Source organism: Amblyraja radiata, chromosome 2 (assembly GCF_010909765.2).
Source record: "Amblyraja radiata isolate CabotCenter1 chromosome 2, sAmbRad1.1.pri, whole genome shotgun sequence".
NCBI classification, from domain to species: domain Eukaryota; kingdom Metazoa; phylum Chordata; class Chondrichthyes; order Rajiformes; family Rajidae; genus Amblyraja; species Amblyraja radiata.
The window spans coordinates 69687844-69759932 of NC_045957.1; the positions used below are offsets into that span (position 1 = coordinate 69687844).

At 42.3% G+C, this 72089-nt stretch overlaps 1 protein-coding gene across 1 annotated transcript; it reads left to right on the forward strand.

Moving 5' to 3' along the window:
• The first annotated feature begins 15591 nt into the window (after positions 1-15591).
• slc6a3 (solute carrier family 6 member 3) lies at positions 15592-57692 on the forward strand. Its single transcript, XM_033048323.1, has 14 exons — positions 15592-15926; positions 17772-17903; positions 20649-20880; positions 23731-23869; positions 28820-28954; positions 38401-38504; positions 40124-40248; positions 40908-41020; positions 44122-44250; positions 44535-44634; positions 46705-46805; positions 49459-49626; positions 55353-55424; positions 55719-57692. Exons 1-14 carry the CDS (start codon positions 15641-15643, stop codon positions 55740-55742), a joined length of 1860 nt encoding a protein of 619 aa, XP_032904214.1. The 5' UTR covers positions 15592-15640; the 3' UTR covers positions 55743-57692.
• Positions 57693-72089: the final 14397 nt, after the last annotated feature.

Here is a 72089-nt window from a genome sequence, read left to right on the forward strand (position 1 = left end):
GCTCCCTCTTCACACTGTGTTTTTGATTTTCTGTTTTTGGATTGAATCCTGTTTTTAATTTGTGTCTCTGTGATGTCTTTATTGTTATATTCCGATTATATGTTATTCCGATATACTATGTAAGGTGTCCTTGAGATGTTTGAAAGGCGCCCATTAAATAAAATTTATTATTATTATTATAACATAGCTTTAGCATTTCCAAACCAAATGCAACACAGCTTTAGCATTTCCCAACTATATTTTCAAACCACATTAAGGGCACTGACGTCAGTAAAACCACTCACAGTTTAGTAGACATGTGTTCAGTGTTATTCACAGCTCAGACTGAGAGACGTGACCATCTCGCTCCCCCATCTTGTAGAGACTGACTGAGGCTCTCAACACTTCCGGGTTTTATACTCCTTCTGGAAAGGGCGTGGCCTTCAGAGCAGAGAATCTCAACATTTTATAAACACTAATAACTCTTTTATTTTTAATCGATGGGAAAAATCCTCTTGTCCTGCGCAGCGGAGGGGGACTCTGAGTAAGATGGCCAAAAATCACAGCCGTAAGTGGCAGCGCTTTTTCTAAAATCAATATACAGAACAACAGGAAGTGGTCAAGATCAGATTTTTAGTAATATAAGATAAGATAGAAGATAGATGTGGCAAAAAATTCAAGCATTTCGAAAAAAGCTATCTTTTTTCAAAACTCTTCTTCAAAATGAAATTTCGGATGAACTTTTTCCACTGTTAGCGAAGGTTATTGATGAGCAGGAGGATTCATGTGAATCATTTGAAGAATACACAGCTGTTATAGACTTATTAATTAAAGAATACAATTAAAGGTTCACTGACTTTGAGAATCATGACATCACACTCAAATTAGCATTTCAACCTCACCTAGTTGATGTCTCCCAGGCCCCAAAAGAACTACAGATGGAATTGATTGATCTCTCAGAAGATGACAAGTCCTTATTTGACGTGAAGAAAGATCCGATTGAAACATGGGAAAATGCAGTAGAATACCCACGACTTCAGCAACATGCACGAAAAATGCTTTCTTGCTTTTCAACCACTTATTGCTGCGAATCTACATTCTCCTACCTAACCCAAATCAAGACACCCTTGTCACAAATGACAGATACCCATCTAGAAGATCAGCTGAAACTGCGTACCTCCATGTTGCAACCAAATATTCAAATGCTTTCCCACAAAAAGCAGTCACAACAAAGTCATTAAAAGGTTAGTTAACTTTAGAATTAACAAAATTCTATCATTTTCTTGAAGTTAGTACATAGTACTGTAGTTAGATTTTTACAAAATAATGTACACTTTGAAGTATATCTAATTGACGTTTCTTGGATGCGGCCTTATTAGATTACAGCTAACTTAATGCGGCATTCCAACATGAAAAGATTCCCCACCCCTATGATAAGTGTTAATATGGGAAATTGTTATTGGTATATATTTATACTAAGAATTTGAAATTGTGAATATTGGGAAGATGGATTGGAACAATTGAAAATAATTTAATTGCTATTGCATTGCTAGCTGGAACATGACCAGATGTTATGGCTTTTTCAGACAAACTTTCCGGTTGAAAAAGGTCAATCAGATAAGAGAGGCCCGAAAGGGGAACTAACTGACAACAGGATAGCCATGAACTGGCATAGAAAAACAACATCGGACATAACCTAATGCCCCTGATATTCTGCATATGTGACTATTTTTGTATAAAAGACTCCAGAATTTTAATAATTTAGGTGGTATTTTGGGGAACTAGAAGTATCACTGGATTCTTCTGGACTGTAACATCTCCGGCCACTCCCGTTTGACGTAAAACGTAATAGCTTGTATGGTTTACTTTAATTTGTTGTATTTTGTCTGTTTTTTAAGATGCAAACATTATCATTTAGCAAGCCAGCTGGGATTTCACTGGGACCATCAACCAATGACTGAGTAAGTGGCCGCAGGTTCACCGGGATCAGATGGGGAGAGAAAAGGGCACTAGTTAGATCCTTTGAGACTGACCCCACCGAAGAAGCTCCCGGGAAGACTGAGGACCTTCGTACTAGGTTGATCTGGTTCCCTGCTGAAATTCTTAGAAACAGACAGGATAGTATAGTGACTACAGGAACGGGATGGAATAAGAATAAGGACAATGACTGGACTGATTGATAAAGTGCACTGAACAAGATAATACAATGAGTAAGGTAACTGCAGTTGAACTACTAAGTAAAAAGTTCCCTGTATCTAAAGAGGACATTACAAACATAGAAACATAGAAAATAGGTGCAGGAATAGGCCATTCGGCCCTTCGAGCCTGCACCGCCATTCAATATGATCATGGGTGATCATCCAACTCAGTATCCCATCCCTGCCTTCTCTCCATACCCCCTGATCCCTTTAGCTACAAGGGCCACATATAACTCCCTCTTAAATATAGCCAATGAACTGGCATCAACTACCTTCTGTGGCAGAGAATTCCACAGATTCACCACTCTCTGTGTAAAAAATGATTTCCTCATCTCGGTCCTAAAAGACTTCCCTCTTATCCTTAAACTGTGACCCCTAGTTCTGGACTTCCCCAACATCGGGAATAATCTTCCTGATCTAGCCTGTCCAACCCCTTAAGAATTTTGTAAGTTTCTATAAGATCCCCCCTCAATCTTCTAAATTCTAGCGTGTACAAGCCGAGTCTATCCAGTCTTTCTTCATATGAAAGTCCTGCCATCCCAGGAATCAGTCTGGTGAACCTTCTCTGTACTCCCTCTATGGCAAGAATGTCTTTCCTCAGATTAGGAGACCAAACTGTACGCAATACTCCAGGTGTGGTCTCACCAAGACCCTGTACAGCTGCAATAGAACCTCCCTGCTCCTATACTCAAATACTTTTGCTATGAATGCTAACGTACCATTTGCTTTCTTCACTGCCAGCTGCACCTGCATGCCTACTTTCAATGACTGGTGTACCATGACACCCAGGTCTCGTTGCATCTCCCCTTTTCCTAGTCGGCCACCATTCAGATAATAGTCTACTTTCCTGTTTTTGCCACCAAAGTGGATAACCTCACATTTATCCACATTAAACTGCATCTGCCATGCATTTGCCCACTCACCCAACCTATCCAAGTCACCTTGCAGCCTCCTAGCATCCTCCTCACAGCTAACACTGCCCCCCAGCTTTGTGTCATCCGCAAACTTGGAGATGTTGCATTCAATTCCCTCATCCAGATCATTAATATATATTGTAAATAGCTGGGGTCCCAGCACTGAGCCTTGCGGTACCCCACTAGTCACTGCCTGCCATTCTGAAAAGGACCCATTTACTCCTACTCTTTGCTTCCTGTCTGCCAGCCAGTTCTCTATCCACATCAATACTGAACCACCAATACCGTGTGCTTTAAGTATGCATACTAATCTCTTATGTGGGACCTTGTCGAAAGCTTTCTGAAAGTCTAGATATAACACATCCACTGGTTCTCCCTTATCCACTCTACTAGTTACATCCTCGAAAAATTCTATAAGATTCGTGAGACATGATTTATCTTTCATAAATCCATGCTGACTTTGTCCAATGAATTCACCACTTTCCAAATGTGCTGCTATCCCATCTTTAATAACTGACTCCAGAATTTTCCCCACCACTGATGTTAGACTAACTGGTCTGTAATTCCCCATTTTCTCTCTCCCTCCCTTTTTAAAAAGTGGGGTTACATTAGCTACCCTCCAGTCCTCAGGAACTACTCCAGAATCTAAAGAGTTTTGAAAAATTATCACGAATGCATCCACTATTTCTGCGGCTACGTCCTTAAGTACTCTGGGATGCAACTTATCTGGCCCTGGGGATTTATCGCCCTTTAATCCATTCGATTTACCTAACACCACTTCCCGGCTAACCTGGATTTCACTCAGTTCCTCCATCTCATTTAACCCCCGGTCCCTTGCTATTTCCGGCAGATTATTTATGTCTTCCTTAGTGAAGACAGAACCAAAGTAGTTATTCAATTGGTCTGCCATGTCCTTGTTTCCCATGATCAATTCGCCTGTTTCTGACTGCAAGGGACCTACATTTGTTTTAACTAATCTTTTCCTCTTCACATATCTATAAAAACTTTTGCAGTCAGTTTTTATGTTCCCTGCCTGTTTTCATTCATAATCTATTTTCCCCTTTCCTAATTAAGCTTTTTGTCCTCCTCTGCTGGACTCTGAATTTCTCCCAGTCCTCTGGTAGGCTGCTTTTTCTTGCTAATTTGTACGCTTCATCTTTTGTTTTGATACTATCCCTGATTTCCCTTGTTATCCACGGATGCACTACCTTCCCTGATTTATTCTTTTGCCAAACTGGGATGAACAATTGTTGTAGTTCATCCATGTTGTCTTTAAATGCCTTCCATTGCATATCCACCGACAACCCTTTAAGAATCAATTGCCAGTCTATCTTGGCCAATTCACGTCTCATACCCTCAAAGTCACATTTCTTTAAGTTCAGGACGCTTGTTTCTGAATTAACAATGTCACTCTCCATCCAAATGAAGAACTCAATCATATTATGGTCACTCTTGCCCAAGGGGCCAAGCACAACAAGACTGCTAACTAACCTTTCCTCATTACTCAATACCCAGTGTAGAATAGCCTGCTCTCTCGTTGGTTCCTCTACATGTTGGTTTAGAAAACTATCCCGCATACATTCCAAGAAATCCTCTTCCTCAGCACCCCTGCCAATTTGATTCACCCAATCTATATGTAGATTGAAGTCACCCATTATAACTGTTTTACCTTTGTTGCACGCATTTCAAATTTCCTGTTTGATGCCATCCCCAACTCCACTACTATTGTTAGGTGGCCTGTACACAACTCCTACTAGCGTTTTCTGCCCCTTAGTGTTTCGCAGCTCTACCCATATCAATTCCACATCCTCCAAGCTATTGTCCTTCCTTTCTATTGTGTTAATCTCCTCTCTAACCAGCAACGCTACCCCGCCTCCTTTTCCTTTCTGTCTATCCCTCCTGAATATTGAATATCCCTGGATGTTCAGCTCCCAGCCTTGGTCACCCTGGAGCCATGTCTCCGTGATCCCAACTATATCATATTCATTAATAACTATCTGCACATTCAACTCATCCACCTTACTACGAATGCTCCTTGCATTGAGATACAAAGCCTTCAGGCTTGTTTTTACAACACTCCTACCCCTTATACAATTATGTTGAAAAGTGGCCCTTTTTGATTTTTGCCCTGGATTTGTCTGCCTGCCACTTTTACTTTTCACCTATTGCTTCTACCCTCATTTTACACCCCTCTGTCTCTCTGCTCTTGCACCCATCCCCCCACCACATTAGTTTAAATCCTCCCCGACAGCACTAGCAAACACTCCCCCAAGGACATTGGTTCCATTCCAGCCCAGGTGCAGACCGTCCTGTTTGTACTGGTCCCACCTCCCCCAGAACTGGTTCCAATGCCCTAGAAATATGAATCCCTCCCCCTTGCACCATTTTTCAAGCCACGTATTCATCTGCAATATCCTCCTATTTCTACTCTGACTAGCCCGTGGCACTGGTAGTAATCCAGAGATTATTACCTTTGAGGTCCTACTTTTAAGTTTATCTCCTAGCTCCCTAAATTCACCTTGTAGGACCTCATCCCTCTGCACTCTGAGAAATGGGGAAAAAGAATGGGAAACTGGTGACGGAAAACTGAAAGTGGCCCTAGGAAGGCACTTTCGATATAAATATGTGTGACGAGATGGAAGTGTTAATTAAGAATTATAGGTCCAAAGATAAGTTGGAAATGCAGAAAAGATGAGAGAAAAGGAGTTAGATGTACTGTTTAAAGCAAAAGAAGAGAGGTTGAGGAAAGTATACCAGGTTAAATATGACAAAGGAAGAGGGTGAGAGAACCGAAATGCAGCATGAAAGCCAGGAACTCCAAGGAAAAAGTCAATGCTATATCCAAGCTTGAGAGACCCTGGGCAACCTCCTTCCTATCCAGGCCCGGATGGTACAAAGCAGTGTCCCTTGGTAAAGTGAATAGTGGAGATAGAAGGAGAGGTTGCAATTTGGAATGATGAGAAGGAAATAAAGGAATATAAACAGAGAAGTGGTCAAAGAGAAAGGGAAAGGATGAAGCAAGAAATAAGGTAATTAGAAGTGGATATTAGGAGGCTGCAGGATCTGAGGAACCAGAGGGATTTTGAGACATCCTATTCAGCAGAATGGGGAGCGAGGAAAGTGATAGACAGGACTGGAAACTGATGGACAAGTGGTCACTGAAAGGAGGGCAAAGCAGTGAGGTGGAAACAGAATCGGGAAGCAATAGGGGGGATGCAAGAGAAATAAGGGATGAGGATTTAGTGGAAGATTTTAAAAGAAAGGTGAAGGAATCGCAAAGGCTAGAATATCTGAGAAGCAAGAAATAGAGATTAAAATGAGAAAGAAGGCACTCCAAGAACGATTGGAATGGGAAGACATACAGGAAGAAGAAGAGTAACAGGAATGGAGGGATAAAATGATGATGTTGCTTTTAAAAAGAACGGGACAGACACCGTATATCCCTTAGGGGGACCCAGGACCTGGAAGGGCTAAAAAATACCTTGCGCAATATTCATGATGGGGCAGGAAAATGGATTAGGGCCTTTGAGGAGGAGAACGCGGGATGGTTGTTGGCTATGGGAGATTTGAAGACACATTGTGGTGAAAGTGATAGGAACCACTAAACTGACAGAACTCCTGGAGATGGCTGCTATAAAATTGCAGTGGATAACGCAATGGTCAATGGCAAGCCGTTTGAACCAGTCAGGCAGAGGGTATGGCAGGCCCTCAGACACTGTTATCCGCTTAAGGTGGACACCAAGGCATTAAAGGGGAGATCAACTGGGGGAGGCAGAGAATCCAGCAGCCTATCTGGAGAACCAGCTGAAAAAGTGGAGACTAGTACATGATCTGCGAGCGGTAAACGAGGTAGTGAGAGATTGGCCAGCGGAAGTCCCAAATCCACATACACTGCTGACTAATGTTCCAACAGAGGCAGCTTACTTTTCAGTAGTAGATCTTTATTCGGTGTTTTTCAGTGTGCCCTTTGCAGAGCAATGTCAGTATTTGTTTGCTTTTACATGTAGAGGTACTCAGTACACCTATACTAGGATGCCACAGGGATTCAAACACTTGCCCCATGATTTGGAAGGCATACCCTTAGAAAGTACATTAATACAATATGGATGATTTGTTGGTTTGCTCCACAAGTGAGGAGCAATGTGAGCGAGGCATTTTAACTCTCTTGGAAAGGCTGGCGTGCGGAGGTCATAAAGTATCCAGGAAGACGCTGCAGTTTTGTAAGCAGCCGGTAGAATATTTAGGACAATTAATATCCAAAGGAGTAAAGGCTATAGCATCGGATCAAATTGAGGCAATAATTAAAGCTCCCAAACGTCAGACGGTAGGACAGATGATGATGTTCTTGGGAATGGTAGGATACAGTTCAGAATGGATTGGAGAGTATGTTGAAATTGTGACGCCATTAAGGAAAATAATGAAGGAAGTAGGACACACAAGCCTGAGAAATGTTTTGCAATGGAATGATGAGGCAGAAACAGCTTTTAACACTATTACGAAGCAGCCAGAACAGCGTCTGGATGCCGATCAGCTGTTGTTGCACCTCAGGTAAGCTTGGATCTGCAACCCACAGATGAGGACATAATTGACATGCAAGGTAAGGCAACCTTAGCAGAGCAAACAATGTGGAGACAAAGGGGAGCTAAGCAGAACATGGTGGCCATGTGGACTACTGAGGGATTGTTGGTAGCACCCACACCATTGTTGACCACTCTTATTTCAGAAGTGCATGCGTTAGACCGTTGTACAAGGGGAGAAGTAATAAGAAAGGTAAAAAAGGATGGGTTTTGATCACCCTATTTATAGGCTTCGGTAGACCACATTTTGTCACAGTGTGAGGTATGTGCTCAAAGCAATGTTAGAAAGGGAATAACCTCCACTACCACTTCCAAAAGACGTGGTCTGCATTTATCGACTTACTACAAGTATAAGGTGCAACAATACTTTAAAAAAGAAATGGTATCAGGTTCTGGTAAGGGGGGATGAAAAATACGAAGTTGGTATATCCCTTTTTGCGCGGTTTTCATAAGCTTGTGTTTCTTTTTCTTTCTTTCTTTTCTATGGCCTTTCTTAACTTTTTTCCCTAACTCTTTGTTTAATGGGTTTTTCTTTTTGATCACTCTTTCACACTAACACGACTCTATCTCACTTTCTTTACTTTCTTTATTTCTATCTTTCCTTAAAGCTTAAAAAAATGAAGGGGTGCAATAAATGTAATAAAGTATATGTGGCTTGTACTACTGTAACTTACTGTACTTCTAATAAATAAAAATATTTAAAAAAATAAAAAATAATAAAAAAAGAAAGGGAATAACAACGCCAATAGGTCACATATCTGTGCCCGAAAGGCCATTTAGGCACCTGGTGATCGACTATGCGGATATGATAAAGATGGAAAGAGGGAAAAGGTACATGCTAGTAGTGATTGATAGATTTAGCAGGTGGGTGGAGGCAGTACCTTCCAAAGATTTAGGTGTAGGGACTGTAGTAAAGTTTCTGACGAATGAAGTAATCCCAAGGTTTGGTAAACCTACAGAAATTAGCTCCAACTACGGATCGGCTTTTATTCAGAGAGTAGTCAACCTGGTGCTACAGGCCCTGAGAGTGAAACAAAGGTTTGGGTGTGTGTACCACCCTCAGTCACAGGACATGGTGGAAATAATTAATGGGACGTTGAAGGCTAAGCTAAATAAGATTTGTGCAACTACAAAGTTGAACTGGATCGATGCCCTGCCATTGGCACTGATGAGCTGTCGCATGCAAACTAATCGAATAACTCATTTGACACCACATGAGATGCTCACTGGCAGACCCATGCCGGCGCCAAAATGCAGAGGTCCCCACAAGGGACTAAGTTTGGACCAGTTAGAGGTAGAACGTGAGCAGTATATGCAACAGTTAATTATGATACACAAGTCTATTCATGCACAGGAAAAGAAAATGAACCTGGAGGAAGGACCCATTAAACCTGGTGACAAGGTTTGTGTACGAGCCATCCGAAGGAAGTGGAATGAGCAAAGAAGGGAAGGACCATTCATGGTGGCTAGGGCCTGGCCCATTGCTATTCGGGTAGAAGGTCGATCCACATGGTACCATCTCAATTATTGCACGAGGGCTGTCCCACAGTTACGGCTCGATAATAACCCTGAGGTAAGTGAACTGGAGGACAAAGACATAAGGGGAGAGCTGAGTTTTAGCCAGATAGTAAGTGAGGTGTTTGGAGACACTAGTGACTCTGAGGCTGTTGTAAATGAGGTCAGAAAAAGGGGTGTGTGGTGTCCTGTTTGGGGAACACTGCTGCACCTTCATACCTAACAATACTAGCCCGGAGGAGTCCTTCACTAAAGCAATGTGTAAGTTGAAGAATCAGAGAAAAGAACTTAAGCAGAATGTGGGTTTTGGACATAAATTATTTGATTGGCTGGAACATATGTTAGGAGCAGCATGGTTGGCTAAGTTGGGGGTGACTATTGGAGCTGCGCTGCTGGTGGTTACTGTTGTGCTATAGTGTGTTTTACCCTTTATTAAGTCTCTCCTGGTAAGAGCCACTGCAAACAGCTCCCCCTCCAGGAAAAAGGTGAATCTGGTCCCCCAGAGAAGCAGACCCCGCTGATTGAATACTACAATGACGTGCAAAACACACCAGAGGAATATTGAACAATAGTCTATAAGGATAGCTGGGTCTTTTCCCCCGCCCAGTATAATGGGGGTGGGTTTTTGGCCCAGTTACCCAGGATTCCAGAGAAAGAACGCCGTGAGGCTGAACATTACAAATAAGAGGACCCTGATTTTGGGGGCTGATTGTAGTTTGATTCAGCGCCGATATGTGCAGCTTGTGGTTTTCTTTTTCTGTGAGACCATTTAGGTCTCAAAGGGGGGAATTATACAGAAGTATATTATCTTTATATTTTATATTCTTGGTGTTTATCATGCTTGAGATACTTAAATATTATCCTTTATCTATTATCCTTTGTATTAGCTTTGCTCTGCACATTTGGATTTGGCTTTGCTCTGCATGTTTGGATTAGCTTGTTTCTGTTAAGATAAGACATTTGTGCAATATATGACATTTGTGCTCACCTTTGTGTGTTTTGTTTATATACATTGAGGGGGAAGGTGTTTGGGTTCTCCCCTCGAAGCTAGCTCACTACAGCGTAAATTAGTTGTAACCGTTATATAACCTTTGTAACTTTGTAACATCCCTAGCTGAGATAACTAAGAGAGATAATGGAGTCAAAGTGCTTTACATTTGTTATAAGAATAGTATAAACAAACAAACTACATACATATATACATATAGCCCTCACTCAGTGGACGTCAGGAAAGGCTTGGGAGTATAGATAAGATTTTAGTCTTGACTTAAAGGAGTCGATGGAGGGGGCATCGATGGGAAGGGGGATGCTGTTCCACAGTCTAGGAGCTGCAACCGCAAAGGCGCGGTCGCCCCTAAGCTTATACCTAGACCGCGGGATATTCAGCAGCACCAAGTCGGCCGATCTGATGGACCTGGAGGTGGAGTGGTGGGTGAGAAGACTTTTAATGTAGGAGGGGGCAAGCCCATTGAGGGCTTTGTAGACATAGAGGAGGGTCTTGAAGTGTATACGGAACCGCAAGGGAGCCAGTGGAGAGAGGCCAGGATCGGGGTGATGTGGTCCCTTTTTCGGGTGCCCGTCAGGAGTCTCGCTGCGGTGTTTTGGACCAGTTGCAGGCGGGACAGGGAAGATTGGCTGATGCCAGTGTAAAGAGAGTTGCAGTAATCTAGGCGGGAGGAGATAAATGTGTGGATGATCTTTTCAAGGTCATCAAAGTGGAGGAATTGTTTATCCAAGATTATCTTGCAGCCATAAGCTAAATCAGTGGTGACAATTATATGACCTTTGTAACTCTGTATCAAGCCCTAGCTAAGAGAAATAAGGGGCCCAAGAAAGGGGAGGCATGTGATTTAAAAATAGGAATTATGGAATGGAAAATAACTGGGAAGGAGGAAAAAAGTAAAAGCAAGTGATTGGTTATTGCTGAGGAAATGTTTGCAAGTGACTGGTTATCGATAAGGGAATGTCTGCAAGTGATTGGGTATGGAAATACACTGGAGGTGGGACATACAGAGTTAAACATGCCATAAAAAGAGACAGCTCTTTGTTTGGAGTGAACTCTCAAGTGATTTGCTCTTTGAGTGTTCCAGCCTTAATTTGCAAATAAAGGTTTGAACTTCTTGAAGAATTCTCTGCGTCGCCTGAGTTAATTTTGAGTATAAACAGCCACAACAGGTTCAGAAGCAGATTTACAGTGAGCACCATTTCACACGTGCATTTTTGACAATCAGAATACTATGGAAGTGTCTTAACATTGGATTATATTGTTGCCATAAAAATGTAATTTGTCTTCAAACATGCAATCTGGGAATGATAATAGTACTGCTCCTTTGCAGCATTTCTCTTTAACAATCTCAAGTGCCTCAAATAATAATGTGATGTAAAAGTATAAAAGGAGATGTATTTTTAGATAACATGTAGTGGAAATCCAGGTGCTTCTAAGATGGCAACCAGTTGCGTGCTAGCTACAGAAGCAGATCTACAATCATACTGAGCAGATGCCACCGAGAAACAATAAAGATCACATTCACTGAAAAACTGTAACACTGAACTTGCTTGGTGGAATAAGCCTGCGTTATGGGGATAATTTCTCCATTACAGTTCTCACAACGTTGATGCCATTGTTTGGTCCCTGGGAGACTCCAGTTCTACTTACAAAGGGTTAATAAGAAGCTCTATGCATTGAACACCATGCCCTGCTCCCTCAGGAATTGCAAGGACTGGCAAATGTTTAACCCAGTAAGAATCCCTGCACTACCTACACCGCAGCCAACGTCTGCCATCCTGACTTCATCCAACCATTATCACATCGGTTGAAGTTCACCTCACCATTATTTATGTAAATGTTTATTTCCTCATATTATAGATGTATTCCACACACGTTGTAAACAATAACTCTACATAGGCGATTGTCCGTTACGTAGAACATCATATGAACGAGCCCTTCGGTATCTGTGCCAAACATGATGCCAAAGATAAACTAACCTTTACCTATACGTGATCCATATCCCTCCATTCGCTGCCTGTTCACGTGCCTATCTGAAAGCCTCTGAAACGCCACGATCTTGTCTCCCTCCACCACCCCCCTAGCATTGCATTCCAGGTACTCACCGCTCTGTGGAAAAACTTGCCCCGCACATCTCCTTTTAGCATCCCTCCTCTCACCTAAAAGCTATACCCCCCTTGTTCTTCGCATTTCCAACCTGCAGGACAAATAAAGGTTCTTCGAGATTAGGAAAGATAAGTAAATATTTATTCCTAGTGCTGGCACAAATAAATTAAAATGCTCCCGCGATTAATATGGAATGTTTTATTTTTGAAGCGTGATCCATTTGTTTCCTGTAGAAACTAGGAACTGCATGTGCTGACATGGAAAGACAGAGAGTGCCGGAGTAACTCGGCGGGTCAGGCAACATCTCTGGAGAACATGGAAAGGCAACGTTTCGGGTCGGGACACTCAGTGCAAAGAGCTTCCATTAGCTTCAGTCTGAAGAAGCGTCCCGACCCGAAAAGTCACCCACCCATGTTGTCCAGAGACGTTGCCTGACCCGCTGGGTTACTCCAGCACTTTGTGTCTTCATTTGTTTCCTGCCGAGCAGAGTCTTCTCCCCGTCATTGCTTTGATTTCCTTTTATTCAGACATTAACACGTTGCCAATTATTTGCCAGGGCAGAACATGTTATCAATGTATTATTGTGTCCCGCTGGATACAAAGAAAGGCGCGGTTTAATTCCTGCATAATTAATCATATTCGTTTTAAAAGAGTTGGCTTGTATGGTGGAAGGTTTGAAAATGTATAAGAAGCAAAATGCAAACATGTGGTGTGGATTCGTCCGAGATTTTGTACAGATAAATAAAGGGATTGGACAGATTTTAAAGCAAATAGCGTTCTTGGGTGGCAATATGAAACGTAAAAAGGTGTCGGTTGCAATGTTACAAAATAAATAATCCAATACAAACTTCAAATATACTTGATATTATGGTTTAAAATTAAAGTTCAAAATGACGTGTTGATTCCTTCCCAGCACAATAACACCGTTATGTATTGTGGTTAATGTAGTGTTGTAGTTAAAGCACGGTGTCGAGCTTGAAAATGTACACATTCATTAGCTGATATCAAGCGTAAACGAAACTTGGCTGCTAATTGCAAGGAAGGCATTTCGACTAGTCATTTCGACTAGTCATTTAAACGTATTTCAGTCAGACGTCTGAAGAAGGGTCCCGACCCGAAACGTCACCCATTCGTTGTATCCAGAGATGCTGCCTGTCCCGCTGAGTTACTCCTGCATTTTGTGTCCATCGTCGGTTTAAATCAGCATCTACAATTCCATCGTACAATAATCAAGCGGAAAATGCGGATTCCGTCTGAAAAATAAACGTTCAAAGTGCGAAATGATAAGGACAGGTGATTCAAGATGCATTAGTTCGGTTTTTAATCCACTATTCGATACAGGAAACTTTCCCTGATACCCACATTCACTGCAAATAATGGTAAGGATTTCGTTAATTAGATTACGCATTGATACAAATGAAAGAAGTCTATAAATATATTGTTCTATAGCTTGTGTAAACTAGAACATATTAGGTGAATAATGATGGGATTTTTAAATACACGATGGACTGTTTTCATTGCTGACGTTTGAAACGTCAACGTGTTTGTATTTACAGGGATGCTGCTTAGCGACTTGATCATTTCCAACATATTCTGCTTACAATCGTGAATTCCGTTTCCGAGACATGCTTTGTTTCATTTTAAATACATATCTAATCGTGTGTTTCTCAATACTTAAAAAATATGTTAACATTACGCTAATATTCGACATATCCCACGGCAACCAAGCTAAATTGAAGAGCGCAACCTTGATTTAAGTCTCTTCTGATGGGTCAAGAGGTGCACCATCGCCATTAAAGATGGAAATGATTCCGTATTAAACGCTGTCATCGTAAGAAGATTGAGTAGTGCTGAGTTTCTGATTCCAGCGTCCACATTGCTTGCACCTGCTTTCTCAAGTCTCCGTGCAATTATTGTATTTTATTGATGGTCCGTCCCATCTCGGCGCATTGATCATCAGTCTGTCGCTCCGGCGGCGTAACCTGCGTCTCATAAATGCAACCCCGTATCCCTGATACCAAAACCAAAACCTTCCAATTGGTGCTTGCAGTCATCGAGCGGCGAGCTTGTGACAACTCCGGGCAGAATCTCGCCATCTCCATCGAACAGGCAATAGTTGCCGGCATTTCGTTTTGCCGCATTGTTTTATAGCAGTCATTACAATAAGTTATTTATTATTACATAGGTAAAGCTGGTGATATCTTAATTCTATTGTATTGTCTGAAGAAGGGTCTCGACCCGAAACGTCACCCAGTCCTTCTCTCCAGAGATGCTGCCTGTCACGCTGAGTTACTCCAGCTTTTTGTGTCTATCTATTGTATTGTTCATTGGTTTATCTCGTAAAATGTCAATCGTTGATAAAATGCACTGGAGTCGGGAAGAAAACTAATTTGACTATTTTGCCTCCCCAAAAGCAGAGGTGGATAAACTTGAACAAAATATTCTGTACTTTAAAGGCGATCCTTTTCGTTATACTGTTCACTTGAGATAACCGAATGACATTGAGATTTACTGTGACCGCACTTTGGGAAAGGATCGCACTCTACTCACCTTGTTTGTGCCGTTTCCGATTGCGATTGGATTTCCAGATATTGTTTTGTTTTTTAAATAATCTGCGGATTTGTTTGGTAGCCGAAGGTCGCGTTTCCTAGAAAGAGCTTGTCAAACATGCCATTGTTAGAAAATATTAATGTTGCAACCGTGCTGGGGGTGGGGGTATGGGTGCGCAGTTTATTCGAATTGTGTTTATTTGTGAATAGTGCAGAAGGCTATTTAAAATATTGTGTATTTAAGTAGTTTATCACGAAATAATATAAATCAAGTAATAATTAAGCAGAAAAAAAACAAATCTGTTCGCTGAATTTTGTATTATCTAAAACATTAAAATGTATATAACAGTTATATTAAACATAGACACAAAAGGCTGGAGTAACTCAGCGGGACAGGCAGCATCTCTGGAGAGAAGGAATGGGTGACATTTCGGGTTTCGTGACTAGGGAAAGGAAACAATTAACTTATACTGCCCATAAAGGTACAGGGACCACTGCAGAATTGTGTAGAAATCATAAACCTGTATTTATTCTACGTGTATCCTTTTAAACTAATCTCATCCGCGCACATCATCGAATGTCGCGCGACAACTACATTGATAAAACGCTGAAGGTTTCAAATGTAGGGCTCCTCCACCTCTCTGTTGTTTCTTGATGTGGGGATGTTTGCGTGAGTTCCATGTTCCTGTTTCCGCAGTTGGAGCGGTTCCCTTCACTGACATGCTTCCTTACAATTGCAGTTAAAACTCAACCGGCAAGTCGAAAGGAGTTCGAGCGTCAGCAGATCCCGATTCCCATGATCAAAGGGAGACTCCTCGGCCTGATGTCTTCTGTAGTGGCCCCAGCCCAAGAGTTCAACAAGATGGAGACCAAGAAGGTGGAGCTGATTTTGGTAAAGGAACTGAATGGCGTGCAGTTTACCAACTCGGCGCTTGTCCCGTCGACTGGGGAAAGGGAGGACGAGAACCAAACTCGTGAGACCTGGGCTAAGAAGATCGATTTTCTCCTTTCAGTTGTCGGCTTTGCGGTGGACTTAGCCAATGTCTGGAGATTCCCATATCTCTGTTATCGCAACGGCGGAGGTAGGACGTTTAGACATTCACCTTAATATCCGCTCATTTTTAGCACCTTTCCTAATTGGCATCATTTTGAAATCTGTACTAAGCGCATGTCGGAGAGGAATACGCTTAGTACAGTCTCATAATCTGAGGAAAGACATTCTTGCCATAGAGAGAGTACAGAGAAGGTTCACCAGACTGATTCCTGGGATGTCAGGACTTTCATATGAAGAAAGATTGGATAGACTCGGCTTATACTCGCTAGAATTTAGAAGATTGAGGGGGGATCTTATAGAAACTTACACCATTCTTAAGGGGTTGGACAGGCTAGATGCAGGAAGATTGTTCCCGATGTTGGGTAAGTCCAGAACAAGAGGTCACAGTTTAAGGATAAAGGGGAAATCTTTTAGGACCGAGATAAGAAAAACATTTTTCACACAGAGAGTGGTGAATCTCTGGAATTCTCTGCCACAGAAGGTAGCTGAGGCCAGTTCATTGGCTATATTTAAGAGGGAGTTAGATGTGGCCCTTGTGGCTAAAGGGATCAGGGAGTATGGAGAGAAGGCAAGTACAGGATACTGAGTTGGATGATCAGCTATGATCATATTGAATGGCGGTGCAAGCTCGAAGGGCCGAATGGCCTACTCCTGCACCTATTTTCTATGTTTCTATGAATGCACAGGATAGGACATTGCATGGATTAAAGTGGCAATGACCGTTTGATAGTTTAACCGAATGTCTCACGGGTTGGACACTAAATTAGAGTGAACTCGATGTTCCTCGGAGATGTTGTCTGACCCGCTGAGCACGAAACTGGTCCTTCGGCACACTGAGACCGCGCCGTTAGCGATCACCCTGTACACTAGGACTATCCTACACACTAGGGACAATTTACACATTTACCGAAGGCAAATTAACCTACAAACATGTACGTCTTTGGGGGTGTGAGAGGAAACCGCAGCACCCGGGGAAACCCCACCAGGTCACGGGGAGAATGTGCAAACTCCTACAGACAACACCCGTAGTCAGAATTGAACCCGGGTCTCTGGCGCTGCAAGGCAGCAACTCTACTGCTGCCCCTTGTTTGATTTTCTTAGAGTGTACAGGACGTGGTTTTTCCTCTTGCCAGGCATATCCCGTTTCCGATGATATCCGAGTTTGTATCAAGTTGTAAACATTAAGTGCTGAAGGATTTCAACAGATTATGTAGCATTCCGGGGCAGACACTTTAGACGCGACCCGAAACGTTGCCAGTCCAGATGCTGCCTGACCCGCTGAGTTCCTCCAGCACTTTGTGTTTAGCTCAAGTTTCCAGCATCTGCATTCTCCCGTGTCCCTCTTTGTATCGAGCCATTTATCTGAATTTATACTTAGGAAGCTACTCGTATTATTAGTCGTGAAGTACTCATCTTAAAATAGTTTGGTGTAGCGGTAGAAATTACAGCGCCAGGGACTCGAGTTCGATCCTGAATTCAGGCGCTTCTCTGTATGGAGTTTGTACATTCTCCCTGTGGCCTGCGTGGGTTTTCTCAGGGTTCTCCAGTTGCCTCCCACACACCAAAGACGGACAGGTTTGTAGGTTAATTGGCTTTGGTTAAAATTGTAAATTGTCCCATGTGTTAGTGTGCGGGGATCGCTGGGACTCGGTGGGTCGAATGGTCTGTTTCCGTGCTGTATCTCTAAAACTAAAAAACGAAAATAGTTAATTTTAAAAAAAGCGATTTTAAACAAGAACCTGTGCACAGCGAAAACGTGTTGCCTTAGAGATCGCTGCCAGTCTGCCTGGACAATGGGCAAGTCCGTAACAGCTGTCCACCCACATCTCCAATCTTGTCCCTGACATGCTAAATGTGTTCTGTTTTCATCTAGGGGCTTTTCTCGTTCCTTATTTATTCTTCATGCTCATCGCTGGAATGCCACTGTTTTATATGGAATTAGCGCTGGGCCAATTCAATCGACAAGGCGCTGCGGGGGTTTGGAAGATCTGCCCCATATTTAAAGGTAAACAGTTCCTTTGCATTCACTTGCAAACTCGGATTTCAACTCCCAATCATTTATTTTTCGCCTCCGTGAAAAGGGTTGGTGTAAATGTCCAATATACGTCTCTTTGTGAAAGAATCTGATGTATAGTGTTTAACAGTGTTTCTGGATATTCTTTAAGGCGCTAAGAGCTGGTAACTGCAAAGCTAACTCTACGCGCTGAAGAAGGGTCTCGACCCGAAACGTCACCAATTCCTTCTCTCCAGATGTGCTGCCTGCCCCGCTGAGCTACTCCAGCTTTTTGTGTCTAGCTCCGTGCTGTTTGCCGGGTGCTGCGTATGACCAGGATCTAACAGCTACTGTTTGCATTGGGAGGTTGCTACTGACCGCGAGCAGAGCCCAAATGGAAGAAAATCACTTTAAAATTGGTGTTACAGCGATATGTAGTATGGATATCCTGCACAGAATCTTTGACAACCTCATCTTAAGTGTCAAATGCTGCAGGAAAAAATGCTTGAATAATGCTTTTTCAATTGGTGACACTGTAAAAGTCCTCAGTCACAACAACATACAACATACAGTCACAACAACACACCCTTTCAATTATGTTCAAGTTCAAGTTCGCAATTATTGTCACATGCACCAATTAGGTAACAGTGATATTTGAGTTACCATACAGCCATACAAGAACAAAATACAATACAATACAATTCAATTTATTGTCATTTGGACCCCTTGAGGTAGCAATGTTACAAAATTTTGAGATTTTAAAAATCAAGTCTGTAATTTATCCCATCAGATAAAGCATAAAAATAAGTTTAATTTGACATCTAATTCACTTTCATATCTCAAGTATTTAAAAAGTTATGGCCATTTTCATACTCGGAAATGAGCATCTTGTTCCCTATTGATTTTCTATGGACATAACAAAAAAGTTGTGATCGTGAACAGTCAAAAGCCCATAACTTTCTTAAAAATTAAGAGAACTGAATGAAATTTTCAGTTATCATAGATTGAAGCATTCTGAAACAAATATAAAATAATCTTACTTGGATGACCTGAAATTAAAGCATATAATTAGTTAGTTACCTAATTGTAGCTAATTTCAGACTTCAATTACTAGATCTCAACATCTATCCATTTCTTAATAAATGATTAACATTTTTAAATAGCCTAAATGTCCAAATAATATTCACAAATAATTCACAATAAAACATGATTTTAAAATCTCATTTACATTAATTTATAGGCCAAATGGAAGGAATTCAGTGTTCAATTGCTGTAAATAAATGCCCATTTAAATCAGCTTTCTAGCGGGATCCTGTGGAACGCGCTGGTTTAGAACGTTCACATTGCGGTAGATTTGTGCCTCAAATGCCGAGAAAAATACTGCGCGATATAATGGGCCCAAATTGAGCTACTCGCAATATTAAACTTTGTATAAAAGGATCTTTAGAAGCCCTTTTGAATGTAAAAATATACAACCTAACTTCTGCTATTTTCTTTATGAGACTCTGCGGTTGCTGACGGTCGCGGGTTTAAAGATTGATTTTTAAACTACTATAACTATTATTCAAGGCCTTTAAACCTAATAATAGCTTTTGCGACGGGGTCTATCAGCGATTTTTCGTTAATAATTAACTAGGCTGAACATTTTCGATTGGAACAGCTTAGAGAAAATCGCGTTTTAAACCCGCCCCCTCTAAACGGCGCCAAAATCGCGCACAACCTCAGCGGCAGATCTTCAACGACGCTTCAGGTAGGCTTTGCAACATACCTACTTGAGGTCCAAACGAAATGTCGTTTCTGCAGCCATACATTACAAACAAATAGACCCAAGACACAACATAATTTACATAAACATCCATCACATTGCTGTGATGGAAGGCCAAAAAAACTTCTCTCTCCACGAGAATGCAATTCACAATAATTTTAACATAAACATCCATCACAGTGGAATCAACATTCCTCACTGTGATGGAAGGCAATAAAGTTCAGTCATCTTCCTCCTTTGTTCACCCGTGGTGGTCGGGGCCTTGAACCCTCTGCACTGCCTCTGCCGACAGCCCGATGTTAAAGCCCTTTGGTCGGGATGATAGAGACTCCGGCGTTGAGATGGAACGGAAACACTCAGCCTCGACGCTGGAGTCGGCCTTTTCTTACCGGAGAACGCGGCTTCACAGTGTTAAAGTCCACAAGCCCCGCGGTCGGAGCACTTCCACAGTGATCCTCGGCAAAGGATCGCTAGCTCCGCGACGTTAAGTCCGCGCCGCACTTGCGGCTTAAAGCTCCAGGCCGCTCTCCAGGAAAGGCCGCACCAATCCAGTTGTTAGGCCATGGGGAGGGGACGGAGACATGATACGGAGAAAGATCACATCTCCGTCGAGGTAAGTGACTGAAAATGGTTCCCCCCCCCTTACCCCCACATAAAAACATACCGAGAAACATTAAAACATACATTTTAGACACACTAAAAATAAAAATTATAAATTATCTTCAATTTAGTATTTTTCTTTGCATATCTCTCGTTTCCCTTATCCCTAACCAGTCTGAAGAAGGGTCTTGACCCGAAACGTCGCCCATTCCTTCCCTCCATAGATACTGCCTGTCCCACTGAGTTACTCCAGCCTTTGTGTCTATCTTCAGAATTCATTATAATGTGCGAGGGAATTAAGATACAGTTTTAAGATCTGATTTATTGTTTACAAATAGCACTGGAGGACTACAGCTGACTTTGATTCCCTGTTATTTGCACCATTGCTTTAGGAGTTGGCTTCACAGTGATCTTGATTGCATTGTATGTCGGTTTCTATTACAATGTCATCATCGCCTGGGCTCTCTATTACCTTTTCTCATCCTTTACAATGGAACTCCCCTGGATCCACTGCAACAACAAGTGGAACAGCCCTAATTGTTCCGAAATCACCAACTTTACCCAGCAAAACTCATCCACAAAATATTATGAGTACAAAAACAATCCCGCAGCTGAATATTATGAGTAAGTAGAAATGTTTTATCATAATTACTCATTGTATCATGGGATGGCTTTCAAAGTATTGGGCATTGGGCTACAACTAATTAAATTGTAACATTAGTTCTGATATGGTGGGATTAAGTATGATTCAAATGGTCACCACTCAAAGATGTTGTTACAGGGTATGTTCCACAGCAAATGTAATTGTTAGGCTGGCAGTAATTGAAAGTTGACACATCAGGTTTTCTGACATATACATGAAAAAAATAATGATGGAAGTCTCTCTCTCTCTCCCCTCTCCCCTCTCCCCTCTCCCCTCTCCCCTCTCCCCTCTCCCCTCTCCCCTCTCTCCTCTCTCCTCTCTCCTCTCTCCTCTCTCCTCTCTCCTCTCTCCTCTCTTCTCCCCCCCCCCTCTTCTCCCTCCCCCTCCCCCTCCTCCTCCTCCTCCTCCCCCCCCCCGCCCTCTCTCTCCCAGCATCACAACATATGTTTTCTATTTATTTTCCTAATCTCTTCTATATCCCCTTATCTTTGAAGAATATGTCTGAAGAAGGGTTTCGACCTGAAACGTTGCCTATTTCCTTCGCTCCATAGTTGCTGCCTCACCCGCTGAGTTTCTCCAACATTTTTGTCTACCCCTTATCTTTGGTTTCTTTTACACTCCCTTCTGAAGGATCCCATTGACTATTATGTCTTTCCAGTCCATTGTTTCTCCCCAGAAGCGTTGGCATTACTATTTTGGAACAGAATACATTGCTGCAAATTGTGGCTTATGAAGAAAGAGATAAGGAGTTAACCTTTCAGGATGAGAATCTTTCATTGCTCATTCATGCACTTTCTCTCCTCCCCAGATGCTTCCTGACTTGCTGAGTATTTCTAACATTTTCTGTTTTATTCATGACTGTGTGGCTGGAGAAATGATATACGAATTAGGGCTGTCTCTACAAGCTAGATAGGTCACAATCTAACACGTATGGGACAAATGCCCTCACTGTAGGGGTGTTGCTCATGCTTTTGGGGAATCGGGAAATGGTAAAATCAGTTGGCAAGTTTGGAAATAGAACATAGGTGTTTGGGAGTCAAGGTATTTAGAAAGGCAATACGAAATGAAACGGTAGAAGGCATTGAGGGGTGTAAGCAGAGCCAGAGTGTATCTGAAAAGAATGGAGCATGCAAGTGAAAGGGGGCACCAGCAGATAGTGAGATGAAGGAAAAATATTAAAATAATATTTAAAGCACTATCAGTATTCACACAGTAGACACAGCAGTGAGATACATGATTTGGCAGCAGAAATAGAGTATTATATCCATTTCAGAGATATGTTTGTAAGGTCACCAAAGCTGGACCCTGAATATTCAGGGATATGTGACATTTTAGAATGAGGGAAAGAAAGGGAAAGGAGGTGGAATAGCTCTACTTATAAACTGTAATGTCCAGGTTCAGGAATTACTTCTTCCCAACAACCATCAACGATCTCCAACTAAACTATGAACTACGAACTGCCTTGATTGCACTGAGGACTTTGGGCTTTATTTTTGTTTTGGCATCGTATTGTTTTGTTTTTTCTAATTTATTGAACAACGTTATTTACTGAGTGTTTACATACCTGTTTTGCTGCTGCAAGTATGAATTTCATTGTTCCATTTAGTGACATGACAATAAAACACTCTTGACTCTTGAAAGGTTGAGCTCAATGTAGAGGTGGGACATGACAGTCTCAGATGCAGAATCAGCTTCAGTCTCAATATGAAATAGTAAGAATTCACCTGTAGTAGGAGTAGTATATAAGGTCCCTCAACAGCAGCTATAAATTGAGAGGGAAGAGGGGGCTTGCAAGAAATGGACTGCAATAATAACTAACTATACAGATTGGACAAATCAAATTAACAAGGGTAGTCTTCAGGCTGAATTTGGAGGGGGAATCTGGGATAGTTTCCCAGAGCAATGCATTGAGGAACCAACCAGGGGAAGGCCATTATCTGTTTTGTGTTGTGCACTTAAACAGGGTTAATTATTAATCTCATAGTAAGAAAGAGTAATCACAGCATGAGAGGATTACAAATTTAATTTAAGGGTACGGCACCTTGGTCTGCAGCCAATGTCCTAAATCTAAATAAAGACAAGTAAAAGTATCAGGGAAGGGGGGGGGGGGCGGTGGCACAGTGATAGAGTTGCTGTGCTTACAATGCCAGAGACCCATGTTCGATCCTGACTATTGGTGCTGTCTGTTGAAAAACTTTCCAGACTTCAGTTGAACCAGAAACTATTTAACTATTGCTGGTAAGTAGGAATGTTGCCCCTTATTGCAAGGGATATGGTGTATAAAAGTAGTGAAGCCCTGATGCAACTTTAAAGGGCACAGGTGACACTACACCTGGAGCACTGTGTACAATTTTGGATTATGAAATTATTGCCGCAGCTTAACAGGTTCGTAATTGCAAAACACACAGATAATACATAATACATTTTTTTAAATTGAATAAATTAGTAACTCTAATACTGTTGTAAAAAATAACGAAGTCCTTAGTGCAACCAAGAACACAGTTTTCAGGCTCTTGTACCTTCTGCTAGATGGTAGGAGTGATGAGAGCGTGGCCAGGGTAGTGTGGGTCTTTGATGATATTGGCTGCCTTTTTGAGACATCACCTCCTATTGTTACCTTTGATGATGTGGAGGTTAGTACCTGCAGTGGACCTGGCAGTATCTACTACTTTGCTGGTTTGTAATAGTGGAACTTGCCGCTCTGCAGAGGGAAGTATTGCAAATTGTAATGCAAATTAATCATTGGGTTTATGAGAACTAAATTAAAGTGCAAAATGTTACCAATCCATTCTAGCCCTGGTTAAGAAATTCATGATAATGTTTCTAAACAGACGGAGTATGCTTCACCTTCATGAAAGTGCGGGGATCCATGATATTGGCAAACCCAGGTGGCAGCTCACTTGTTGCTTATTTGTGGTCATTGTCATCCTCTACTTCAGCCTCTGGAAGGGAGTTCGAACATCAGGCAAGGTAAGCTCATTATTCTGGTATATTCAAACATTACATAGCTGTCAGATTTAACTAACTCCATATAAGGCAGGTTATCTTATCGTACTATTGTCGCGGTGTCACTTTAAACATATTCAATTTGCTTTAAATGGTTTGGGGTAATATCCTGAGTTGGTGAAAACCATTGCCTTCATAATCACAAAATGTTTACAGCATAGAAGGAAGGAAGGAAGTCTGTTTAAGGATATTGTTAAGGCAAAGATAGATAGATTATTGATTAGTACGGGTGTCAGGGGTTATGGGGAGAAAGCAGGAGAATTAGGTTATGAGGGGAAGATAGATCAGCCATGATTGAATGGTGATGGGATGAATGGCCTACTTGATGGGATGAATGGCCTACTTCTTCTGCTATCATTTATTAACATGATGTGTTTGGATTATCAGATTCATTAAACACCATGCAAGGACAGTTAGCTCATCCCACTCTTCTGTACTTTTCCCATAGCTCTGCAAATTCTTTGCATATCAAGTGCATATTCAGCTCCGTTTTATATATAATTGAAGCCATCTCCACTACTCCCCCCTGCAGTTCATTCCAGACTCAATGTGTCAATGCACCTTTCCCTGTTTTACTTTTAAATCTTTTGTCAATTACCTTAATTTAATTTCCCTTGTTTCTTAACAGCCTTTCTTCTCTGTGGACACTTTGCTTGATTCTAAATACATGTATCTATTCCTCCCCTAACCACACATTTTCCAGGAAGAGCAAACAACCATCTCTAATCTCTATAACTAAAGAAGTCTGTCATTTTTGGAATCATTTTGGTAAATTTCTACTGCAAAGGCTTCATATCTTTTCCAAGGGGTCACACCCAGAACTGGAAAAGATACTCCAACTGTAGTTTAATCAGTGTTTACAAATGATCATCATAATTCTCTTGCTCTTTACTCTTTTACCATTATATACTTTTACAACCATTATCTGAACCTGCCCTGCCATTTTCATTTAAATATTCACATTTATCCAAATGTCTGCTCTTGGACCTTGTTTAGAATTGTGCCCTCTAGATCATTGCTTCTTCTCATTCTTCTTATCAAAATGCTATTCATATTGCTCAGAATTAAATCTCATCAACCATCTATCCACTCATTTAATCAGCTTGCCTATATCTACTTGTAGCAATGTCACAACATTTTGAGATTTTAAAAATCGTCTGCAATTTATCCCATCAGATAAAGCATAAAAAGAAGTTTAATTTGACACCTAATTCACTTCTATGTCTTCAGTATTAAAACAGTTATGGCCATTTTCATACTCTGAAATTAGCATCTTGTTCCCTATTGCTTTTCCATTGACTAAATTCAAAAGCTGTGATCGAGGACAGTCAAAAGCCCATAACTTTCTTAAAAAGTAAGAGAACTGATTGAAAATTTCAATTATTATAGATTGAAGCATTCTGAAACAAATATGAAACAATCTTACTTGGATGACCAGAAATTAAAGCATATAATTCGCTAGTTACCTAATTGTAGCTAATTACAAAATTCAATTACTAGATCTAAACGTCTATCCATTTCTTAAGAAAAGGTTAACATTTTTAAATAGCCTAAGTGTCCAAATAACATTCACACAAGAATTCACAACATAACATGATTTTTAAATCTCATTGTCATGAATTTATAGGCCAAATGGAAGGAATTTAATGTGTAATTTCCGTAAATTAATGGGCATTTTAATCACCTTGCGAGTGGGTTTTTGTGGAACGCGATCGATTGAAATGAAATCAATCTACAATATAAAGTGAATGAGTAGTGTATTATTTAAAATAATTCTCATTAGCTTTTACTTAATTTCAGCATCACAAGGAAAATGTATTATATTAATTTAATAGCTTAAATTAAATTTTCTGATCAATTTTTGTCTCTGATCTAATTTATTTTATACACCCTAAAGACAGACCTTGCTTCAACTATATGCCTTAGTCGGCCTTAGGCAATTTGACCAGACAGAATAAAGTGTTGCACTTTTCTTTTCATCTGGATACATTTCCAGTAACCAAGCATCCGACTCTCTCCCTGCAAAAACAACTGTGCAGTAGGGTTTTCAATTAAATCATGGAAAAAGCTGGGAGATTTCTGCCTAAAGTTTTCAAGAGGTTCACAGAGCCAAGTCAATGTAAAAAGATAGGAATGTGGACACAAGGAACTGCAGATGCTGGGATCAGGAGCAAACCACAAAGTGCTGGATGAAACACGCTGGAAAGGGTACAGAGAAGATTTACGAGGATGTTGCCAGGACTAGAGGATCTGAGCTACAGGCAGAGGTTGAGTAGGCTGGGTCTCTATTCCTTGGAGTGCAGGAGAATGAGGGGTGATATTATAGAGGTGTACTGTATATGATCATGAGAGGAATAGATCGGGTAGATGCATAGATTCTCTTGCCCAGAGTAGGTGAATTGAGGACCAGAGGACAGGTTTAAGGTGAAGGGGAAAAGATTTAATAGGAATTTGAGGGGTTTAATAGGAATCAAAGGGTGGTGGATGTATGGAACAAGCTGCCAGAGGAGGTAGTTGAGGCTTGGTCTATCCCACCATTTAAGAAACAGTTAGACATGTACAATGGTCGGACAGGTTTGGACGGATTGGACCAAATGCTGGCAGGTGGGAGTAGTGTAGCTGGGACATGTTGGCTGGAGTGGGCAAGTTGGCCCAAAGGGCCTGTTTCCACATGGCATCACTCTATAACTCTATGACTCTATAACCCAGTGGGACAGGCAACATCTGTGGAGGGATTGGATATGTGATGAACTTAATCTATTTATTCCCTCCACAGATGTTGCCTGATCCACTGAGTTCCTCCAGCAGGATAAGGGTGGGACTTAGAAACATAGGAAATAGGTGCAGGAGTAGTCCATTTGGCCCTTCAGGCCAGCACGCCATTCAAAATGATCATGGGCTGATCATCCAGAATCAGTACCCCGTTCCTGCTTTCTCCCCATATCCCTTGATTCCGTTAGCCCTAAGAGCTAAATCCAACTCTCTCCTGACTCTGTTGTATACATTTCATGATCATAAAATGACATACCTTGGCCAATTTTGGAGATTTATATTCAATATCCAATGAACTTTACAAACACACCCAAACAAATATTTTTGGGTGTACAAATAGTTCTGGCATGTCCTGTCAAATGCAGAATGCCCATATTTATTGGTAGATTTGGAAAGGCCAATCTACGACAGGATTTCCTTGTAGGGACAGAGTTCAGTCTTGCTCTCATGCCCCAGCATTTACACTTAGGAGGCACCTGATGAATCTTGAACCAGGTCAGATCTGGTACAGCACTTCATTGTGGATCAAGTGAAAGGCAAAGTACTCCTACTTCATTCTTTCACTGCATTTAAACGTCTTAAGTGTTTAAAATTATTATTTTTATATAATAGAATGATTGTCAATAGCATTTATATTTCAGTTAATAATTCAGTTTTGATGGTTTTAAATATTTCCAAATGCCAGAAACATTTAAAAAAGAAATATTTCCAAAAGTTTTTGCAGCCAATACTCTGGCTCTAGCGCTTTCCCAGGTACAAGAGGCTGTCGGATATATCTCAGGCAGGGCCTTCCTCACATCGGTACTCTTGGCTCTGCAGCTGCTGGACTGGTGGAATCACTTTTTCACACAGAGAATTGTGAGTGTGGAATTCTCTGCCTCAGAGGCCAGTTCTCTGGATACTCTCTGCCTCAGAGGGCAGTGGAGGCGGGTTCTCTGGATGCTTTCAACAGAGAGCCAGATAGGGCTCTTAAAAATAGTGGAGTCAGGGGATATGGGGAGAAGGCAGGAACGGGGTACTGATTGGGGATGATCAGACATGATCACATTGAATGGCGGTGCTGGCTCGTAGGGCCGAATGGCCTACTCCAGCACCTATTGTCTATTCTAATGACCCAAAAGCCTTTGATGGTAACAAGCTTGTTCAAGACCATTGGGGTGTTCCAGGGGCAGTGCCCCAAAAGTGTGCGTGCTGAGGCAGGGTTGGAACTGAATGTCCTCATGCTCTGCCTCCTGGGTGTGCAGGATTGTATCTCATAGAGTCTTACAGCGTGAAAACAGGCCCTTCATCCCAACCTGCCCACACGGCCAACGTGCCCCATCTACACTAGACCCACCTACCTGCATTTGGCCCATATCCCTCTAAGCCTGTCCTATCCATGTACCAATCTAACCATATCTAAAATGTTGCAATAATACCTGCTTCGACTACCTCCTCCGACAGCTCGTTCCATACATCCACCACCTTTTGTGTGAAAAAGTACCACCTCAGGTTCCTATTACATCTTTTCCCCCCCTCAACGTAAATCTATGACCTCTGGTTCTCGATTTCCCCAACTCTGGGCAAGAGACTCTGTGCGTCTACCTGATCTATTCCTCTCATGATTTTGTACACACAGAGTGAGAGTAAGTGTAGGTGATCTGTCCGGTCAGCAGTCCAGGTCAAGCTGAAACAGCCCATTTTATTCGTGTCCAAATTAATTCTGATATGATTCAGCTGACATTAAATATGATGTTAAATGTTAGCTTACACTGAGCTAACATGGTCTGTATTGGCTGAATGGCCCCTGTCTCTGTTTTGAGGAAATATGAACATTAGTGTAATCAGGGGCAAGGAAGTATCCATGAACAGGTACATCGATGGGAAAGGGATGTGGGACGAACGCAGGCAAATGGGTCTCACTTAGATGGGACATCTTGGTCGGCATGGACAAGTTGGGCCGAAGGGCCTGTTTCGAAGCTCTAAGTGAAATTAACATTTGTATCTGCAAAATATGCTGATACTTTATTTTTAGGTATCACCATCTTAAATAGAATATTTAATGTATAACATCATTTATCTTCGTATTAAATGCTTTGCAGTTAATTAAATCCACAAATGATAAGTGTAAGAGTAAATTTGCTTTTCTTTATTACACAACAGGTTGTCTGGATTACGGCCACAATGCCTTACATTGTTCTCACAATTCTGCTGCTTCGTGGAATCACTCTCCCTGGAGCGATAGATGGAATCAAAGCATATCTAAGTGTTGACTTCTTACGGCTTCGTAAGGCCTCGGTATGTTTTTAAGATTAACATATCATGCCAGCTTTTTACATCTGGTTATAAAGCAGTCGCATATTTCTTCCCATAAAAGAAAGTATGGGCAGGAGTCAATTATTTTGTGCAATTTTGCTATTACAATACTGTAGCTTTTCATCCACAAATGTGAATTTATGGAATTCCCTGCCACAGAGGGCAGTGGATGGATTTAAGAGAGAGCTAGATAGAGCTCTAGGGGCTAGTGGAGTCAAGGGATACGGGGAGGAGGCAGGCACGGGTTATTGATAGGGGACAATCAGCCATGATCACAATGAATGGCGGTGCTGGCTCGAAGGGCCGAATGGCCTCCTCCTGCACCTATTTTCTATGTTTCTATGTAACTGATAATCATCATTCAGGCTCAGCTTTACAGGTTTGGTTTAGTTTCGTTTAGAGATACAGCACGGAAACTGGCCCTTTGGCCCACCGAGTCTGCGCCAACCAACGATTTCCATGTACTACCACTATCCTCCATACTAGGGCCAATTTACAATTTTTACCGAAGCCAATTAACTTACAAACCTGTACGTCTATGGAGTGTGGGAAGAAACCGAGTATCCGGAGAAAACCCACACAGTCACGGAGGGAACGTAAAACTCCGTACAGACAGCACCCATAGTCAGGATCAAACCCAGGCCTCTGATGCTGTAAGGCAGCAACTCTCCCGCCTCTGCTGCTAGGTCTCCTCAGCACGTTGAAGGTTATGGTTAGATAGCTGAACGATTTCACCTACTGACATTGCAGCCTATCACTTCTTCCTCAAGCATAAGTTTTGGCGCTCATTGTGAGGTTGTAATTTGGCCTTGGGCATCGCAAGAACTTTGTTTTCCTCAATCTACATGTAAGGGGCAACAAGCAAGGCAGCACCCTCAGCAGAGTTCTGGTTGGTGAAGGAGTTGCCTGAGATTTCTTCCCGCAGGACTTTATGCTGCAGGGTCCACACAAAAATGAGAAGGAACAGGATCAGATGAAAGATGTAAACTTGTACCACATTGCTTTTGATGCTGAACCTTTGGTGGACTCTTGTCCACAAGAGCACACTTGAAGGCCTCCTTGTGGAGTTCTTTCCTCAAATCAGCAATCTTTTTTGATAATTCACTGTTTTGAGGAAGGGTCAGAGTCCAAGGTCAGAGCCCTATATCTAAAATTCCTCATTTGTTGATGATATCAACCTATATATTAAGTGCCAGATTATATGGCATTTCCTACTCTCTTTTACATGCATTTTATTGTGGAAGTCATAGGATATTATTGTTGATGCAGCAAGCAACAACGGAGTCACTAGTCTTTGAAATTGTTAACCCCCCTCCTCTCATGGGCCTGCCCACTCACACTCCCTCCCGCACTCCCTCCTTCTACTTTAGTTTAGTTTAGTTTGGTTTGGTTTATTGTCACGTGTACTGAGGTACAGTGAAAAGCTTTTGTTACATGCTAACCAGTCAGCAGAAAGACATAATTACATTTGAGCCATCCACAGAGACGCCTTGACTCGGTGTTGGCTTCTTTACATTACTTGAAACACCTTGGAATTGTTCTGTTATAACTGACAGACTAGTTGATTTCAGAGGGCTCTTGAGAGTCACCCATGCTCTTGTAACTCTATAGTCACTCATAGGTCAGACTGGGTACAGATAGCAAATTCCAAACCCCTTCCCCCAAAAGCACAGAAGGTACCAAACAAGTTTCACAACAATCCAGCAGTTTTGTAATCTTTCATCTAATGCTAGTGTTTCTTTATTTCTATGTTGTTAACTGCAATTAAATCCCACAACTGCCTTGGTGTGAATTAGATTATTAGTCAAAGTCTGCTGACTTAGCTAGTGTACCACGACAATAAACATACTCTGGTACCCTGTTAACCAGCCTAAACATCCTTTGTTTGCATACATAGCGCATTGTGGCTACCGTACATTTGATTTATAAGATATACTATATTTACTCACCTTGGCTACTCTGACACCATTTCTCAAATCTGCAACCACTATCAAATTAAAAGTACATGCAGTGAGCACAAGAGCACAATATAGTCGAGGACGGAGTTAAAGGGAAAGAGAGTAAAGGGATGGTTAATGACCCCAGAATTAACGGGAAAGGAAACTCACAAAGGGATAGGAGAGTATGGCCAAGTGTAATAGGGATCGATGTGAAAGGTGAGATGCGTAAGGAATTAAAAGTATTGTATATGAATGCGCGAAGTATAAGAAGCAAAGTAGATGAGCTTGAGGCTCAGTTAGAGGTTGGTCGATATGACATTGTGGGGATTACCGAGACGTGGCTGCAGGAGGATCGGGCCTGGGAACTTAATATTCAGTGTTATACATCCTATAGAAAGGATAGGCAGGTGGGCAGAGGAGGTGGGGTAGCTCTACTGGTGAGGGATGGAATTCATTCCCTTGCGAGGGAAGACATAGGGACTGACGAGGTAGAGTCACTGTGGATTGAGTTGAGCAATTGCAAAGGCAAGAAAACACTAATTGTTGTTATCTACAGAACCCCAAATAGTAGCCCGGATGTAGGGTGTAAGTTGCAGCAGGAGTTAAAACTGGCATGTAACAAAGGTGATGGTGATGGGGGATTTCAATATGCAGGTAGACTGGGAAAATCAGGTTGGTTCAGGACCCCAAGAAAGAGAGTTTGTCGAGTGCCTCCGAGATGGATTCTTAGAGCAGCTTGTAATGGAGTCGACCAGAGAAAAGGCAATTCTGGATTTAGTGTTGTCCAATGAACCAGATATGATAAGAGAACTCAAGGTAAAGGAACCGCTTGGAGGTAGTGATCATAATATGATTAGTTTTAATCTGCAATTTGAGAAGGAGAAGGTTAAACGGAAGTGTCAGTGATGCAGTTGAACAAAGGGGACTATGAAGGCATGAGAGGGGAGCTGGCCAAGGTAGACTGGAAAAGGATCCTAACAGGAATGACGGTGGAACAGCAATGGCAGGAATTTTTGGGCATAATCCAGAAGACGCAGGATCATTTCATTCCAAAAAGGAAGAAAGATTCTAAAGATTCTAGTGGATTTAAGAGAGAGTTAGATAGAGCTCTAGGGGCTAGTGGAGTCAAAGGATATGAGGAGAAGGCAGGCACGGGTTATTGATAGGGGACGATCAGCCATGATCACAATGAATGGCGGTGCTGGCTCGAAGGGTCGAATGGCCTCCTCCTGCACCTATTTTCTTTGTTTCTATGTTTCTATGGGAGTAGGAGGCAACCGTGGCTGACAAGAGAAGTTAGGGATAGAATAATACTAAAAGAAAAGATCTATAACACAGCAAAGAGCAGCTGGAAGCCAGAGGATTGGGAAACTTTCATAGGACAACAGAAGGAAACAAAACAGGCAGTACGGGCTAAAAAGATGAAGTACGAAGGGAAGCTGGCCAGGAATATAAAGAAGGAACATAGCTTCTTTAAATATGTTAAGAGAAAAAGAGTAGCTAAGTCAAATGTGGGTCCCTTGAAGGCAGACACGGGTGAAATTATTATGGGCAACAAGGAAATGGCAGAAGAGTTGAATAGGTACTTCAGATCTTGATATTTAGGTGCAAGGATTGCAAGGATAATGAAATGCTTTCTGCATTTTATGGAATTGGGCAACCCCCATCACTTGTAATTCAGACCTAACTTGTCACCTCACTCCATACTCAAAATGTAATTCTAAATATGACATTGATTATATAGTAATAATAATAAAGGAGATGTTATGTTGTTAAGAAAAGCAGGGAAACAGCAGCACCGTGGTTTGCTTTCAAGGGACGATTGGACTTGTGTTATGTTTCATTTCAAATATTTTCCCAGCTTGAGATTAGCTCAATAAAACCAGTTATGAAAGTTCAGCTGCTCAGGGCAATGGGAAGGCATCGAATTTACTGGCTACTTGACTGGCATGTTGAATGGACAGAATGATAAATAGACTTGAGCTGTTTAAACATAGATAACACATAACAGTCCATGACACAAAGAGAATGTACTGGATGGATGAAATACAACTGGAACAGAACATGGCCTTTAGTCAACAAATCTGTTAGTCTCCACACCCCCCTCAATATAATATAATTAGTATAATTTGAAAGTAATTTATTTCACTCTTTATGTCTTTACATTGTTTTAATTTCTCCAGTACCACCTTCACTTTCCAGATAACATTTGGGCAACTTCAAAGATGGTTTCTGCATTTCAGCTACTATTTGTTTAAGGGAGTAATTTCTGGCACCCATTTAATTCTTCTGTAATCGAGAATGTGGGAAAATGTAACACTTGCACATACTTAATCAAAACAAGTAAAACAGGAGCAGCCATAGCCAGTGGACAATGAGCAAAGTTAGAAAAAAAATCCAGACAAGCGACAACATTGCGATTAAAAAGAAACTCCAGTTTGTTGTCATTTTTATCAGAGGGACTGCAGTGACACCCACTGATACCTGTGGCACCCATCTAATCACCATCTGCCACCGCGTAAATTACCATTTTACTCTCCATTTCCTGTCTGTCAACAGTGCCACGATATTACCCCCAATCCCATGCGCTTTAAATTTGCATGTCTACCTCTTGGGTCCGACTGCATCAAAGTCTAAATCTGAAAGTCGTAAGATATCTCATCCACATTTATTTTACCAGTTACATCTTGGAAAAAATACAGTGCAATAGTCAGCCATGATGTCCCTTTTGTAAATCCATGTTGGCTTTGTATATTGATATTTCCTGGTACCTTGTATTCTCATCCTTTACAATAGACTTAATTTTAGTTGTCAAACATCTGAGGATGGTTCATATTTTATTCTGTTACTTCATCAAAGTATTCTATACAGTTAGAAATCTCAGCTGACTGGCTCTCAGGAGAAGGGTCTCTGAGTCTGAAGAAGGGTTTCGGCCCGAAACGTCGCCTATTTCCTTCGCTCCATAGATGCTGTTGCACCCGCTGAGTTTCCCCAGCAATTTTGTGTACCTGGCTCTCAGAAGGTTTCGTTTCTCCAGTGCCCAGGTTTTTTACCTCATGTACTGATTTCCAAGCACTCTGAACAGCTATTATCATTTTAGACACACTGGCAGATGTGTATTGGAGTTTGTACACGATGCTGCTTTAATTGTAGTTCCTGTTGTTGATTTTGTCATCAATGTTGACTGATCTTGAGAGAATGCTACCAAGATATGTGAACTTGTCCACTACTGAAATCCTCCAGAACATTCACAAAGATGTTTGGTTCCACCCAATGGATGTTTAGATGTTTTGGTTTGGTTTAAAAAATTAGAGAAATCTTAGAAATGTTAGTCGCTGAGGAAAAGAACAGTGGTATCATTGTTTAAGAAGGAACTGCAGATGCTGGAAAAATTGAAGGTAGACCAAAATGCTGGAGAAACTTAGCGGGTGAGGCAGCATCTATGGAGTGAAGGAATAGGTGATGTTTTGGGACGAGACCCTTCTTCAGACTGATGTCGGAGGGTGGGGAGGGGAAAAAGAAGGGAAGATGCGGAGACAGTAGGCTTGTGGGAGAGCTGGGAAGGGGAGGGGAGGGAGGGAGAAAGCAAAGACTATCTGAAATTGGAGAAGTCAATGTTCAGATCACTGGGGTGTAAAGTACCCAAGCAAAATATGAGGTGCTGTTCCTCCTATTTGTGTTGGGCCTCACTCTGGCAATGGAGGCCCAGGACAGAAAGGTCAGATTCAGAATGGAAGGGGGAGTTGAAGTGCTGAGCCACCAGGAGATCTGGATGGTTATTGCGAACTGAGCGATGGTGTTGGGCGAAGCGATCGCCAAGCCTGCGCAGATTATTATCTCAATTGGGTTATGTTAGGTAAGGGAGAGGTACAGCTAGACCTGGGTGTCCTTGTACACCAGTCACTGAAAGTTGGCGTGCAGGTACAACAGGCAGTGAAGAAAGCTAATGGAATGTTGGCCTTCATAACAAGAGGATTTCAGTATAGGAGTAAAGAGGTTCTTCAGCAGTTGTATAGGGCTCTGGTAAGGCCACATCTGGAGTATTGTGTACAATTTTGGTCTCCTAATTTGAGGAAGGACATCCTTGTGATTGAGGCAGTGCAGCGTAGGTTCACGAGATTGATCCCTGGGATGGCGGGACTGTCATATGAGGAAAGATTGAAAAGACTAGGCTTGTATTCACTGGAGTTTAGAAGGATGATGGGGTAATCGTATAGAAACATATAAAATTATAAAAGAACTGGACAAGCAGGAAAAATGTTCCCAATGTTGGGCGAGTCCAGAACCAGGGGCCACAGTCTTAGAATAAAGGGGAGGTCATTTAAGACTGAGGTGAGAAAAAACATTTTCATCCAGAGAGTTGTGAATTTGTGGAATTCCCTGCCACAGAGGGCAGTGGAGGCCAAATCACTGGATGGATTTAAGAGAAAGTTAGATAGAGCTCTAGGGGCTAGTGGAGTCAAGGGATATGGGGAGGGCAGGCACGGGTTGTTAATTGGGGATGATCAGCCATGATCACATTGAATGGCAGTGCTGGCTCGAAGGGCCGAATGGCCTCCTCTTGCACCTATTTGCTACGTTTCTATGTTTCTATGAGACTATCATTGTGGCTGTTTCCCAAAAATTGGAGATATAATATAGGAATTTAAGAGGCCTTTATATGAGTATGCAGAAATGGAGGGAAATGGATCATGTGCAGGCAGAAGGGATTAGTTTAACCTGGCATTATGTTCGACACAGACTTATAGTGCTGTACTATTCTATTGAGGTAAAATCAAATAGCGCAGAAGGATTTTGCTCTGTGCTATATCAATAAAGTCAGTTATTTTCAGAGTGGAACAATTCTGCAATCATATCAGGGTGAAATTGCCCCATTTAAGAAATACAGGTACTTCCAGATGTGACTCGCTGTTGTGCCAATGACATAATTTCCTCATTAGAGTCACACAGACCAACATCATTCTATCTGCAACACTCGTTTAGTTCACAGACCGGTCAATATGTCACATTGCTCCAAAGTGAGCCTATTGTTGGGCACACGCTGAACAACCAGTCAAGAGTCAAGTCAAGAGTGTTTTATTGTCATTTGTCTCAGATAGGACAATGAAATTCTTGCTTGCTGCAGCACAACAGAATATGTAAACATAGTACATAAAGGGAGAAAAAAAGTTCAGTGTGTATATATACACATGCACACATACTCAATAAATAAACAAATATAGTGCAATAATAATAATAGTCTGTTGTAGTTCAGAGCTTAATTATTGTTGTTTAATAGCCAGATGGCTGCAGGGAAGAAGCTGTTCCTCTACCTGGTGGTTACAGTTTTCAGGGTCCTGTACCATCTTCCTGATGGCAATGGTGAAATGAGTGTGTGGCCAGGATGGTGTGGGTCTTTGATGATGTTGGCTGCCTTTTGGAGGCAGTGACTTTGATAGATTCTTCGATGGTGGGGAGGTCAGAGCCGGTGATGGACTGGGCAGTGGTCACAACTTTTTGCATTCTTTTCCGCTCCTGGACGTTCAAGTTGCCGAACCAGGCCATGATGCAACCAGTCAATATGCTCTCTACTGTGCACCTGTAGAAGTTCAAAAGAATCCTCTTTGACATACTGAATCTCCGTAGTCTTCTCGGGAAGTAGAGGCGCGATGTGCCTTCTTTATAATTGCATCAGCGTGTTGGGACCAGGAAAGATCTTCGGAAATATGCACACCCAGGAATTTGAAGTTTTTGACCCTCTCCACGATCGACCCATTGATATAAACAGGATTGTGGGTCCTCATCCTTCCCCTTCCAAAGTCCACAAATCAGTTCATTGGTTTTACTGATGTTGAGAACCAGGTTGTTGGTGCTGGCACCATTTGGTCAATCGGTCGATCTCACTTCCCTACTCTGACTCATCACCATCTGTAATTCGTCCAGGAACAGTGGTGTTGTCGGCGAACTTGATGATGGAGTTCACATTATGCCCGGCTACACAGTCATGGGTATAGAATGAGTAAAGCAGGGGATTTTATACAGCACAGCTTAATACAGCACAGCAGAGCAGATGGCCAGTTGGGTTGTTGCATACATGCCAACTCGCTACAGAGGAATCCCCATCAGTTGCTCCCCCTCCTACATATTTCTGTGTAACCCTACAAATTATTTCTCTCATATCCCATTAGCTCGTATTTGAATATTTTTACAACTTACTTACACTAAGGATAACTTGCAGTGGCCACCACATATTTTGGAAGTTGGAGGTAACCAGATGACTTGGAGAATTCCTCCTAGGTCTCCACACACTCTCCAACCAGGCCCTAATCAATTGCCCACAACTTCAACTTCAGCTCCCTGCTCAGCGTGGAGCTTGACCCCTATCGTAGACGGAGCAGCTGGTGGTGCAGCAGGTGAAGGGAAGTACGTGAAGAGTTTTTCAGTCGTGCTTGATGTTCTGAGCCTCGGATGCCTTTAGATTTTGGTACAGTGGGCCAGTGGCAGAAATCCCAGGGGGTGGAGGCCTGGGGACACACGTCCCCCCTCTGTTTTGAGAGGTGGGGACGATCCCCCCCCAATTTTTGTGGCCGCAGGTCTGTGCCACGTCTCCCTCCTCCAGTCACCGCACTCTATCCTCAGTCCCACCCCCACAACTCCTCCCTCCTCCAGTCACCGCACTCTATCCTCAGTCCCACCCCCCCACCCCCACAACTCCTCCCTCCTCCAGTCATCGCGCTGAAACATCATGTTCCGCCCCCATTGCCTGCTGACCGACGTCTCTTTCGTCCAATCGGTGCCCTCGATCAGCAGTCCCACCTCCACTGTCTAGCGGAAAGCGGAGATTTTAAAATCTGGATGACAAAAACTAGGGGGATATCCCCCACCTCTCAAAACATGGGGTGGACTGGCCCCCTCCCAGGTTTTCCGCCCCTGGCAGATTTAGTTTATTTAATTTTATGAAAATTATTAAGAGGGAAATAGTGTCTGTCCTGTCATTGCAATAACCATGGATTTAATTTGTTTTTCAAAAACATAATTTACAGAATCTTTAAAATTATATTTATAATTTGAGAAAATGGGCATTAGCTTTGATTAATTTATTTACGGTGAAGTTACCATGGAAATGAAGCCAGGCTTTTCAACAGCAGCAATTCAATGTTTTAAATGCCAGTAACTGATCAATATTGAATAATTCAATACATTTTCAGAAAAATGTCACTGTAAATTTACTGCCTGCTGCGCAGAATGTTTTAATCTACGGTTGTCTTTAAAATAATATGTGAATGTGCAAATAGACATATATGAGAGATACCAATTTATGCATCATTTATATAATTGCTAGTAGCCGAATAAGGCACAATATCTTACAAAAATATTCTACAGATGCAAAGCACAAGTTACAAAATTGCCCTTATTTTAATATTGTCTTTCATCTCTGTTGTGAATAGGTTCCTGCAATTATCTTTAATAACAGCTCTTTTTCTCTCCTTTGTGCATCTGTTGTTGTAGGTTTGGATAGATGCAGCCACACAGATATGTTTCTCTCTTGGAGTGGGTTTTGGTGTACTAATAGCATTTGCCAGCTATAACAAATTTAATAACAATTGCTACAGGTAAAGCCCCTTTGCTCTAGTTCTGTTTTTATGTAATGCCTCTAATGTTTTTTTGAGTATTCAAAACCTTGGCTCTAGATTGGCACCATCTGGGCCATTCTTTTCCAGTTATCTTATTAAGACCCTAAATTATTTATTCTCTGGGATATTGGACACTTTAAAGAAACAAGTACCATATGACCCACTTTTTTAATATTCTTTCGTGGATTTGGAAGTGGCTGGCGATTCCTCAGCACTAATTGTCTGTAACATAATGGGATGCAGGGACAGCTGGCAAGATTAACATTCAATACCGGTTCCTAATACAGTTCTTATCCACCTCCTTGGACCAATGCAATCTGCGAACTGAGGGTAGCGAGCTCTCAGAAGTTCGAGCCAAGAACAGTGAATGCACAATATATATCAAAATCTGATGGAATCTCCATGTACCTGTTAATTTTAACCTTCTATTTTTACAAGCGTGTGTCTTTGGTGAGGAGCAGGGTGGAGGCTCTCAAATAATTCTTAGCAAATTGGTGCAGTGGTTTTTGTTGCAGCTTTCGGTGGAATGGGGTGAATGAAGTGAATATTTAGGACACAGACAGAACTGAGGCTCTTGAGAATTACAGCTGCATTTATTCAGACATGTGAAAAGTTTTTCAACACATTGTGAAATTGTGAATTGTAGATGGTAGAGCATCTCAGGGAGTTTGGGGGTGAGGGAGTAAATCTTCACGGGACACCCGACATCTCTCCACCTCTTGTACCACAAAATCTTGATGACTCGGGCACCAAGTTTCAGGATGACTCTCTAAATATTGGAAGTTTGGAAAAGGTAATTCTATTGAATGTTGGGAAGGTGCCTAGAGTCTCTCACTTGTCGGAGATGATCATTCATTGTCTGAGACTTGTGAGAGGTGTCTATCAGACCCAACTAGTCACAAAGACAATGGGGCACATCGATTTTCATGCACTGGGCAGATCTACGGAATTGCCAATGGTGGTGCTGATGTCCACTATTTCCTGCAGGTCTTCTGAATGGTCCCAGCTCCTGTGTAGTGTTGCCATTATTGTTACTCCCGCACACCAAGCTGCTTAATGGGTTCCTACAGTGTTTGAATATGTCAGTCACTTAAACATTTAAAGTTCCAGTGGTTAATATTAGCTGCAGGTATAGTCAAGACATCTGGATATGGCACCAATAGAATCATAACCGTAATTATGATTAGAGATTACTTGCTGCTTGTCTGAGCAACGACATTGTTTAAACATATCTAGTAATGTTATCTGACACAAATTTTCATTGGTAGTTGCTTGGAAGGAAGGGGAAGAGGAACAAGAGCCCCACTTTGTTGTAGATACTGCTGTTTGAGTCACTATATTTAGCACATCTGGAGTGGATTTGATTTACTCTCATTTTTCTTGTGTTTGTTGCCTGTAGAAGTAGGCTTGCTGCGGCTCACAAAATTGTTACTTTTCTACCCTTCCTTTAACCGCTATCATCAACACAGAAGTTTCATATGTTTGAGCATTTCTAAACACATCCAGGATGTGTTTTCCTTCCATGAAAAGCAACATCTGAATCCATCATACATGGCCCTTCAATGCCTACAGCTGGTAACTCTCAATTCTGATTGCAGGGATGCCATCATTACCAGTTCTGTCAATTCTGTGACGAGCTTCTTCTCGGGCTTTGTTGTCTTCTCTTTCCTGGGCTACATATCAAAACAACGCGGAGTGCCTCTGGAGGATGTGGCCACCGGAGGTGAGGACTTGTACCTGATTTCTCAGAAGTATTCCATCAGAATATCACGTATTTGTTGAAGTTCAAGAGAATGTTTACAGAGAGAAGATGCACAATATCCCCAAGTGGGATATGTGGGGACATGTCACAGTGGAGCTTTGTTTGCCTGTTCAAAAAGGGCGTAATAAGCAATAAGCTTATCCAGTCATTGCCAGAGATCGTCCTTGACTTGAACGTACCATGCAATGATATGCAGGTCCTGCCGCAGTCACCTGGCATCAGTTTGACTAAAATGAGCTTGTTTAGGTAGACTCCCGGCATCTCTGATGATGGCCTTGCATAGATTATACTTGGCTTTCTTGTAGTATTGGATAATTATTTTTGAACAATTTAATCTCTATGATGGGGAAAGCAATCATGGGCTTTAACAGTTTAAGAAAGAACTGCAGATGCTGGAAAAATCGAAGGTAGACAAAAATGCTGGAGAAACTCAGCGGGTGAGGCAGCATCTAGAGTGAAGGAATAGGTTACGTTTCTTCGAGGCCTTTCTTCAGACCCTTCTTCAGATGCTGCCTCACCCGCTGAGTTTCTCCAGCATTTGTGTCTACCTGGTCTTTAACAGCATCATCAAACTGACTTGGCATTTTCTTGAAATTGAAAACCCGATTTATGTTTTCCAGAGGCTGGTTTGGTCTTCATCATTTACCCAGAAGCAATTGCCACTCTTCCTGGTTCATCAGTATGGTCAGTCATCTTCTTCATCATGCTTCTGACACTCGGACTGGACAGTGCAGTAAGTGCACAGTTTTTATTATTTAAAGGTCGATGAAACAAATGGGACACTTACTTTACGATTTGGTGAAAGAATTCTCAAAGCTTTCAGTACTTTGCAAGCTGCAGAACATCAATTTGCAAAAGGCATAGGAACAGGAATAAATTTCAAGTCTAGACTTTTAATTGTCTTGGTTTTAATTGTCATATAGAACCACAATGGAACAATGATATTCTTATTTACAGCAGCATACAGACCTGCAAACGCAATACTCACAGAAAATATACAGTAAACAAAAATTCAATATCAAAAAAATGCAATGTTCATATTCAAATTCTAATGCCCCAATTGTGAAATGAACATTCATGCCCTCTTCTGTGGAAAAAAGATAGCCCAAATTTCCTCAAAGTTACTCCCATCCTGTTCATCAGCTGTCTGTGCGGGAAAGGATGGGATGTGCGAAGGGTGTGGGATTTTGGGAGGGTGCTTTCATCGACTATCCTTTCAGCGCTGCCTCACTGCCTTCCATGGAAATTATAAAGTGCAATCACATCCTTCTCCAACACTTGGCTGCTACTGGTGTTATGTGTCACTTTCTCCTGCAAGAAAGAGTAAAATATGTCAGTGGTAGTTTTACGTGGCTGCCTCTGCTGAGTAGAAGCCAGGGTGTGTGAGCAGAGTTGCATGAATGTAATTAATTGACAAGTGGACAAATCTACGGTGCAGTTGCTAGGGCTCAAGAGGAAAGCATTCTAGTCCCTGATGAAGGAAAATGGATGTGATTGTTAGCGGTCTATTACCTTTAGGACCACACTGTAGCTGCTTCATCAGAGACCTAACTTCCACTTTGAAGTCAGTGGTGGGGATGTTCACTGATGATTGTGCAGACGTCAAATCCATTTGGATCTTCTCAATAAATTAGGTAATCTATTCCTGCATGCAGCACCTCAGGTGTTCAGAAGCAAGTAGTATTGATGCCACCAAAATGCAACACAATGGCTCAATAGTCCAACCACCTACCTTTAGATTAGATTAGATTAGATTAGATTAGATTCCTTTATTGTCATTCAGACCTTTCGGTCTGAACGAAATTACGTGCCTGCAGTCATACATATAATAATAATAAATAACAAAACACACAATAAACACAAATTAACATCCACCACAGTGAGTTCACCAGGCACCTCCTCACTGTGATGGAGGCAAAAGTCTTAAAGTCTCTGTCTCTTCCCTCCTTGTTCTCCCTCTGCGCTGAGGCGATCCAGGCTTCCGTTGTGATATTCAGTGCATTACTGTGGTTGAATCCCTTACTATCAATAATCTGTGCCAGAACTAACAATTGTTTTTCTTCTCTACTTTATTTTTCTTTTATTAACGTTTGGTTTTCTGCTTGTCCTTTTTCTACCTTACATCAGCTTTCTATTTCACAGCTATCTTTTTAACAATGTTCTCTCCTCGACTTTTCCATTCTCGTGTGCAACTTTTTGCCCATCTTGCTTTCCAGCCACCCGTTTACTATTTTCTCTGCATATTTCCATCTTTTTATTTTCCTTTGCTGCAGAATTTTCCTCTCTAAATGGCACATTCTACACAGTATTTTGATCTGTTAGCTTTAGATGTTTATCCTCTCATCCTTTCCCACTTTTTGCAGCCAGAACTCCGAAGAGCGTAAGAGCCTCTTGCATTGTCTTGTTGTGGATAATGGACAGGAGGAAGTGTGCTGTATCAACACTGTCACACCCTCAATCCCACAATAAAATCATGAGAGACCCCTTCCACCCATGCAACGGACTGTTCCAGCTGCTACGGTCAGGCAAACGCCTCCGTTGCCATGCTGTGAGAACGGAGAGGTTGAGAAGGAGTTTCTTCCCAGAGGCCATTCGGACTGTAAACTCCTATCTCACCAGGGACTAACTTTACTGAATGTTTTTCCTTCCAATATTTAATATGTAAAAGAATATGTGTGTGTTTATGATTGTGTTTATAGTTTGTTTGGTTGTTTGTTTGTTTGTCTTTTTGCACAAAGTCCGCGAGCATTGCCACTTTTCATTTCACTGCACATCTCGTATGTGTATGTGACGAATAAACTTGACTTGACTTGACAAAGCCAAATTTCAGCATTTGAAAGAGACTCTGGCCGCAAAATAATAAACTGGATCAATATTACACACCACGGTCCATGCCACATTGTCATGATGTTGCTGCATGCAGTATGGGTTGCCTCGTTTTCTGCCAAGACGCAAATGGCATTGGGGACCAAGCAGTTATGAGTGAACATCCCCACCATTGACTTCATGATGGAAGTAAGGTCTCTGAAGCAGCTGCAGTTGGTCATTCTTGGATTATTTCCCCAAGGAACTTCAGCAGTGAGGTCTGAAATATGATCGGCTTCTAACAAACTCTCTTTCTTCATTGACAGTACATTTAGTTTTTCAGTTAGAGATACAGTGCAGAAACAGGCCCTTCGGCCCACCAAGTCCATGCTGACCAGCGACCCCAGGATGCTTACACTATCCAGCACAAACTCGGGACAAATTTCAATAATACCGGCCACGGTGGCGTAGCGGTAGAGTTGCTGCCTTACAGCGCCTGAGACCCAGGTTCGATCCCGACTACGGGTGCTGTCTGTACGGAGTTTGTACTTTCTCACCGTGACCTGCGTGGATTTTCTCCGAGATCTGCGGTTTCCTCCCACACACCAAAGGCGTACAGGTTTGTAGGTTAATTGGCTTGGTGTATGTGTAAATTGTTCCTAGTGCGTGCGTATTATAGTGTAGTGTGCGGGGATCGCTGGTCGGTGCGGACGTGGTGGGCTGAAGGGCCTGTTTCCGCACTGTATCTCTAAACTAAACCATGCCAATTAACGTACAAACCTGCATGTCTTTGGAGTGGGAGGAAACCGGAGCACTTGGAAAAAAAACACGCAGTCACAGGGAGAATGTACAAACTCTACAGACAGCACCCCTAGTCAGGATTGAACCTGGGTCTCCTGCGCTGTAAGGCAGCAACTCTACCGTTGTGCCACTGTGCCACCTCATCTATTCATTAATCGGAATAAAGGTGCATTCCAGGCATTTCAGAATCTTCTGCTTCTCTAACAATGTTTATTCCTGGTCCTGCAGATGGGCGGCATGGAATCGGTCATCACAGGAGTGATTGATGAATTCAAGTTCCTGCGTAACCACAGAGAGATCTTCACACTTTTCATCATTACAATTACTTTTCTGGTGTCTCTCTTCTGCGTTACTAATGTAAGTAGCTCTCAGAAAGAGTCATTTTTTAAATGACAGTTTAACAGTGCTTCTCTGCTTATACATTCTCATGATTATTTAGGAAATTATTATTTAGGATTATTTAGGATTACTCGGTACAACAAGAAAGGAAGAGCTGACATGAATCATTTCACTGTGGTACTAAACTTTACCACATTTGATAGTCATCATTCATTGCAGATTGGATATTGCTTCCCAAGTGTTGTTTATCTATTGAATATGTAATCTGCTGTGACCTCTCCTGGAATATCATTTGTTTCTAGGGTGGTATCTACGTGTTCACCTTGCTTGACAAGTTTGCAGCAGAGACGTCCATTTTATTTGGAGTGCTAATAGAAACCATCGGAGTCTCCTGGTTTTATGGTAAGTTTATTTTGACTTTCTTTAATTATTTCCTTTAACCTATACATCCGAAATACTAATCCATCTGCCTAATTTTGTTTTTGCTGATGACGACATAGAGCAATCATGGTTTATTGACAGTTCTTTGTTAGTTAACAGTCATATAGCACGCAACAGGCCCTTCGGATCGACTTGCCCATGCCAACCAAGATGCCCCATGTATGGTAGTTCCACCTGCCTATGTTTGGCCTATATTCCTCAAAACTTTTCCTATCCATGTATCTGTTTAAATGTCTTTTAAATGTTGTTATTGTACCTGTCTCAACTAACTCCTCTGAAAGCTCCTTCCATATACCACCACCCTCCGTGTGTAAACAAAGTTGCCCCTTGGGTTCCTATTAAATCTTTCCCCCCTCACTTTAAACCTATGTTCTTTGGTTCTTGGTTCCCCTACTCTGGGGGAAAAGCCTCTGTTCAGCAAGGGCTTTTCCCCAATTAAGGCTTTTAACCATAGTCAACATAACGGAAGATAAGGCAGTTACAAATTTGGTAGATACAAGGAACTGCAGTTGCCAGTTTGCAGAAAAAGACAATATACAATAGACAATAGGCAATAGGTGCAGGAGTAGACCATTCGGCCCTTCGAGCCAGCACCACCATTCAATGTGATCATGGCTGATCATCCCCAATCAGTACCCCGTTCCTGCCTTCTCCCCATATCCCCTGACTCCGCTATCTTTAAGAGCCCTATCTAGCTCAAAGTGCTGGAGTAACTGAGCAGATCAGGCAGCATCTCTGGAGAACATGGATAGGTGATGTTTCAGGTTGGGACCCTTCTTCAGACTCCATTTGATGTTGTCCCTTCCTCACCTAGAACAATACCTCTCTCTCCCTCTCTGCAGCCTTCACATCAAAGCATAGGACTGGAAACCTATTGAGGCAAATCCCATACAGTTGACCTCTGCGGTAAGGGTGGGAGGTGGGGGCGCATTACTAGAAGGCTGTTCATAGCATTATTCCTTGAAACATGAAGGTACATCATCTGTGTGTGCATCAAGAGATATGGGCTGGGGTGGAAACTTTAATTATTTTTACAAAGCAATTTTTTATTCCATATCTCAGATTTTGTGGAGTGATTCGTGAATTTCACAAGGGTAAACCTGAGCAATTTGAACTTCTGTAACTCAGGGGGTTGCCTGTACTTTCCTTTTACTCTTCTGGTCTTCTCCCCCAGAAACACCGATCTTCACTGCCCACCCGCAAGCCTCACCATTAACGGCAGTGCCACCATACGCCGCCTGCCCCCAATCTTGCTCACTAATACAACTCTACCCTTATCACCAACCCAATCCCAGAGTAAGATCAGCCACTGGCAAGCTCATCATTTACACCTAGTCCCGAGTTCCTTCAATGCTTGGGTCAGACAAAAGGACATAGATTTATCATAGTACAGTTATATCACTTGCCAGTTCCGCCGTGCAGAAACAGTCACGTGGAGATAGAAACAAATAACTGCAGATGCTGGTTTATGCCAAAGATAAACACTAAGTGGTGGAGTAACTCAGGGAGTCAGGAAGCATGTCCGGAGAAAAAGGATGGATGACTTTTTGGATCGGGACCCTTCTTCAGACTTTGGACTTTCCATTGTAATGTTAGCAGATGTCTTAGTTTCAGTTTAGTTTCAGCTTAACTTATTGTCACGTGTGTACTGAGGTACAGTGAAAAACTTTTGTTGCGTGCTAACCAGTCAGCAGAAAGACAATACATGATTACAATCGATCCATTTACAGTGTATAGATACATGGTAAGGGAATAGCGTTTTGTGCAAGGTAAAGCCTGTAAAGTCTGATCAAGGATAGTCCGAGGATCATCAAAGGGGAAATAGTAGTTCAGCACTGGTTGTGGTAGGATGATTCAGTTGTCCGATAACAGCTGGGAAGAAACTGTCCCCGAACCTGGTGGTGCCTGGAGATAGGAGACCTGGTGATGTCTGGAGATAGGAAATGCCCATTCTCCCAAGGACTGATGATCAATGGACTTTGTGTACGTTATAAGACAAACCTGAAAAATAAACCAACTTTCTTTTTCCAGGAGTTGATCGCTTCAGCAATGACATTGAAAAGATGATTGGTACAAGACCTGGCTTATACTGGAGGCTGTGCTGGAAATTTGTCAGCCCCTGTTTCCTTCTGGTGAGTCATAATGAATTGTATTTGAAAAAAAATGATTTATAGATCGCATCTTAACCCAGATATTACAACCACATCTTAACCCAGATATTACAACCACATCTTAACCCAGAAAAGATTCCCCTTTCCCTCCAACTCTACGATCATATCTTTACCAGAAGATTCCCCTTTCCCTCAACTCTACGACCACATCTTAACACAGAAACTCCATAGATGCTGCCTCACCCGCTGAGTTTCTCCAGCATTTTTGTCTACCTTCGATTTTTCCAGCATCTGATGCAACTGAGTGACTTCCCGGGTCAGTTCATAATGCAGCTAAGAGTCAACCATGATGGCTTAGGTCTGGACCCATGTAACAGCCATATTGGATAAGGGCAGAAGATAGACACAAAGTGCTGGAGTAACTCAGGAGCTCAGGCAGCATCTCTGTATAAAAAGGATGGGCGACAGAAAAACGATAAAGGCTGCATTTGTCCTTCCTCAAACAGCTGCAACAAATCAAATTAGTCTAACAACCTGATCAGACAAATCAGATTCACTTCCAGAATGCTCCCTTTCAACTACCATGGTAGTATTTGGGAAAAAAAGACACAAAATAAATGCTGGAGTAATTCAGCATGTCATGCAACATCTCTGGAGAATTCCTTTATTAGAACATTTTTTCTTCATTAATTATTGGTGCTGGAGAAACTCAGCAGATCAAGCAACATCTGTGGAGGGAATGGACAGATGACATCCATTATGTTGGAATTGAGGGGAGAAAGCTGATAAAGAGAGATGAGGGAGGTACAAAGCCTGGTAACTGATAGGTGCATAAGGTGACTGCAGATGCTGGAATATCGAAGGTACACAAAATTGCTGGAGGAACTCAGCGGGTGCAGCAGCATCTATGGAGCGAAGGAAATAGGCGACGTTTCGGTCTGAAGAAGGGTTTCGGCCCGAAACGTCGCCTATTTCCTTCGCTCCATAGATGCTGCTGCACCCGCTGAGTTCCTCCAGCAATTTTGTGTACCTCCGGTGCATAAGGTGAGGTGGATGGGGGGAGTTGATTAGCAGATGGATGGAGATAGTGAGAATGGCTGGATGTGATAAGGAGACAAAGGGTGCCAGATAAGAAAAGAAGAAGAGGAGTGAAATATGGAGCTTGAGGGAGGGATATGGATGCAAGGGGACATGGGGGAGGAGAAAGAGGGGGGACAAGGAAATATGGGCTAGGGGATGGGAGAGTAGTGCTTCTAGATATCATCTGGTAAATGTTTCTCTACCACACAAAGTTGCATTGTTGAACAAAATGTAAAGTACAGTAATCACTGCTTCAAACTAATGTGAACAATTGCAGGTGTTGGCCACACAAATTATAAGCTCTCCTTCCTGTGCACTTAGTTACCCATCCCCGCAGCAAATTCAATCTCGGTACATTTTACAGTGCATCCAGCGTATAGTCATCACATGGCAGCAAATACCTGTTAATACTTAAATATTCTTTTGACCCGTACAAGGTCCAAGTGCTGTCCCATATAAATGTCTGTTGTCAGACGATCACCAATTGTAAATTGCCATTGACAGACATATTCCAAAACTCTTATGTTAATCTCTAAAATGATTAAATTAATTTTAGTTCCAATACATATCTATATATTACTAAAACTCTCATCTTGACCACTTCCTGTCTGCGTTGTAATTAAATTTGCGCAAAAACGATCCCCCATAGCGCTACGATTTTTCGCCACCTTACGCACCATTCTCCTCTGCTGCAAGTCAAATAAGTTTTGTTCCGATCGGTGAAATAGTTATGAAGGTTTTGTTATTCAATACCCAGCTTATAATGAATTATATTTTTGAAGACACAGTGCACCAAACTCTGTCTACAGCAAATTCTAATTTAAAACACAGCCCCACTGTTACTGTTGTTGTAACTCCACTTGCATCGCAAAACAAGGGCTGCTAAACTCTGCTTGTGCTTTTGTGAAATGTTTCAATGCTGCTCCCAGAATGCTGTTAATCCTGCACAGGGATATTATAAATCTCTGCAGCAGCAGTTCTTTAAAAAGCTGATGTTGTCTTAAGTGCATCATCCTTTGAATGAGGGCATGTCTGCGTGTGCTGATAGTGCAGGCGGATGTTTCCAGTAGAGAGAGACTAGGGTAGCTCACTGGCATTAGAACTAAATAATTGCCCCTTGTCCTGCTGTTCTCCCATGCACTGCCACTTGCAGAACTAACGAGCACCTTGGTAGGTGCAGCAACTCATTGACAGGACCTTTGTGCCCTTCAGAAACTCCCCAAATCCTGGAACGGATGTATTGGGGAACGAATGTATGTATTGCCCACTGTTCAAGTGTCTCAAAAAGGTAAGAGATAAGAAGAATAGGCCATTCAGTTTCTCGCACTACTCTGTCATTCAAAAAGACTATGGCTGATGGCAATACTGAAGTATTTTCACTATCACTTTCTCACGGGTGCTTAGGGTGGGCAATAGTTGCTCTACTCTCCACACTCCAAACATTAAGAGAAAATCTTCCATAGTCAGTGATCTAACATGAATACTGTTTGTAAGAGAATGTTTTGATTAACAACTGAAAGTATCAATACTGTTTCAGACATTGTTTGACATCTGCTTTCTTTTTCTCTCTATTCTGGCTGCTTATTCCATGAAGACCGTTGTGGTCATCAGTATTTCAACATTTAATCCACCAGAATATGACAATTACATCTTCCCAGACTGGGCCAATGTAATTGGATGGTGTATTGCTACATCTTCCATGGCACTCGTGCCCATCTATGCCGTGTACAAGTACGCCAGTCTGCCTGGGTCTCTGCGTAAGGTGAGCACACTGTGAGGCATCATTGATCTGTTTGCAGATACCTTTGTGTTCTTGCAGTAGATTTTTCATTGATATTGTTCTTTTTTTTTTTTTTAATAAATTTTTATTAGAGGCATCTGCATATCATAGTCCAAACCAATACAGACTTTGTTTAACGGTTACATATTAAATATCCAGGTTTCCAGGGACCCAGTTACCAAAGTAGCTGGGACCCTCCTTTATCGGTTACATATTAACATTGCCTCTAATTATTTATTTATCGATAGGAAAAATAACGAAAGAAAGAGAGAAATTAGAAAAATAGGATAAACTATCAATAATACAACTTGGGAGACCGGTCCGTAGGTCAGAGAACATAATTATTCATCTAGTCCTGGGTTCAGGCTTCAGTCCGGCCTCCGCGCCGGTCCAATCTACCCCTTTATATTGTTCTTTGAGATGTCATCTGTATGTAGTTTCTCCGACAGCTATTTTGTTCTGAGTCTGGTCCAAATCGTCCAGGTTGGGAAAATTAGATAAGGCTCACAGAGCCACAAGCTCGAAATCCTTTAATACATTATTTTATTTCTAGTGTTTGGACATGTTAATAATGTTAATACAAGCACTACAATTGATAATACATATGATGTCATGAAATTACCAAAGCAATTATATAAAATGCTGCTAACTATTACACGGTAATAGGACCCATCTATGCTGAACCTAACACACTTAAACTCTCTTACCCTTGAGCATGTAAGTGTTTGGATCACATCCATTTACATTATATAGATGTACATTAACAACAATAGATAAAGGAGGGAATTTATGCTTAGAGTCAGGGGGAAGGTGAGGAACTAAATGATAACCTTGCATCTGCATTCACCAAAGAGGACATGAAGGATAGTGAGATCAGTAAGTTAGAGTTCAAGAGAGTTTATTGTCATTGCTTTGCTTCAGCACAACAGAATATTGTAGGCATAAATAAATACAGAACAGATCAGTGTGTCCATATAGCATTGAATATATATATATACACATAAATAAGCATATAAAGTGCAATAGGATATTAAAGTTCAGATTTGTGTTTGTGTTGAGTTTAGTAGTCTGATGGCTGTGGGGAAGTAGCTGTTCCTGAACCTGGATGTTGCAGATTTCAGGCTCCTGTACCTTCTACCTGAAGGCAGCGGAGAGATGAGTGTGTGGCCAGGATGGTGTGGGTCCTTGATGATGCTGCCAGCCTTTTTGAGGCAGGGACTGTGGTAGATGCCCTCGATGGTAGGGAGGTCAGAGCCGATGATGGACTGGGCAGTGTTTACAACTTTTTGCAGTCTTTTCTGCTCCTGGGCGCACATGTTGCCGAACCAAGCCATAATGCAACTGGTCAGCATGCTCTCTACTGTGCACCTGTAGAAGTTCGAGAGAGTCCTCCCTCGACATACCGACTCTCCGTAATCTTCTCAGGAAGTAGAGGCGCTGATGTGCTTTATAATTGCATCTGTGTTTTGGGACCAGGAGAGATCTTCGGAAATATACACGCCCAGAAATTTGAAGCTCTTGACCCTTTCCACCATCGACCCGTTGATATAAACGGGACTGTGGGTCCCCATCCTAGCCCTTCCAAAGTCCACAATCAGTCCTTGGTTTTGCTGGTGTTGAGAGCCAGATTATTGTGCTGGCACCATTTGGTCAGTCAGTCGATCTCACTTCTATACTCTGACTCGTCTCCATCAGTGATACGTCCCACAACAGTGGTGTCGTCGGCGAACTTGATGATGGATTTCGCACTATGACCGGCTACGCAGTCATGAGTATAGAGTAAGTACAGCAGGGGGCTGAGCACGCAGCATTGAGGTGCTCCCGTGTTGATTGTTATTGAGGCTGACACATTTCCACCAATACGAACAGACTGTGGTCTGTGAATGAGGAAGTCGAGGATCCAGTTGCAGAGGGATGCGCAGAGACCCAGTTCTGAGAGTTTGGTAACCAGCTTGGAGGGGATGATTGTATTAAATGCCGAGCTGTAGTCAATGAATAACAGCCTGACATATGAGTTTTTGTTGTCCAAGTGATCCAGAGCGGAGTGGAGAGCCAGCGAGATCGCATCCACCGTTGATCTGTTGTGGCGGTAAGCGAACTGCAGTGGGTCCAGGTTCTTGTCAAGGTATGAGTTGATTTGCGCCATGATCAGCCTCTCAAAGCACTTCATCACCACAGACGTTAGTGCCACTGGTCGATAGTCGTTGAGGCACGTCACCTTGCTCTTCTTGGGCACCGGTATTATTGATGCCATTTCAAGGCAGGTGGGAACCTCAGACCTCAGAAGTGAGAGGTTGAAAATGTCCGTAAAAACTCCAGCCAGTTGGTATGCACAGGTTTTCAGAACACGACCGCGTATACCATCAGGTCCAGGCGCTTTTCGAGGGTTCTGACGTTGGCCTCTGTGACTGTGACCGAAATACCATCACGGTGAATGGGGGCTCGAGAAGGCACATCAGTATTCTTCCTATCAAAGCTTGCGTAGAACACATTGAGCTGGTCAGGGAGTGATGCTTCGTTGACATTTGAGCTGCCTCCTGATTTCGCCTTGTAGGAGGTGATTGCATTCATGCCCTGCCACAGCTGCCGAACATCCGTCTCATCCTCCAGCTTGGAGCAGAAGTCCCTTTTGTCCTTTTTTGATGGCCTTACCAAGGTCGTATCTGGACTTCTTGTAGACCTCTGTATCTTCAGACATGAATGACCCGATGTCTGGTCTTCAGAAGAGTGCGGATCTCATAGTTCATCCAAGGCTTCTGATTGGGAAACACACGGAAGGTTTATGTTGGAATGCAGTCATCCACACATTTCTTTATGAAGGCTGTAACAACTGTGGCGTATACATTCAATTCCGTTGCCGAGTCCTTGAACATTGCCCAGTCTAGACTCCAAACAGTCCTGGAGTTGTTCCTCAGCCCCCCCCCCCCCTCACCTCTAGGAGTGCGCTCTTCAATTGCTGCTTGTAAGCAGGAAGAAGCAGCACCGCAGAATGGTCGGATTTACCAAAGTGATAGAACTATAGGCATCCTTAATGGTGGTGTAGCAGTGGTCGAGGGTGTTTGGTCCTCTGGTGCTGCAGGAGACATATTGGTGGAAGTTAGGGAGCGATTTCGTAAGGTTTGCTTTGTTAATATCCCCGGCTATGGTGGTAAATGCCTCAGGTTAAGCCGTCTGATGCTTGTTGACCACGGCGTGCAGCTCCTCCAGTGCCAGACGGACGTCTGCCTGGGGTGGGATGTAGACAGTGGTCAGGATGATGGAGGTGAATTCCCTCGGAAGGTAGAAGGGACGGCACTTCACAACCAGGTGTGGAAAGCAGGAGTTGGACAGGATTGTAACATCTGAGCACCACGCAGAGTTGACCATGAGGCAGACGCCCCCTCCTCTCCCTTTCCCAGATGCCAGTGTACGGTCCATACGGTGGATGGAGAAACCTTCAGGCTGGACCGCTGCGTCTGGGGAGCTGGGGGTGATGTCTCTGTGAAACAGAACGTAGAGCATTCCCTCAGCTCCCTTTGATAAAGCAGCCTTGCCTTAAGTCCTCCACTTTGTTTTCAAGGGACTGTACATTGGCCAGTAGGATGGTAGGGAGAGAGGGTTGGTCCCCTGCGCTTCAGTCTGACCTGAAGTCCGGCCTGTCGGCCACGTTTCTGGACACAATGGAGGTCCACAATGGACCTCCCTGTAGTTTCCAGGTACTGTACTTACTGTACCTGCTGTTTCTGCGAACCTGCGCTGGAACGGGGATTCCGTTGCAGTCGGCAGCTCCAGCTCCGTTACAAATGGGGGTTCTCACGCAGACGCCAGCTCCAGCTCCGTTGCTCGAGGGAGGTCCTGCTCATCGGCTCCGGAGATCTTCCCGGTGTTTCCAAGTACAGTACCTGTGATTCCCAGTCGGGTCGGGTTCTCTCCAGCGATCCAGGGAACGCTTGCAGTGGGAGGTTCCCGCAGCTGCGGGAGATCGCGAAATCGCTGGTGCCTTCAAGTACACTGGCAGCTTGTCCGTTACGGTGCCGATTTCTGCCATTTCTCTGATCCAGGTACGTTGATTGTAGCTGTAAATTATCCTCTTGGGTTGGGCTGCTGGCAAAATGTCGCCACAGGTAGGCACCATCTTTAATCATACTAATAGTATAGTATACTAATAAGATAGGGCAGTTAATGGTAGGAATCTTAACTGCACTGATAGATCTTGCGGCCCAAATCCAAAGCTCCCAGAATACAGTAACACAAGTAGATAGAGTAGTAAAGAAGGCAGATGGTATGGGGCTTTGAGTACAAGAATCAGGAAGTCATGTTGCACTTTGGCAAGGCTACATTTGGAGTATTGTGTGCAGTTCTGGCCACACCATTACAGGAAGAATGTGGAGACTTTGGAAAGGGTGCAGAAGATGTTTACCAGCTTGCTGTCTGGATTAGAGGCCATTATTATGAGTGGTGGTTGAACAGTCTTGGATTGTTTTCTCTGGCATATCAGAAGTTGAGGGGAGACATGATGGAAGTATATAAGATTATAAGAGGCAAACATAAAGTAGGCAGTTAGAACCTTTCTCCCCAAGGTAGAAATAACATTGACTAGTGTGCGTAGGAAATTTAAAAGGCAGAAAGTGGTGGGTGCCTGCACCACACTGCCTGGGATGGCAGTGGAGGCAGATACAATAGTAACATTAAAGTGAGATAAGCATATGGATATGCAGGGGATGGGGGGATATGGGACACGTGCAGGCAGAGGAGATTAGGTTTTTTTTACATCCTGTTTGGCATGTTCATTGTGGACCAAAGAGCCTGTTCCTGTGCTGCACTCTTCTATGTTCTTCTATTCTATTTGGTACGAAATATAAAATGCAGTGGGTCAGTCAGCAATAATTGTTCATCAAATTTATAAAAAGTTAACGTAGGTTAAATTTCATATTATCTGACTCGGGTTTCTTCCGAGTGTTTGAGTGGGTAACTTGTCAGTGGCAGATTATAAAAAATGTCAGGAATATTGCGGAGAAAATTGGCTGGGGAATAGGATTGAGCTGCCATCGACTTAATAGGTCAAGTAATACAAACTTTATGGATGAGAAGATGATTGAAAAGGCAGTTAGACTCAAAATGCTGGAGTAACTCAGCGGGTCAGGTAGCATCGCTGGAGAAAAGGAATAGGTGATGTTTCAGGCCAAGACCCTTCTTCAGACTGAGAGTTGGGGGGGGAAAGGGAAAAGGTTTATTTTTCTCTCTCCCTTGACTCTTAGTCTGACGAAGGGTCTCAACCCAAAACGCCACCTATTCCTGTCCTTCAGAGATGGTACCTGACCCGCTGAGTTACTCCAGCATTTTGTGTTAACCAACATCTGCATTTTGACTTCCTACACATGATTGAAAAGGCTTCAGTTAGAGAGACTTGACATTTGCATCCAGCTTTGATTATAAGATGCAGAGGCCACCATTGTGAGGGAGATCAAAATAAATGATATGGTCAAATGAGTTAGAAGATGGTAAAGAAGTCAGTCAATATAATTAATGTAATCAAGGATTACTGCCAAATGCAGAGCAAGAAATAGCTGGCTGAGATAAGAATTTAATTAGGAAAGAATGGATTGGGTTCTGTAATAAAGAGACTAAGCATTGTAATCAAAATAGATGTAGAATATTATTCAATCTTAATTATGATAATCACTACCAAGTGTAAATAATAAGCCAAGAAACCTTTGAAATATTTCCAGAAGTTAGCTTTTGCAATCACATCCGAGAAGGACTATCACCTGCTGGAAGATGGAGAGGCCCGTCAGTTTACGGTGAGTACTGACCTGTGACAAAGAGATCTCCCTTTCTGCCCTCAACCCTCCTTCCCCACCACCAGCCCTGCCAACGTCACTCCTAATTATCCCTCCTTCCACTCCCCCTTCCTCCCCCACCCCTTGCATTCCCATCCTCATCCCTCTCCTCCGCTGCCCTCCTCCCTCAGCTCCCCAATCTCTCTCCCCCTCAGTATCCCTCTCTCCCTCTGCCCCAACTCCTCAGTGCCCTACTCTAGCCCTCACCACCCCACTCACCATCAATATAACTAGTGTTTTTTTTCTTATCAACAGCTGCGCCACTGGCTCATCGTCTGAGAATTAACGGCACTGGGCAAGGACGAGTGCATAAAAACCAAAAGAGGCAGGAAAAAATCCTTCACTGCTCACCAACTGAGTTACAACAAAGTAACTCAGTAAGTTGTACTTAATGCATGGTATGTGTTCTGTAAGTGATGCTACATTGTCTGTGCCACAGGGCATTCTTACATTTCTTTGACGCTGCTAGCTGCATTAGTCAAAAGAAATTGCAAGCTGGATCTGTTTTCCATGGCCCAGAGGTTTTGATTATCCCATTGTTGCCAAAATACTTGCTGTTAATTACTATATTTAACAAACCCATTGCAATTTACAAGAGTTGGTTTTATCTGTACTTCATATGTACACTGACTGGAGGCCCAGTTATTAGATATTAAAGTATGTTTTTCTATCAACCAACCTGCTTCCCACACTCTCACATTTGAGCAGAGGTGGGTGGATTCAGCTTTCATTCACAACTTCAAGCATCATTTGTGATTCTTTCTTTGAGCGTGGCTCTGTCACTTTAAACTGTGGTAATAAATTGAGGCCCTGCCTGACAGTTCAATTGGATCAAATAAATATTTGCACAACCATTTAATTCTCTCTGAAGGATAATTATTGGGAAATAATCCAATCAATAGCATTAAATCAGATTATCTGGGCATTGTTTTGAGCAAATTGGGAGACTTGTTCCCACCTTAACTACAGTTCAAAAGTACGTCATTAGCTTTCAAATATCCTGAAATTGACATAGAAGGTGCTATATAAATGCAAGTTTATTTTAAATTATCTGTTTTACCAACCTCAAGCTTCAAAATGTTGAAATTCCACTGTCATGAAAGGCACAGGAACTGTTCATTCACAGGTGTCCAAAATTCATGACTGTCTAACACAAGCAGCTAATATTCTTTTACACTTTAAAGTAGAGGAAGTGCATCCTCATTTACATTTAGATTTATCATTTTAATCAACATCAGCATGTTGAACAAGACTGTTAGCTTTACAAATGTGCTACTCAATATTTGTCACGTTGTTTAACACATGATCATAAATCATTAAATACTTTCTTAATTAGTAAACACAAGGCCAAATCATCATTGCAAAAAATGTTGTCTGTTGCTGATATCAATTATAAGTACTTAAGTGAACAGGCATTTGAGTGATGGTCAACTTAGTAAAGTCAGATTATGTAAGGTTTAGTATTTGAGTCTATAAAAAAGACAGATGCCTTGAAATCAACCGGCATAACACTTATATATGTTCAATATTCTAAGATGATAACAATTGTGTACATGTAATTTTGTGTCACTCTAATAACTGCAACCTTGATGTGATTTCCAAGTGAGACACACAAAATGTCATCCCCCAAGCACTTTTGGAACATTTCAAGGGAACTTGAACAAGGTTGTCCTGTGCACCTGACAGTTAGCGCAGCAGAGCCAACACAGCCTTACTCGTGCAGACTAGAGAAGTGAATCACTTAGTTTGATTCTTGCAAACCAAATCCAACCCAACCTGGCTAACATGCCAGTACCAACTCGTTGCTCTTCTCTTTTCTCCTCCGCAACCTTATTCATCTGTCACCTCCAACAAACACCCCAATCACGCCATCAGACACCTGTTTCCTACCCACCCCAGCCAAAATTCAGTCCAGCCCATCATGCTTGTACTCTTCAAGTACCCATGGAGAGGAGGATGAACAGCATATTTCCATGTTACAAAATGTGCAGTGACTAATCTGTGGCACTCGAGGCTGAACAGTTTCAGTGGGGATTTGGCATCACGCAGCTTTATACCCCTGCAGCATCTGAACAGGAGGAGTTGGACCGCATCTCATCAATGTCTCACTGATTACTGTAACCCATTTCCTATTTATACAACTGAGGAGATGGAAGAGGAAGTATACGTTTGAATATTGGTAATAAAAAGAGTACATAATCCCTGACCAAAGACTTCTTCTTCTTCTTGCGTTTGAGGCAGCAGAAGTCTGCAGCAGGGTGATGCAATCCTGTTCGACATCCGTAGTGCCCGCCCTAAAAAGGGCGCATGCTCCGGGTTGGCGCCAAGCTGCGGTGCTGCTGCTGTCTCTGTTTTTTGTCATTGGCCTGACTAAGGTCAGTTGACAGGGCTCACCACGGGGAGGTCGACAACATGAGCCCCAGAGCAAAGACGATCCTGTTGAACTAAAGAAAATCTCCCATCATAGAAACATAGAAGCATAGAAAATAGGTGCAAGGAGTAGGCTATTTGTTACTTAGAGCCAGCAATGCCATTCAATATGATCATGGCTGATCATCCAAAATCAGTACCCCGTTCCTGCTTTCTCTCCATATCACTTGATTCCGTTACCCAAAGAGCTAAATCTAACTCTCTCTCTTGAAAACATCCAGTGAATTGGCCTCCACTGTGGCAGAGCATTCCACAGATTCACTACTCTCTTGGTGAAAAAGTTTTTCCTCATCTCAGTCCTAAATGGCCTATCCCTTATTCTTATCATCCCATTCTCTTTACCCCTGACTCTCAGTCTGAAGAAGGGTCTTGATCCGAAATATCATCTACTCCAGAGATGTTGTCTAACACGCTGACTTACTCCAGCTTTTTGTGCCTGTCTCCCATTCAGTAACAACTATGCGAATGCACGTCAAACGCATTCACATTTCTCAATATAAGTGAGCTACTCATTAGCGCATCCACCGGCCATCTCCTGCAAGTCTAGTTTCCAGTCTAGTTCCCTGTCTCGTCCTCTTGCTGACATACCTCAAACAAATTTACTGCGCACACTTAAGATAAACAAAACGTTGCTGCTCCCAATGAAGTGCTATCAGAATTCCTACCTTAAGGTATCTGTGCGGGTCTGTTTAGATGGAGTTGTCCAGTACCACGCTGTTCAAGGTCATTCAAATAGTGCGACCACCTCAAATGTAGTGATGTCCAACCTGCAGATCAGCACTACGAATGGAGAAAGCAGTTCCTTCTTAGCTGGCACACAATTACATGTCCTGTGTCTCACCAATGCAATGTAACAGGACAGAGGGAAAAGCAGCTGAGGCACAGATATATCCAAGGAGAATTTTTTTTTTTGGAATCTCTTTGTGCTCATCTTAATGATATTGCCTCACAAGGAGACTGTTGTTGTGACATTGTGGATTATGAATAACTTTGGTTTAACTTGTGACGTATACCTATCTAGTTATTCTGTGCTGAGTATTCTTCACTGTTTACTCTGATATGCCACTGATTTCGATGTCTTGTTTACGTACAGAGTTTGCTGTCTGCTTTCTCTTTTTTGGTCTCATGACTGAGTTCAACATCTTATTTACCGATTTGCAGTGAACAATGTCTTGTAATACTCAAAATTCAACTTCAAAATAAACATTAATAATCTTAAACATTTCATAAGTGTCATAATTTTACAATTCCGCTGAGCTGTCTGAAATGTCTTTCCTACAGGCACATTTTTGGGTGCACAAAATGGGAAAATTAATGCATGGGATCTTCGGCCCACCATGTCTCAGCCAACTAATCACCTTCCTTCCCTAATTCTACACTAATCCTACCCATATTCTCCCTCAACTCCCTCTGATTCTACCCATCACCAACACACGAGGCGCAATTTACAATGGCTAATCAACAAACCTACTCTCCTGTCCTTAGAACATGGGAGGAAACTAAAGTACTGATCGTAACCTTCCAGCCAACCATTACTCCTTGCCAAAATAATGGAGACATTCACAATGGTTCATACTGTCCCTCAGAATAGATATTGATGATTGGGCCACTACTGAGCTTTTAATTTGTTGGTCTTTACTGAGGTTTAAAAGCCCTTCCTTTTTAAACACAATACCAGAACTATACGACAGGAAGATGTAAATACAAAGAACTGCAGATGCTACTTTGCTAAATAAAAGTACAAAGTGTTGGAGTAACTCAGCAGGTTCACTCAGCATCTCTAGAGACCATGTTTAGGTACCGTTTTGGGTTGGAAACCTTCTTCAGAATGATGGTAGGGGTGGGAAGAAAGCTGGAAGAGAGATTGGGCAGGGTATTAGTTGATACTGTGATGGGGGGTTTTGATAGATAGATGGTGGACAAAGGCCCGAGAAGAAAAGGCAGAAAGTGTGAGACAAAAGGATTGAAGAGTTGAGAATTGTGAAAGCTGAGGACAAGGACAGTAAGCAGCAACTTATAACATGGAGTACTGCAGGAAAAGTGTGGTTCACAATGACTGCTAAACATGATGCCAAATTAAACTAATCTCTTCTGCCTACATGACCAATTTCCTCCATCCCCTACATATGCTTGTGCCAGTCTAAAAGCCTCCACTATCGTATTTCCTTCTAACACCAACCCTGGCAACATGTTCCAGACACCCATCGCTGCTGTGTGTAAAACTCACTCTGCACATCTCCTTTAAATGTTTCCCTTCTGACCTTACAGCTATGCCCTCTAGTATTTATCATATCCACCCTGGGAATTATATTCTGACTGGCTCCCCTCTCTTTGACTTTTGTAACTTTATAAACTTCTATCAGGTCTCCACTTGCCTCTGACGCTGCAGAGGAAACAATCCAAGTTTGTCCAACATTTGCTTATAGCTTCTTCTTCTTCTTGCGTATGGTGTGCACAGCCTAAAGTTGTAGGACAACTTGTTCTATTTGTTCTTATTTGATTGTGCACGCCAAGTTGATTGCATTCGTTGAAACAGGATGGACCACGTGAAGGTTGCAATCTCCCACCCCTGCTTATAGCTAATAACCTCTAATCCAGGCAGCATGTTTGTAAACCTCTTCTGCACCTCCCCAATGCCTTCACAACCTGCCTCTAAAACGGCGACTAGAACTGCTCGTGACCAAAACTTCTCAGCTAATATTGCAAGATATTAACTAATAATGACCTTCTAATGTTTCTCTAGTCATTAACTTTTAAAAAGAACCAATAATAAATATTTGCATGGAATTTAGTTATGTATGCTAAATATTTCAGCAACATTCCAGAGTATTAGGGAGTGGGTTGGATGAGGAATAACAGAATTTCAAGAGTCGAGAATTTTTATTGTTATCATATCATATAACTATTAAAACTCTCTTCGTTAGTTTGATTGGTTGTCAGTCACATCTCCTCCAAAACCCGACGCGGTAACGGAGACATTTTTACATATTCCGGTAGAGATTTACTTCATGAATTCAAAAATCTCCTCATCTGAAAATTTAGTTAATTATTTCCCAAGTTTTTTACTAAAATTGTTTAAAATCTAACTGAATCTGAAGCGAGCGGATGACGTCACGATGCGTTTGCTCCTCGCGACCAGCTGCGCAGACTTTTCAATGCGCAGGCAGTTACGTGGCCCAGCCGACACTAGTCCTGCCTGCCTGCACTTGGTCCATATCCCTCCAAACCTGTCCTATCAATGTACCTGTCTAATTGTTTATTAAACGTTGGTATAGTCCCAGCCGCAACTACCTCATCTGATAGCTTGTTCCATACACCCACTACCCTTTGTATGAAAAATTCCTCTCAGATTCCTATTAAATCTTTTCCCCTTCACCTTGAACCTATGTCCTCTGGTCCTCAATTCCCCCACTTGGCCAAGAGACTCTGCATTTACCCGATCTATTCCTCTCATGATTTTGTACACCTCTATAAGATCATCCCTCATCCTCCAACGCCCCAAGGAATAGAGACCGAGCCTACTCAACCTTTCCCTGTAGCTCACATCCTCTAATCCTGGCAAAATCCTTGTAATATTATTCCAGTTTTCACAGTTATTTTGCAAGTATTAAGAATATCCATAAATATGCAACGAGACCTGGGTGTCATGGTACACCAGTCATTAAAAGTAGGCATGCAGGTGCAGCAGGCAGTGAAGAAGGCGAATGGTATGTTAGCATTCATAGCAAAAGGATTTGAGTATAGGAGCAGGGAGGTTCTACTGCAGTTGTACAGGGTCTTGGTGAGACCACACCTGGAGTATTGCATACAGTTTTGGTCTCCTAATCTGAGGAAAGACATTCTTGCCATAGAGGGAGTACAGAGAAGGTTCACCAGACTGATTCCTGGGATGTCAGGACTTTCATATGAAGAAAGACTGGATAGACTCGGTTTGTACTCGCTAGAATTTAGAAGATTGAGGGGGGATCTTATAGAAACTTACAAAATTCTTAAGGGGTTGGACAGGCTAGATTCAGGAAGATTGTTCCCGATGTTGGGGAAGTCCAGAACAAGGGGTCACAGTTTAAGGATAAGGGGGAAATCTTTTAGGACCGAGATGAGGAAAACATTTTTCACACAGAGAGTGGTGAATCTGTGGAATTCTCTCCCGCAGAAGGTAGTTGAGGCCAGTTCATTGGCTATATTTAAGAGGGAGTTAGATGTGGCCCTTGTGGCTAAAGGGATCAGGGGGTATGGAGAGAAGGCAGGTACAGGATACTGAGTTGGATGATCAGCCATGATCATATTGAATGGCGGTGCAGGCTCGAAGGGCCGAATGGCCTACTCCTGTACCTATTTTCTATGTTTCTATGTTTCTATGTAAAAACATTAGCACTATTTCCTCCCAAAGTGAAAATGCGCAAAAAGTTTATCCGTCTCTCCAAATAAAAGGTTTACCTTTGCTTTAGGAAAATGTAATGATATACTGCCTTGCCATCCATCAAATCACTGCAAGCTCACTGCCTGGTTATTTAAAACATACCAGAATGCTCTCACAGATTACTCCATTAGCCCTGTAAGGTGAGAACAAGCTGGGGAGATAACCTATGTCTTTCTAATGGTAGAAGCGTAAAAGCTGCAGCAATAATATGGTTGATCTGTAAGCTTGATTTTACTTGTGCAATTCAAGTGAATGAAATCACCTTCTCACATTTGGTCTGTGCTGAATGCTAAGGCTGAAATAACTTAAATCTAGTTGCAGTCATACCACAATGACTGCTTTATTGCAAAGCAGTTTCTGCGAGTAAATGGCTGAGGATAATTTCCCATTATAGTGCAGCATCCATACTGGGTATTTTCTTTAGTGATGGGAACAGCAGTTATATACTCAATCATGACTGAGCTTATCTCAGATCCCACTGGGAATAAATGTTTGTCACGTCTTGCTACTGAATATCCTTCAGGCTACATGATCAGAGACCTCATGATTCACTGGTTCCTTCCAAGTGAACCCAATTATTTCCCAAAGCACCTGACTGTTTTTCTCAGTGACACCGCTTGCTCGATATGGGGACTGTTGGCAGGCAACTCCTTCGTATCTGAATAGCCTGTTTATCCCTTACATTACACCCAAACAGAACAACATTGCAGATTCATACTGCCCAGATCTGAGAATGCAATTCAAAATTATTAGGAAATCTCTGACTGGCAGGAGCTAGAGAGCAGAAAGTCAGGGAATTCAAATTAATACAGACAAATGCCGATTCAACACAAGACATATCCAACCAACACAGACCACCCATAAACAACACAAAATGACTGCCACCTATTTTATCTCTTACAAATTACACTCTTGCCCACGATCAAACTTTGAAGCACTTTCCCCATATTTCACTTTGAAGTACATAATGTTCTAATTTGAAGGATTAAGCAACTTGAACTTCTGGGAGGGGACGACGCTGAGACAAAATTTGACATCATAGTTAGACAGCCCATAAAGTCCCACAAGCCTACTCCACTATTCACTAAGATCATGGCTGTTCCTGTGCCATGTTCTCTATTCTCTAACCCCCATACACCAATTTCACAAAATCCATCCCTCTTATCCTTGAATAAACTCTATGACTGAGGATACCCAGTCCTCTGATTCAGACAATTCTGAATACAATCCCCAAAGTAAGAATTTGAATAATTCTGAAGAAATGTTCCAACCAAAATATTGCCTATCCATTTTCTCCAGTGAAACTGCCTGACCCGTGACCCAATGAATCTGTTCTTGTGATAGACACAAAGTGCGGGAGTAACTCAGCAGGTCAGGCAGCATCTCTGGAGAAAAAGGATGGGTGACGTTTCCCCTTTATCGGACAAAGTGTGGACGGGGGGGGGGGGGGGGGGGGTGGATAAGGCTGCAGAGGGAAGACAGCTGGAATGAACAAAATCAGAGATGGTCTAAGAGATAATGGCCTGGTGCTCTAGGAACGCTAGATCCACTAAAGATACATCTAGCTACAGACATTGCCCCTTCCCCCAGAATTCATGTTCATTAAGTTCAGAACTAACTTTACAAGCTTGGAACTATCTCATGTCTCAACCACATTGAGGAGTTTACATATTACCAATTATCGAACTGCAACCGGCACCTCATCCCAAAAGGTTATTTAAAGTTTGCCTCTCTTCCAGGACAAGAAGGAATATAAGACTGGAACAATTAATTGTCAGGAGACAGAAATGTCAATGATAAGCTTATACCCACAGAGAAGACAGCACTTGCCATCGCTGAAACAAATAGTACCGAGTCTACGGCCGGGGATTTAGTGAAACTTTTTTGCTTAAAGTGTCCTTACATCTCATTGCCTAAAATCCCAGCTGAGTCTGCATTTCCCACTGATTTTCAATCAGGGTATAAGAAGGCAGCTTAACTTTCTTCTTCACAAATCTATACAGTTTCTCCTTTCATATGTTTAGGAAAGGAGAGCACAGACGACAGCTCCTTCCACCCTCTCTCCCTTCCACCTTCCATCCTGCAAAAATAAACATTTTCCAGTCAAAGACCCAACTCACCCATAAAATCAAGTCCTATGTCAGATCCAAACTAAATGACCTTGGGACAGTACCAAAATCTTCAGAGCCGAAGCAATCAAAATGCTGTAATCCTTGGCTAACCACTGACCACCAAATTAAATTAACAATTATCTAAAAAAGGTCTTAGCAGAATCACTGGGGAAAATTATGTTTCACACTGAAGGAATGCAAGGTCCACCCACACAATACCCCAACCACACTGCTGGCAACCCTCAGTGTGCAATAGATGCACATGCACTGATGCTTCATAAATATGACATCCTGTATGCCTCATGCACCTTGTAGCCCACATTGTCATTAAGTTGCACTTATTTTCCCAGAATGAAGAGTCCTACAAAGGCATCATGCCTTAGAATACTGTATTTGCTTTTCTCACACAGCATTACCATTAAAAAAAGTCATCATCAGCATTTATTGGTGTAGCCAGAATATTTACATATTCAGAAACATAGAAACATAGAAAATAGGTGCAGGAGTAGGCCATTCGGCCCTTCGAGCCTGCACCGCCATTCAATATGATCATGGCTGATCATCCAACTCAGTATCCTGTACCTGCCTTCTCTCCATACCCCCTGATCCCTTTAGCCACAAGGGCCACATCTAACTCCCTCTTAAATATAGCCAACTAACTGGCCTCAACTAGCTTCTGTGGCAGAGAATTCCAGAGATTCACTATTCTCTCTGTGAAATCCTATATGTGTTTAAAATCCTATATTAATATAGCCCAACATTTCTAGATATATTATTTGTTTATATTTTTTTATCTTATTTGGAAATATTCAAGAACATTATTATGCTACATTAAAAAGAGTTTTGGTCAATTATTTGATATTTAAATTGATAAATTCCAAAAATGTCAATTCAAAATAATGTCAATTCATTTACCCTTATTGCAATCACTTTGCCACACTGAAGATTGGTCATTCTGTTGTGCGCTCTATAGTGAATGGAGGAAGCAATTTTGCTCAGTAGATTTGCAATACAAGAATACAGCTGATACCCTTTTTACACATTATAAATATTAAGCAACGTGCCTTTTACAGGCACAAAGGAAACAATAATCTTTGATCAAGAAGGTAGAGTGTAAGACAGCTGAGCAGGCAGGGGCTGCATGTTGCTGGATTGTATGTTCAGTGTGCTGTACATTGAAGAAAATAATTAAATCTCAGTTCTAATCTAACAGCGGGATCAAACTTATACACGAGTCTACACACAGCCCTATATGTAAAAACAAAACAAAGATTCCGAAATCAAGTCATTTTGATCAACAATCAAAATCATAATTGTTTAAATAAAATATTTTGATACACTGATCATGTATATTATGTGCAATGTAACACAAGAATATTTGAAAAATAAAACGGTTTTATTCCCCCCCCCAAAAAAAACTATTAAAAATGTTAATGATTGAAAAAGGACACAGCTGTTTAGGTAGAACGAATGAATGACAAGAGATTATTCATATAGTTGTCAATTGTCATTATAATTGTCTCTCGCCAAACAGAACAATAATAAATAATGAGATACGACCACCAAAGACACATTCATAACATTGTTATTTTTACAATTTCAAATAATTTTCCAATGTTTCAAGTGGATCTCCTCAGATAAGCTATTTTTATTTTTCCTCGTTTTAAGTATGCCTAACACCCCAGAGAAACCTAAAACCCTCACATTTTAGTAGTCTCCTGTAATCGCTGCAAATGAAGATGCAGGGCAAAATGCATAGGAAGGAACTGCAGATGCTGCTTTACACCGAAAATAGACATTAAAAGCAAATATGAATTGTAATGAAAGACTTCCATCCCATCATCTTCAATTATTGTTAATATATAAGCAGCAATGATGTTCCACAGTAATTTACTAGGTGATGCATCTTGATTTGAATATTATATCACCATTAACCTTCCTTTCTATGGCCTAACTATTGAAGTAAAAAGCAATCAAAACTCCACTATTAACCATTTCAACATTTTCCCTCACAATCTCCATTCTCCTCATTGACAAATGTGGGGGAGTTGATGACCCTGCAGAGGAGGGCAGAAGCAGATGTCATGGATTTAATAGAAGGAATGGTCTCTTTACAACTATTATCAAGAGAAACCTCTTCCCTCCAGAAGAAGTGGTAAAACCGTGGCATTCTCTATTGTAGAGTACGATGGAAGCTCAACCACAGAGTTTATTCCGAAAAACTCAACAGGTTTCTGAAAATTAAGGGAATCAAGGGATAAGGAGAAAATCTTCTCCCATCGCTCCGTCTACTCCTCCACTGCAGCCACCTCCTCCTCATCCTTCTCTCTTGCAGTCGCGACTTCCAAGGTTGAGTATGTCGGCGACTCCAGGGGAGAAGGAGGGGGAGGTGGTGGTGGAGGGAGAGGAAGAGGCCGAGTGGACAAAGCAACGGCCAACAGGATGAAGTGGCAGCTGGTGAAAGGGGAGGGAGCCCCATGGTGACCGAGCGAGTCCTGTCGATGGCAGTGGCCAGAGCGAAGTGCCATTGGCCAGGGACTGCAACATGAGCCTCAACAACAGCAGCATCAACCGAACAGTGCAGCTGCTGATGATGAAGAAGGGCTCGCTGGTGCACCTTGTGGAAGATGTTGACAACTTGGCCAGAGCAATAAGCAGCTGGGGAGGAAGAGTGAGCCGGGAGCGGCATCGGCAGACATTGGTAGGTCCACCCGCTATTATGGAAATACATTATTAAGAGATCCATTAAAGTGAGGGATTAATATATATTCATATATATATATATATATATATATTAGAGAGAATAGTTGCAGGGCAATATTTCGTGGATTGGTCTAATGTACGATGGGCTGAATGGCTTCATGCCAGAAGGAAGGAAGTATATATATATATTCTTCCTTCCTTCTGACATGAAGCCATTCAGCCCATCGTACATTAGACCAATCCATGAAATATTGCCCTGCAACTATTCTCTCTGATATACCCACCACTGTCACCAGCACCCATTCAATTCTCCTGTCCCCCGCCAACATTTATAATTTACAGTAGCCGGTGATAGTACCAATCAATACAACTTTGGTGTTATGGGAGGAGCATATACCTCTACATAGTCATAGAGTCATAGAGTGATACAGTGTGGAAACAGGCCCTTCGGCCCAACTTGTCCACACCGGCAGACATGTCACAGCTAAACTAGTCCCACCTGCCTGCATTTGGTCCATATACATCCAAACCTATCCTATCTACCTGTCTAACTGTTTCTTAAATGTTGGGGATAGTCCCTGTCTCAACTACCTCCCCTGGCAGCTTGCTCCGTACACCCACCACCCTTCGTGTGAAATAATTACCCCTCAGATTCCTATGAAATCTTTTCCCCTTCGCCTTAAACCTATGTCCTCTGGCCCTTGATTCGCAATAGACAATAGGTGCAAGAGTAGGCCATTCGGCCCTTCGAGCCAATCACCTACTCTGGGCAAGAGACTCTGTGCATCTACCTCCTCTCATAATTTTATACATCTCAATAAGATCACCCCTCATTCTCCTGCTCTCCAGGAATAGTCCCAGCCTATGCAACCTCTCCCTAAAGCTCAGATCCCCTAGCCCTGGCAACATCCTTGTAAATCGTCTGTGTATCCTTTCCAGCTTGACAACATCTTTCCAATAACATGGTGCCCAGAACTGAAAACAATACTCTAAATGCAGCCTCACCAACGTCTTATACAACTGCAACATGACCTCCCAACTTCTGTACTCAATACTCTGACTGATGAAGGCTAATATGCCAAACGCCTTTTTGACCACCCTATCTACCTGCGACTCCACCTTCAATGAACAGTGTACCTGCACTCCTAGACCCTTCTGCTCTGAGGAGGAGGATTTCCAGGAATGTATAAGGGATGTTTTTTTTAAACCAATATGTAGAAGAACCGACTAGAGGACCGGCCATCCTTGACTGGGTATTGTGTAATGAGGAGGGACTAGTTAGCGATCTTGTGTGCAAAGCCCCTTGGGCAACAGTGACCATAATATGGTGGAATTCTGCATTATGATGGAAAGTGACACGGTTAATTCAGTGATTAGGGTCCTGAACTTAAAGAAAGGAGACTTTGAAGGTATGGGATGGGCATTGGCTAGTATAGACTGGCAAATTATACTTAAAGGGTTGACGGTGGGAATCCAATAGCAAAGATTTAAAGACCGCATGGATGAACTCCAAAAATTATTCATCCCTGATTGGAAAATAAAATAAAATGGGGAAGGTGGCTAACGAGGGAAATCAAGGATAGTGTAAAATCCAAGGAAAAGGCATATAAATAGGCCAAATGAAGCAGCAAACCAGAAAAAGCTTATTTTGATACGTAAAAAGAAAAAGATTAGTGAAGTTTGTTACAATCGTTCCTTACGTAGGTTCCTTACAATCGGAGACAGGTGAATTTATAAAGGAAACATGGAAATGGCAGAACAGTTAAATGAGTACTTTGGTTCTGTCTTCACTAAGGAAGACACAAACAATCTCCCAGAAATACTAGGAGACTGAGGATCTAGTGGGAGGGAGGAACTGAAGGGAATCCACATTAGTCAGAAAATGGTGTTAGGTAAACTGATGGGACTGAAGGCAGATAAATCCCCAGGGCCTGCTTGTGTTTTCTACGAGATCTTCGGTTTCCTCCCACACTCCGAAGACATAGAAACATAGAAAATAGGTGCAGGAGTAGGCCATTCGGCCCTTCGAGCCTGCACCGCCATTCAATATGATCATGGCTGATCATCCAACTCAGTATCCAGTACCTGCCTTCTCTCCATACCCCCTGATACCTTTAGCCACAAGGGACACATCTAACTCCCTCTTAAATATAGCCAATGAACTGGCCTCAACTACCTTCTGTAGCAGAGAATGCCACAGATTCACCACTCTCTGTGTGAAAAATGTTTTTCTCATCTCGGTCCTAAAAGATTTCCCCCTTATCCTTAAACTGTGACCCCTTGTTCTGGACTTCCCCAACGTCGGGAACAATCTTCCTGCATCTAGCCTGTCCAACCCCTTAAGAATTTTGTAAGACGTACAGGTTTGTAGGTTAATTGGCTTGGTATAAATGTAAATTGTCCCGAGTGTGTGCAGGATAGCGTTAGTGTGCAGGTATTGCTGGTCGGTGCACACTCGCTCATGTATCGTCTCTCCGCAGACTGGTTAGCATGCAACAAAAGCTTTTCACTGTACCTCTGTATGCGTGACACTAAACTAAACTCAAACTTCAAATTTCAAGCCACCAAGTAATTGAAATTGTTTTACTGTATATGCATTTGTCCTAGAAATAGAACCCCGCACCATATTCTGTGTCCGTATGGCTGCCTCACGCACCTTGTATGCTTTTCATAAGTGATTATTTATTATTCCCAAATCAGCAGTTACACAAGGACCCAAAGTGAAGTCTCTCAGTCCCAAAGCTGAATTTGCCAGCACTAAAGGACACCCACCACACAGCGGGACATCACTTAGCATTTATGAGCAATGAAAGCATAAACACAAAACATTAATACTGAAAATCTTTTCATAAAATAATGTTTCTATTGAAATTGAACACTGAAATGACATTTCAGTAATGCCACCTTAAGATGCCACTGTGGTCCCCTTTCTCATGACCAAGACAAACAGATTTTTTGTGTAATAACTCAGTTACCAATAAATCAATAGGAACTGACTGATGAGCAACAGGCCTAACCCTCTCAGCAAACAGACAGCTGTTCTCTCAATCTGATTTACCACTTCAAGATCCACTACACTTAAAGGCACATTTTCCTGCCTTTCATTATTTGTGTGTATATTTGGCAAAATTTGACAAGGAAAGGAATATCTCTGCAGCAGGCTGAGTGATTAAAAGATTTCATGAGGGCATACGTGCCTGGGCAAACAATGAGTCGATAATGGCCAGGGTGTAATATCCCTCAGTGTTGAGAGAATTGGTTACAAAGCCAATCAAAGCACACATGGTTTCAGTTGCACGGATTTTTAAAGATTGTCTTTGTTAAGATCACTGGCTGAAATCAATACAAATCAAAATATTCTTTGTGAGCAAATTGGACGAGGCAGCAGCAGAAACATGAGTATTATAAGAAATAATAACAAATGTCTTTAAAACCCACAGAAACTTGCTATCGCCAGAGCCATAAAGATTGTAAAAGACAATGGATTTCAAAAGCCATCAAAATGAAGCATGGGTAGCTTTCCATCACAGGGGGAAATAAAATGAAGAATCACTGTCAATAGATAGCTGCTGGGCAGACTTGTATGGCACAACTATATTTTTCATTAGAGTTAAGTATTTTGCTAAAAAAAACAGGCACAAGAACATTGTTTGAAATAAGGTGGAAGTGGATCCAGTGAGTTGTGCGGCAGAGCTTTCTCCCCTCCAAAGTTCAGCAAAATAAGCAACTTCTTTCGTTACTAAGTAACAGAACTCCACTATTGGGCTAAGCAATAGCAACATTACCTAACAGATCTGATGCCAATTTCAGCATTGTTTTTACTTCAAATTTCCAGCAAGTATTCTGCTTCCCATTAATATACATCCATGAATTTAGCCCCCATCCGAGATGTTATTTTCGCAAATTATAACTTCACTAGGACCAAGTGCAGACCCCAAGTGCTCCCCCAACGCAAGATTCCACAACTCACCCGTTCCCCCAACATAATATTCCACCACTCACGCATAGCCCCCAACTGCTCAGGTGTGGTTCATTTCTCATGCCCCAGCACTCCCTCCTCCTCCTCTTCACCCTCCCTCTTCAATCCCTAGAGAGGGAGGGGGGTAGAGAGGGAGGGGGGGCAGAGAGGGAGGAGGAGGGGCTGGGGTAGAGATGGAGAGGGAGGGGGGGTAGAGAGGGAGGGGAGGGGTGGAGAGGGAAGGGAGGGTAGTAGAGAGGGAGGGGGGGCAGAGAGGGAGGGTGGTAGAGAGGGAGGAGGAGGGGCTGGGGTAGAGATGGAGAGGGAGGGGAGGGGTGGAGAGGGAGGGGAGGGTAGTAGAGAGGGAGGGTAGAGGGAGGGGGAGGGGGTAGAGAGGAAGAGGGGCAGTGAGGGAGGCGGTTGAGAGAGAGAAGGATAGGGGAAGAGGGAGAGGGAGGGGGATAGAGTGGGGTGAGGGAGGATATAGAGAGAGAGGGCAAGGGAGGGAGGGAGGTGGTAGAGAGGGAGGGGGTAGAGAGGAGCGGTGGGAGTGAGGGTAGATAGGGAGGGGGCATCTCCCTCCTCCACCCACCAGTCAATGAAAGTAAGCATGCAAGTGGAGCAGGCAGTGCAGAAAGCGAATGGCATGTTGGCCTTCAAAACAAGAGGAGTTGAGTATAGGAGCAAAGAGGTCCTTCTGCAGTTGTACAGGGCCCTGGTGAGACCACACCTGGAGTATTGTGTGCAGTTTTGGTCCCCTAATTTGAGGAAGGACATTCTTGCTACTGAGGGAGTGCAGCGTAGGTTCACAAGGTTAATTCCCGGGATGGCGGGACTGTCATGTGCTAAGAGAATGGAGCGGCTGGGCTTGTATACTCTGGAATTTAGAAGGATGAGAGGGTATCTTATTGAAACATATAAGATTATAAAGGGTTTGGACACGCTAGAGTCAGGAAACATGTTCCCAATGTTGGGGGAGTCCAGAACCATGGGCCACAGTTTAA

Bases quoted from the DNA above. Each gene is read 5' to 3' on its own strand.
- slc6a3 (XM_033048323.1), top strand. From the start codon at position 15,641: ATGATCAAAGGGAGACTCCTCGGCCTGATGTCTTCTGTAGTGGCCCCA. The intron at 17,904-20,648 runs GTAAACAGTTCC...CCATTGCTTTAG, and splicing joins GATCTGCCCCATATTTAAAG to GAGTTGGCTTCACAGTGATC. The intron at 41,021-44,121 runs GTAAGTGCACAG...CTGGTCCTGCAG, and splicing joins CACTCGGACTGGACAGTGCA to ATGGGCGGCATGGAATCGGT.